Below are 72,089 nucleotides of genomic sequence, written 5' to 3'. Positions count from 1 at the left end.
ACTTCTAACTACATACTGGTGCCCGAGGCCACCAGCAGAAAATAAGGTACTTAGGGGGATAACATTTTCCCAGAACAGATTTACCAACTGAAAGTTTGCCTATCTGAATAAGATTTAGATTTTAAAAATGGAACAGGTGTTGTGTGATCCATTATCTAAATCTCAAATTTAATGAGCACATTAGAAGATAATAAAATATGTGTGTGGCTGTAACTTAAATATTATAGTGCTATAATTATATTGTTTCGTTTGTGAACAGTTTTTTAGGGAGCAGTGAATTTATTTGACTAAAATGAGCCATTTTCCACTTACATTTATTGTATCTATAGCCATCCATAATCAAACCCAGTGAGGTGGAGGGGTGGGGGAAAGGAGGCCAAAAGACCATGAACGAAGCCGTACAACACTGTTGAAAACCTTGGCCTTATCGGCAACTTTTCAAAATGTACCGAGGAATTAAACAGTCCTACCTGTTTACAAACCCTTTGCAACCCAGCCCTTCTCAGACACTTGATTTACAAATATTGTCTCCTGATATGTGTGTTGGCAATATTTTCACTTTCATGATTGTATACCGGGTAGAATTTTTAAGTTCGAATACATTGTACTTTATGTGTTCCTCATGTCAGTTCGTCACTTTCCTGTCGTCTAAGACCAAAAGTCAAGAACTCATGTTTTTTTTTTCTCTAGTCTCAGCTCTCCCTTAGACATTTAGTACACATGGTATTTCATTGTTCAGATGATCAATCAAAATTTAACTGAATATAAATTTGAGATCTCTACAATATTTTTACATTTTCTTCGTATTAATACCAATTACTCTAACAGAAGGAGCTTTCTTTCCCCTAATTATTCATGAAATGAGTCACTATAATGAAGACATTTGTTGACCAAACAGAGATGTTCTAAAAATGTAAGTGAGGATTGAGTAGGAGTCAGAATAATGAACATTGTTGAGTGAAGACCATCAAGTCAAGCAAAAGGCCTGCTGATGACCCCTCCAGCACACACATCAGTTAATTGACTTGCATAGTTTCAGGGTAGGAGAGAGTGACCTTTCCAGCCAGTGCACAGGTGTGCCTCTCAATCTGGCTGATACAGACTGGATTTTCAAAGGAATTCTTTCTTTCATACTAAATAGGTCCTGAAATAGAAAAGAATGCTGTGCATTCAGTTATTTGGAAAGACATAGTATGTTCCAACAGATTGTGCTCTTCAGAATAGCACTGTTAGGAAGTGAAGGAATGCGGCTTTTTCCAGTTAGTCTACACTTATGAACTAAAAATAGTCTCTGCATTCTGAAGTCTTCGTCTATTTCAATCATCCTCTAGGTATATAACTTTACCTTTAATGGATCTTCCTATATGATCATTTTGGTTTTATAAATATAACTATTTAATTCATAATTAAAACTCAAGTGTATAAATATTAATTTAAGAAACTAAAGTATTTAACAAACATATCACATCCAATAAATATCTTTCCTTTGTCCTCATGAATCTTCTTTGTTCAATGATAACAAAATTCCTTAATACATATATGCACTAGTGGAATATTCTTTGATGATAGTCTTTCCTAATTCAGTTATATGCAACTGTAGAAAACAGAATACTGAGACGAATTATTTCTTTCAATAGTTGGTTCTTCCAAGGTACTATTTTTATTGTGAGATTCTCATGCTGGAACATTTTTTTTCATAACACTTGAAAAAATAAAAGATGAAAAGTTAAAAAATAACACAACTGTCTTGTCAGTGACTAAATAACCTTGAGTGTGAAGCTTACCCACCTCACAGTTCATCCCATTAGAATGAGTATTTCTGCACCTTGGAGCTCAGCTCCTTTAGTCTTCTGAATACTTAAGTAAAGCATCTCTTCTTCAGTCCCTGATGCTCAGTTCAGCGTAGAGAACGCTGAGACACAAAAGGTTCCTTGGAAGAGGTCACAGGTCACACTTCTCAGTTTTAGCATGTTGTTTTTGTTGCTACAGGATGAAGCAGATGTGACAGGAAAGCGAAAGCAGAGCACAGAGCACTTTAAGGATGCCTGAGGGTTAAAAGCAAATAAACTCTTCCTTTCGACAGCTACTCAGTCCGTCACCTCCTTTCTGTGCTGAGTGCCTGGCCTTAATGGGACTATACGATCTACTGGGTAATTCTGTGTAATTAGAAACGGAACTACTAACAAATTTCTAAACTATGCATGGTGATGATTTTTAAATTTTTAAATTTTAATTTCCAAATTCTATTATTTCAATATGATGATTTATAGGATTAATATTCTTCAATTATATGCTTCACTGGTAATCGTTCACATGCATTTGAAACCCGAAGAGCTGCAAAGATTCCCTATGACGTTTGTGAGGAATGCTCACAGGTTTACAAAGCTGTTCAGCCTTCTTGTCATGGTTAGTTTTGATTCATGACTCAATGGGATTTACAGTAACCTAGGCGACAAGCCTTCGATGTACCTATGAAGGCATTTCCAAAGAAGATTAACTGCTTGGAACCTCAGCAGCACCTTGCTTTCTGAGGCCCACACAGATCAAAAGGTCAGAGGTAAAAGCAGTCTTTCCTAGTGAGCATGCCCATTCCAGTGTTCTGGCCTCTGCTATGGGCTCAGTACCAGTCACTTCCCAAGTAACTCAGGCTTTCTTTCAGTGACAGGTTGAGGTTTCTGGTCATCCTGCTTTGCAGACTAAGCACTTATTAGATTCTCAGCCTCTCTAGTGTAGAAGCAGCCACTGGGGGATTAGATATATGTTATGTGGACTAATTTTTCTGCTGTGTTAGAGAATCCCACCTAAATACAAGGCTTCTTTTCAAAAGTATTAATGAGCTGTACCTAATCCCATGAGAACCAGTGATGTGGGAGTGTCATCTGTCTATGTGTTACTCTCATTGGTTAATAAAGAAACTGCCTTGGCTTTTTGATAGGGCAGGATTTAGATAGGTGGAGTAGACAGAACAGAAGGCTGGGAGAAAGAAAGCATAGTTGCTCAGACGCCGTGGAGCCAGCTGCCAGGTCAGACATGTTGAATCTTTCCCGGTAAGCCACCACCTCATAATGCTACACAGATTATTAGAAATGGGTTAATCAAGATGTGAGAGTTAGCCAATAAGAGGCTAGAACTAATGGGCCAGACAGTGTTTAAATGAATAAAATTTGTGTGTTGTTATTTCGGGTGTAAAGCTAGTCATGTGGGAGCCGGGCAAGACGAAAAGCAGGCCTGCCCGCAGCTCATCACTACAAACCAGTTCCCTATATCATATGCTTAATGAAATCTTATCAGTTCTTCTTTTTTCTTGGTTTGGTTTGTTAAGGGTCTCCCGCATCTGAACCAGGCTGGCCTTGACCTCACTAAGTTGCTCAGAACTCACAGTCCTGCCTCAGCCTCCCAGACTCTAGATTCCAAGAATGTGCCTCTATCGACAGTTCTAAATTTGTGATTCTGAAGATCATATTCCCTCCAGTTAAGTGTGACTATTGATATGGACATATATGTCCCATGCTTTTTATTAAGAATTTATTTAAGTTTTTCTTTGGGTTCACCTTCTTATTTAGCTTCTCTAGAGTCACGAATTATAGTCTCAATGTCCTTTATTTATGGCTAGAAACCAAATATGAGTGAGTACATCCCATGTTCCTCTTTTTGGGTCTGGCTTACCTCACTCAGGATAGTGTTTTCAATTTCCGTCCATTTGTATGCAAAATTCAAGAAGTCATTGTTTTTTACTGCTGAGTAGTACTCTAATATGTATATATTCCATACTTTCTTCATCCATTCTTCCATTGAAGGACATCTAGGTTGTTTCCAGGTTCTGGCTATTACAAACAATGCTGCTATGAACATAGTTGAGCATATACTTTTGTTGTATGTTTGGGCATCTCTTGGGTATATTCCCAATAGTGGTATTGCTGGGTCGAGAGGTAGGTTGAACCCGACTTTCCTGAGACACCGCCACACTGCTTTCCAAAGTGGTTGCACAAGTTTGCATTCCCACCAGCAATGGATGAGAGTGCCCCTTTCTCCACAACCTCTCCAGCAGAGGCTATCATTGGTGTTTTTGATTTTAGCCATTCTGACAGGTGTAAGATGGTATCTTAATGTTGTCTTGATTTGCATTTCCCTGATTGCTAAGGAAGTTGAGCATGATCTTAAGTGTCTTTTGGCCAAAGAAAAACATATAAGCATCCCCCTGAATATTAACCTTCATCAGGCGATGAAAGAAGACAGAGACAGAGACCAACATTGGAGCACTGGACTGAAGTCTCACGATCCAAAGGAGGAGCAGAAGGAGAGTGAGCACGAGCAAGGAACTCAGGACTGCGAGGGGTGCACCCACACACTGAGGCAATGGGGATGATCTATCGGGAACTCACCAAGGCCAGCTGGCCGGGGACTGAAAAAACATGGGACAAAACCGGTCTCGCTGAACATAACGGACAATGAGGACTACTGAGAACTGAAGAACAATGGCAATGGGTTCTTGATCCTATTGCACGTAATGGCTTTGTGGGAGCCCAGGTAGTTTGGATGCTCACCTTAATAGACCTGGATGGAGGTGGGTGGTCCTTGGACCTCCCACAGGGCAGAGAAACCTGCTTGCTCTTTGGGCTGAGGAGGAAGGAAGACTTGAATGGGGGAGGGGGTGGGAATGTGAGGTGGTGGCGGGGAAGAGGCAGAAATCTTTAATAATTAAATTAATTAATTAATAAAAAAATTAGCAAGAAAAAAAAAAAGAATTTATTTAAGCTGTTTGCTTTGCCAAGAGTAATGGAGGCAATCTCAAAACTAAGACAGAGAGAGCTTAATGCAATAATATCACATAATCATCAAGAATAAATTATATACTTCAAAATGAATAAACAAAGAAAATATTATACTTGAGTTAAATTTCAGTTGACAATTATTATTGTCAATGGCTATTGAAATGTTGCGATGATTAATCGGTAATAGAGTCACACTCTTCACTGACACCTTCACACTACAGCACCAGCCACAGTATGAAATCTGGTAGATAATTATTCAACTGCAGTTGAAGAAACAGAAGAGGAATAATAGGATGAGAAAAAATGCAATTTTAAATGCAATGAATATGAACACCTTCATTGAGGACAACATAAAAACAATGAGGAAAAATTATTTGAGTAGATAGTAAACCACAGAAAATACTAGAAACAAATAAGTACATGGCAGCAAGACTAACATCAACAGGCAATGAAGACTTAAGAAGACTCAAGAAAAGACAAGAAAAGTTGTACCTCATCCCCAATTTGAGTAGAAGTAAGATGCTGTCAATGTGGTTGGTACAGAGTAATCAGCAAACCACACTTGACTGATGAGAAATGAAATGTTGTGGCTACTTTTGAAAATCGTCTGACAGTTTCTTACAACATGATTAACTCCTTTGCTCCCATAGATTTACCTAAGAGAAGTGCAGTCACACAACAGTCCATAAAAAGACAGATGTGAATGATAAAAATAATTTTATCCGTAGTTATAAAAATCTGAATGCAAGCCAATATACACCAAGTAAATGCCCAAAACTATAGCATAATTGTGCAGTGGAGTATGACTTAGTACCAAATGTCATGGTGTAGTGCTATTCATAGAGATGAATCTGAGAATGATTCCACGAAATGAAAAAAAACAGATATATACAGTAAATGATTCTGTTTATGTGACATTCTATTGCTGAGTGACAAAATAAATCAGTAGTGAGAGTAAGTGTATGATCACTTGTCTGGGGTTGGAAAGTATATAAGGGCCTGGGATGAACAGATTCAAGGAAATTGTCTTCAGCAATGTGAATTTTATTGTTTTGATTTTAAAAAACAGATTCACATATATGGCTATAATGTTAAAAATTCTCTAATTATATACTGCAAATATTTTTTGGGGGGAATATCATGTTTGCCTAAAATAAGCTATTCTAAGAGAAAAGTTTATAGATTCTTAGAAGCCACACATCTATACATTTTGTTTAAGAAAATCATCACAAAAAGATTCAATTTAGGGTTTCTAAGTAGCACACTGCCTCTGAGTCTTTGCATCATCTCCTAAGTAATTTGTATTACTAGTTACATGCATGTGTGAAACTCTTCCGTTTTTACAATCATAATAGATTTATAAATGTGATGCATATTTAAACAATTTCAAATAATTGTAAAATATCAATGTATTAAATTTTACTAAAAAATTATCAACTGTAAAGTAAAACATATTAATACAAATACATGAAAATCATGTATTTGTATTAATATGTTTTCTATACTTAAAATATAAATTTTAGAAAGCACTCTTTCTGTGTTCTTATATTATAAACTCTACAGCAAATTACCCTACAGTAGTTACCCTGGAAGTCCCTTCTAATACACCAAGACCAAAATGAAAACAATTTATTACCAGCATTCCCTGAAGTGAAAATGAATTTTTTGCAGAACTAACTCAAGACTACACTTTCTATTATTAAATTTGATGTCAAAGATTCACTTTCAGGAATATAGCATTATCCAGTACATAATTACTTTCATTTTACTGATTTCATGTCTTCATTGGCATTTCTATTTGTTCTATGGTTACACAAAACTTATAAACTGAGGAAATACATCTGTATTTTCAAGTTTAGAACATTACAGTAAGTTTTAATCAAGGAGTGGGTACCTATATATTTGTATTTGAATGAGACGCTGAGACTATGCTGGCATGATAAACAGTAAGTGCCATAATCCCCAGTGCCTCCTTTAGCTCCACAGTGACCTCATTTCCTGGATCAGCAGTGCCGGTGTTTATCCACTTAAGATTCCCCTTTACCTGTCTGCCATCCTATCATGTTGATTCAGCAGCTGTGGAGTCAAACAAGCCACACTCTCTCTCAAGAACCCATGGTAGTGTTACCCACAGGAGCTTTCACCTTCATCTCTTAAATCTTCTCCTGGATTTTACAGTTACAAGACCATAAATTTAATTTATAACCAAATTCTAGGCACAAAAAACATGTAAAGTCGATAGCTTAGCAAAACCTGCTATGTTGGTTAAGTGAAGAAACAAAAGTCAATTAGAATTGGCATTTCTCCAATAAAACTTGCAATTTTTTTCAAGTAAATTATTAATGTTTCCTGTCTAAGTATCATCTATTTACAAAAATACCTATTCTCGGATAACATGAGCTGTAAGTAAAAAAAAATAGTGTATTTTATCAATTATAATAATTTTTAAACACTTTTTGTGACAGGGTTGGTATTTGAAATGGCACTTGAAGGGAGGAGAGAGAATCTGTGCGTTTTAGGCTAGAATGCATTGTGAGCACTGGTCTACTTTGGGTTACAGGGCTAAGACCCTGTCTAAAAAGAACAAAATTCAATACAAAAACTTACAATTTTAGATGCCAATGTTAGCAACTCAAATTTAAATAATGAAGCCTGACATTCTGACGGAGGAAGGTCATTGGTTAATTAATAAAAAAATTGCTTGGCCTCATAGGTTAGAACATAGGTGGGTGGAGTAAACAGAACAGAATGCTGGGAGGAAGAGGAAGTGAGCTCAGACGCAGGACAGCTCCTCTCAGAGCCAGGCGCGATACAGCCAGCCGCCAGGTCAGACATGCTGAATCTTTCCTGGTAAGCGCACCTAGTGGTGCTACACAGATTATTAGAAATGGGCTAAATTAACACGTGAGAATTAGCCTAGAAGAGGCTAGATATAATGGGCCAGGCAGTGTTTAAAAGAATACAGTTTGTGTGTTCTTATTTCGGGGCACAAGCTAGCCAGGCAGCCATGAGCCAGGCTGTGGGAAGAGGCCCGCAGCTCCATACAACAACATTCTTCTCTAGATACAACTCAAAGAAAAGCGGTCACATCCATGCCCCTCTCTCTCTACTATAAGTGGTAGCATTGAGTTAGGAGGTAAATATAAAATTTGAATATGAAAGTAAATTAACAGATTAATTGGAAAAAATAATAAAAAGTTTTTTGTAGTCAAATTTCGAATTCAATATATCTACTCTTAAAAATGAAGAAAAGATGGAATTAGAAAACAAAGTGATGGAATGATTCATACTGAGGTAAAGTCTGGTAAGAAATGATCAGATAATATTTACCAACTGTTTCTCATGGCTTTCATCATATATACACATATACACATACATACATACACACACACACACACACACACCTTCAAGAAGAAAATCACTTGGGGCCTACATTTGTTATTATTAAAAATTATGTTAAAATTGAACATTTCTATTAAATTTTCTACTTTACAAATATATTCCATGTCTAAAATTATAGAGAGTACTCCTACCTCATCCTTTTATTAGCAAGCTTGGGATAAAATTAAAGAAAATAATATTAAAAAAGGCTCACAATCACCATTTAAATCCTTCTGTTTTCATTACAGTGACATTACATAAAATAGGGGTTTTGCTGGGTGTATTTCTCAGCAGATTAGCTGTCCTAATTACATTTTACTAGGCTAATGTTAAAATTAGTTTCAATTCCCTAGGCACTCATCAGTTGGTAGCAGATAGAGCAGACTTGCAACTTCCTAAGCACTAGAAAGAAACCACCTACAATTAAAGATGTGGGTAATTTAATCTGTAATAACAGCATATACAGACAGGGTGAATTAGGTACTCATCAACCTCTTAAATTTTCATAGATTTATACTATCATATAAAGTGTATTAGAACAGCATCAGAACTGATTTAAAATCATATATATTGAAAGAGAAAATACTTGGTCCTGGATGATCATTTTACTTCAGTTATAAATAAGAAGCTGTAGCTAGGCACATACCGCTAATCCCAGCAGTAGGGCAGAGGAAGGATATCTGATTTTGAGGCCAGCCTGATCTACAAAGGGAGTTTCAGGACAGCTAGGGCTATACAGAGAAACCCTGTCTTGAAAAATAAAAACAATAAATAAAACATAAATAAATAAGAAACTGGAATTTGTGACTTTTGCTCATCATTTTATAGAAAATCAAGACAAGTGATGCTGATATGCTCAAATACTGAATGAAATCGCATATTGACACTTACAAGTCATTTCTGGTGCACGGTACCTCACTTCTCTTCTGACTTCTGACAGCATATATTAAATATTAAGAAGAAAGATAAAGGTACTACATATTAAATCTATTTAAAAGAATGATAAAAGTACTGTATATTAAATATTTATAAGAGTGATGTAGGTATTACATTTTGATTCAGTTTTCTAAATGAATTCTTTGCAGGTGAAAGTTAGACTCAAGATCTACTTTGTATCAAGGTCAGGAATCTTTACTAATATTTCATGCATGAAAAAGTGGAGTAGTAGTCAATGACCAAGAAATATTGATTAGTTAACGTGAACAACATAAGTAATGAATAAGTTGCTTATTGCTCTAAATTTAGGAAATATCTTTCTAATAGTGTAGTTGTCCTAAACTATAACATACTGGATTCTACCCATTGTATTAGAAATTCAAGTTAATTCTGTATATGATGACTAACTGAACACCTGTGATATGCAAATAATTTTATGAGTCAGTTCCCTGGGAAGATGCTAAAAGGCAATAGAATCCTTTACCACATCCCTGCCATTAAGGAGCTGTGACTTAGGAGAGCAGGAGCTCTTTACCACAGAATGGATATGAGTCACCTGGAAATCTGTTTGAGGAGCACACTGAGACGCTGGGTCTTCACCAATCTTTTTGGTAATGAGCATGCTGCTGAATCATGGAGGGTTGGGGAAGCAAGGGATTTTGGTAAGTGGGATACTAAAAAAAAATCACTGAAAATCAAAATGATAACAAGAAAAGAGGAGTGGAAATAAAACTCAAAACCTCCAGATGGAATGACAAGATAAACAGAACAAGAAACAGTTAGCAAAAAGTGAGTGAAACATTCCTGGTGTTATCATTGCTTGTATTAAGATAACGCATCTATCACTTTTGGCCTGCTATAAAGACTTTTTGTATATAATATCAAATGTGTCCTTGTAAAGATTCTGTGACACTGATCTTTGATATATTGAATGCTGCAACCTGATCACAAATAAATTCTGAAGATAAGATGTTAAATATCTTAATCAAGGTAAAACAGTCAGTACTGGACTTTAAAAAAATTCTGCCCATAAAAAAAAAAAATACTCTCTTCCTTGATCATTTATAAAGTAAGGAAAAATATTCCCTGGTCTTCAGTTTAAAAGGTTGTATTCATAAGAAGGATATTCTAGTTTCTCTGTAAAAAATGCAATTATTATAACCCCATTAAATTCATACATTAAAGCCTTAAATCCTGACATTCATCAGAACAATATACAGCCCTCTCACAAACGTTATTTTTTTTCTATATACAAATACTTGTTGCAATTTCTCAATAACGTCAAATTTCTGAACTCCATACTGGCAATGAAGATAATAATAGTAAGATTCATAGAGGGTTATTTTTGTTTGTTTTGTGTTTGGGGGATTTAAGCATCGTGCATGCTGCACAGCTGCTTTAACCCTGAGTTAAGCCTCTAATCTAAGCTACTGCTATCTGTGAAAAGCCATTCTTTAAGACTGTATATATAAATTCAATGAATGTCATAACAAAACTGAGAATCAGTACTAAACCTTTTTTTTCTCTCATCTGCTTTGGCTTCTTTAAATTGTGATGCTTATTTTATGTTATATAAAGTATTAATGACATAATAACTGTAGTTTCTTGTTATTAATGATTCCTATTTACATTATTTAATGTATGTTCATAATCACATTTGAAGGAACTATTTTACTTTACCTTGTAGTACTCATTTCAGACTATTTAGAATATGATGTCTGCAAAGTGTGACCCTTAGGATGCTAAATAAACCTTGGAAAATAAACCTTGAGTCATTTGTGGGTGACAGCAAGGTGAGGTGATGAAAGGAACAAGGCAAAATGACATCTATCCAGACACTAACAGTGTATGGGGAAGCAGAGTGACAATTTAGAAACAAGTCTCCTGTCTCTTTGATCCACTGTATTCAGTGACGACAAGAGAACTTGCACCTATTCACTGATTACAATGAGAGCTTACTCAAAACCTCATTGTTGGCTTCAGTGAGGCTTCTTGCTGTGAAAATCTTCCTCTATTCATGTTTTCTTGAATGTTTTGATGAGGAATGCACATTGAATTGTAAAAATTATACATTTAACCAACAAGTGCCTGTCACATGGCAGCTACGGTCTGTAGGTAATACAATTACAGCCATGATGGGCAGGTTATCTTCAATACACCATCATGTTACTATCCCCAGAGAATTCACAGGGAAACACAGCTCAAACTGACTACAGTATGTTAAATCAGGTAAAAGCCATCCTTATTTATCAAAGTAATTAGATTAGAATAACTGAAAAGAGTGAATACATTTTATGATATCCAATTGAATTCATTATGAGTATATAACTATTCAAACTAGCTTATAAAGTAAAATACAGCTTTATCAAAAGTTAACAGACACCTATAGAAAAATTTCAATAAATAGATAAGCTTAACCTATGAATTACCTTATAAAACATTATGCATATTAGTTCTATAATTATACAAGAAATAATACATTAAATTTAAAAATCTCATTAAAGAGAAAAATATGGATCTACTGTGTACCAAGAAGTGAAGACTGTGTATGATCTTAACATGTTCAAATGTTGCCACAAATACCAGATCTAATTTAACGAGGAGCTGCTCATGAGAGTATAAGAAAAATTAAGTCCTATATATTTTAAGATGTGATGCACAGAAGACAAAAAAATTATATTAAAATTAAATTAATCTGCATGTTTTCTTTAAAAATCTAATACAATTATAAAACCCAAGCTGTTTTAAACAGTTTTATTGTAAACTCTAGCTTTGAAAAACAATGAATTCTCTTTTAACACTGAGTTCTAGCATGAAGAACATCACTTTCTAGTAGGAAAGAAAAGGACTGGGTGTCAGGTTCAACCAATATTTTCTATGTAGAAGTTACTGCTCCACATTGTTTCATTTTACAGGTTTAAAATAAATGCATTTAATTGCACTCATATATATCAAAATCTCTCTTCTTCTATTTCTCAATGTATATACATGTGATTATATCATCATAGGGACATAAACATTCATCTACATACCAGGGTTCTTCAATTCATTCTATTACCTTCTTAAGTTATCCTGATACTGTCATAATTTGTGCAGTTTTCAAATAAAGCACAATAAAACTAGATAAAACAATGAAGTAATAACAGGTTGAATTTTGGCATTTTAATCGCTTGTATAGTTTTCACTTATTTTAAATTTTAGTTAATATTTTTAAACATTTAATGCCAAGAAATTGTATTAAAATTAATCAAATATGCAATTTAAATTTAACATTTCATTTTAATATTAGCAAAATTAAACACCCTACAATAATTATAGCTTTCACGATCTCAAGTTTATTAAATCCCAATATGACAATGTGAACTACCTTAGAATCTAATTTCTACAAAATTGCCTGGCCACAGGAGAAACCAAAAACATGATAACATGATAAAACAGCAGAATGTTGATCTGTTATTTGTATGTGTTTTTATATTTTAAAATTTTTATAGAATTATAAAATGAGCATATTTTGCAAGCCTGTGAAAATCTGGGATTTGTTAGATGTTGTTTTCTGTTGTTATTCTGCTCTTTTCAAAACAAGTGTTCTTAATGATGTCAATGTGTTCGTCTCTGTGTGCATGTTTTCAGATAAAATTATACAGATATACACACACTTATTCTGTGAACATATTCACTTGCAAGTATTTAGGCTGTGTCTGCTTATTTTAAAAATGGGTGATAAAATAGTCACAGTTCTGCCTTTCCTCCTCTCAATGATAAGGGACACAAGAAAACCTCCTCTATTGGTAACTATGGTTATGACTGGTGTTTCTGACTGGGTTTTATTTCATAGTATATTGTACTACTAATTTAGTCACTAATAGGCAATCATTTTGTTTCTTAATTTCTGTTATTAAAATTGTCATGCTCTTTTTAATGATGATATAAAGCTATAATACACATATTAGTTCACTTGGCATATTTTCTTCATGTGACAAAGTCCTTGAGGTAAGATTATGAGGCAAGAGTTTATGTATTTTAATCTTAATTATTACTGTCATGATGCCTTTTTGAAGCTGATGTGATTCGTGTTTGTACCAAGGCACTATGCACCCTTCTTTGCCTTTCTGTATGGCACCTACTGCCTGCCCTTTGCCGAACACTCTCCTCCACATGTTCCTTTATTTAGAGACCTTCTTTACTATTTACCACACACATGAGTTCATTGTTCCTACTATCCTCTGCCAGCTTGCTTTATTTTTTTCAAGCACTGGCCAATGAGCCCATAGAACAATAATTATTAGATGTGTCCACTTTTACATTCTTTTCCCTTCTGCATGAGAGAAAATTCTGTCTCAAATAAAGGAATTCAGGGGAAATTATCGGTTTGGCTTCCTGGTCACTAGTCTCCAGAGTCCTTCAACAAAGTACTTTACCTCCTGCTTCAGGAAATGTCTAGTATGATGCCAAGTAAATTACAAATATCAAACACATAGTAATGCAACTAACAACACCAGAATAATCAGAAAGAGAATATGGAGTATGTTTGACATATTTATAGAAACTAAATATAAGAAATCAACTTTTATAAACCAGCATACATAAACAAACATGACCAAGGACTAAAAAGAAATTTTAGAAATGATAAGAACTAAATTTTGAATCTCATATATTGCAAAAACAGCTTAGAAAAAGAAGGAGATAAAAGTAGGAAATGCATATATGTGAAGACATTATGGTCATGTAGCTCAAAGAGATGAGGGAATCCAGCATGCAACTGAGAAGTCAATGTATGAAAGATGGAAATAGAAAGTGAAAGTGAGAACAGCAGTGTCAGAGCACGCAGGGAATGAGTATTCAGAGCTGACTAAATGCTTAAGGTTCCAAAGTTCAATGAATGCTAAGGAATACAACAAAACTCGAAGCATAGACACAGACTATCTATCACACAATGAAAAGCAAGTCATTGCTAAAAGGGTCTGGGACCAAAAGTACTTTAGTTTCCTCACCCCAAATTTTGGCATGTGTATAATTAAAAGTGGTGTCTTTCAAGAGAATGGAATCCAACCCTGAACATGAAATTCATTTATTGTGGGTACAGAGTATTCTATGTGTTATCTTTTAGAACCCTGTGTAGGACATAAGGACAAGTGTGGAATCGTATACTTAGGGCATCATGGTATCATTTTAAAAGGGTTCAATATTAAACATTTTGCATTTTGGGTTGCTAAATAGGGATACACTCCCTGTATTACACAGACTGTGAACTTGACGAGAGTTTGAAAATAACTAAAGAGTATCTGTGGTGTGTTAATGAATGTAACCATCAAGTAGTATTATACTGAGTAAACAGGCTACAATTAGGACTACATATATGTATATACATGCATTCAATAACAATTAGTGGAAAAAAAGACCATGAATTTGAAGCAGCAGGAGGAGTATATGGAAGGGTTTCAAGGGAAGAAAGAGAAGGAAAAAATGTTATAATTGTATCATAATTTTAAAATAATATATAGTAAGCAACATAATGAACAAAGATAGCTAGCATGAAAACAAAAGATAGACTTCTCAGCAAGTTGTAACCCTGTGTGTGTTTATTAACATAAGTTTATGTAGTGATAATGGCCTACAGAAAACAGGCAAAGGATTTGTTTGTACTGGCACACTGCACAAGTGGAACAGCAAATATCTTGGACTAGTACTAGACCTTTTCAGAGGTTTGGAAACAGAAATAGGCATTAAATGACTGGCATAAATGAAGTTTGATTACATCAAAGAGTTGTAATGAGATGGAACAGTTACAATACTGAAATGGAATACAAACCCTTACTGCCAATTTGAAAAACTTTCTGGCATCATAATAAAAATTGAAGAAAGAACAAACTATGGCCTGGCAAAGGAGCAAAAACATGGAGTTTGCCATTTAAGAAATGAGACATGCCTTACAGAATGACACAGCTGTTTAATAAGGTAGAGTTCAGCAATGTGTATTTGTAAGCTGTTATTTTCAGCACCCCATCTAATGACAATTAGACATGTAGTTTCTCAGGTCCCACTAAAACCCTGATCTAAAGAACTCTCTAACCTAGGCTAGACCACAGGTTAAACAAGTTTTCTATGTGATTTATCAAGGTAATGTTTGGAAAACACTAAGACCTGAAATTGTTTCATTATTTATGGTTGATTTGTGAATTCAACTCAACAAATGTTTTACAACTAATCAGCCCTTGTGGCATACAGTCATTGTTTACAGACTGGAGCAAATGTAGACTGGCTAGCACACAATCCTGAATCTTGAGTTAAAAAAGACATTCTCCTCAATTTACCCACCTCATTTCAAAAGAAAGTCTTCTTGTGGTTCGAGTCTGATATGCATGTGTGTCTGTGTGTCTGTATGTCTGTGTTTTGTTCTGCATATGCCTTACAAGCTGCTGACATATTGTTTATTTCTAATTCCCAGTAGTGAAAGACTATAATGTGCCATGTGTGGACAATATGCATATTAGAAGCCACAATCATGGAAGAGTTGAGAAGGTAGTCATGAACTCAGTAACAATAAATCAACATTACATACTAAATAAGATGCCTTCGAACAGAAATACACATACAACATAGTTACAAGTTGATTGTTTCAGGAAAATTGTGACTGTAAGTTCAGATTAATCTTACCTGTTTTTTATCTAGAGATGTTGACTTAATATTCCTTAGTTTAATATTCTCAGTTAGATATTTATAGTATAGCAACAATGTGTAATAAAAACTAAATATGTACAAAAAGACATCATAAAAACTGTGTCTACATTTAAAAATTAGGGAAAAAACAAATATTATTTTAAAAGGAAAAATCAATACAGAATATTCACACAAAGAAATAAAATGGAGTTGTGAAAATTTACCTCATGTATATCCAGTGGTGAATATTGAGTGAAAACCAATTCTATATTACTATAAATTCCAAAAGCACATAACAGTAAGCAATGTATTCTTTAAGGACAAATACTTGTAACACTAAGGATTTCATAAGCAAAAAATAATGAAAGAGTAATGTGGAATTAGTCACGCTAGTTGTAGAGGAAGACAGAGGCACATGGGTAGAAGGACATGCAAAATGGTGAAAAGAGGCATTCAGTACAGTACAAACATAAAAAAAGATGATTAACCACCCTGCTTCCTTGGCAGAAGCTACCCAAATGTGGATGGCATTATAGATCGAGAACTTGAAGACTAAGTGTATATATCAGAGATTTTTTTTTTTAGTTTTTTAAATTTTTTTATTAATTAATTAATTAATTTAATTATTAAAGATTTCTGCCTCTTCCCCGCCACCACCTCCCATTCCCCCCCTCCCCCAATCAAGTCTTCCTCCCTCCTCAGCCCAAAGAGCAAGCAGTTTTCCCTGCCCTGTGGGAGGTCCAAGGACCACACACCTCCATCCAGGTCTATTAAGGTGAGCATCCAAACTACCTGGGCTCCCACAAAGCCATTACGTGCAATAGGATCAAGAACCCATTGCCATTGTTCTTCAGTTCTCAGTAGTCCTCATTTAACATATGGAATTATATCATTTCTCTCCATTGCCTTTCCTTCCATGCAAACATGCACAACATACACACACATACACACACACACACAAATGTATATATATAAAATATAGCATTCTGAGTCTATTCCATGTCCCTTGCATGTACATTATTTTAGGGTTGAGCACTGGTATTGGGTAACCAACATCAGGGCTCCTCCCTAAAGGAAACCTAATTCTCCCACTCTTTATTTGGCTTCCCTTAGTTGCCTGTAATTCTCCACGAGACTTGCCCCTTGCACATTAGTTAGCATGTCTATTGGTGTGCCCTTGTTCGGGTCTTGTTTAGGGCAGCTATGCCATTGAGGGATCATAGGTGAGGTTTCCATGCCATTTTTAAGAGACACAATCTTATTGAAGATTTCTTTTTTTTTTTTTATTTTTTCTTTGTGTTTTGAGACAAAGGTTATCTGTGTAACAACTCTGGCTGTCTTGGAACTCACACTGTAAACAGGCTGGCTATGGACTTGGAGATCCACCTGCCTCTGGCTCCTGAGTACTGGGAGTTAAGGCCTGTGCTACTACTGCCTGGTAATTTTTTTTTTTTAGGTATAAAACATTTTATATAAAACATTTTATTTTAATCAAATATTAGATTTGTTTTACTTTATTTTCTACTTTAACACCTCAATCATCATCAATGTAGGTATAACCTGAGATTTTAAATCTATATATAAAAAAATGTTTTCTTGAGAAACTACAAGAACCAGCAGTTGGTGGCTCACACCAGTTGGGAAGCAGAGGCAAGCAGATCTCAATGAGTTTGAGGCCAGCCTGTTCTCCAAGTAAGTTAAAGTATAGTCAGAGCTGTTACACAGAGAAACCCTGTCTGGGAAAACAAAAACAGAAACAAAAAAAGAAAGAAAGGAAAAAGAAAACCTACTGTAGGGCCCAACTATGACAAGCTTCATAGGAACAGACCACCCAAAGATAGTTCTTAACTGCCAGTGGAGGACCTTGCCATGAGAAGTTTAATAGAGGCCTGAGTCTCAGTAGTTTACCATGAAGCACAAACTGAGATTACCCAGGCACTACCCAAGAACAGACCATCCAAAGGAAATTCCTAATGTTCCAACCATTGTAGATAGGATCACCAGCCAGCACACATTCACCAGGACATCCCCAGACAAATGTCAGCCAATCAGGGGTCCTGAACCTTAGAAATCACTCACCCCCACCTTTACTACTATAAAACCCAACTCTAACTGAGCTCGGGACTCTCCGAAAACTCCAGTACTTTGGACACATGGTGTGACCGGGTTTGCAAACTTGTATAAAATAAAGACTCTGTTATGTTTACATACAGGACTCGATCTCCTTGCTGGTTTGGGGGAACTTCGCAGATCTGGGCATAATACCTACAAGGAAAATGCAACTACTTTCCGTTGCCTAGGTCAATCACTACAGTTAGATCGCACATTTCAATTTTGCTAGAATTGGTTACTTTTGAAAGTATTTGTGAATACAGTTAAAAGGATTTGCTTTAGCCATCAGCATTTCGAAGTTGAACCTTGCTTCACTTCCAGTTTGTACCACACATGAACGCTTTCTAAGCTGCTTGAGGCTTTCAAAGGAGTAAAAGCAAAACCAAGATTTATTGTCCTCTGTCTCTCACAATCTCTCTGCCCATCTGACGTCATTTCCTCATCCTTAGATGTAGCAGTTATGTGGGGCAGGACTCCACAAGGATCCGTTTCTCTGCATTTCATGTGGTTTTATGCAATGATCGCCATCTGTCACAACGAGTAGTTCCTTGGATGAGGGCTGGAAGCTACATTACCTGTGAGTATAGGAGTAGTGACTCAGAGAAAGCAGGGGATTATGCGCTTTAGTGAACTGGCAGTAGTTGATTCTCCTAAGATCTGTGCTTCTCGAACTAGGGTAGCTGGCTAGGTTTCCAGTTCCAGGCATGATTTCCCTCCTGTTGACCATGTCTGAAGTACAATTAGACATCTGTTCTTTACGACCAGGACATATTTCACCTTTAGAATATCTTGCCGTGTTGGCCATTACTGTAATACATATGTTTCACTACTGGGTAGCATGCCTGGCAGCTCATATAGCAACTTCCAAGAATGCAGAAGTTAGTTTCCAGGGAGGAGATTTTCAGGTCAGAGCCAGCTTGGACCTTTCCAGCCCTGTGTCTGAAGTACTTCGTCTCTCCTGCAATGGGAATTTACCTTCAATCTCTGAGAGAAAGTCTAGGGCAACAACAAAAGTTTGTATTATTTTTGAGTCTCTTGAAATCCTGTGAACAACAATTCAAAATAACAATGCTCATGCCTGGTAATGGGATTTTTATTAGACACTTTATGATATGCCGGAATTTTAAAAGTAATGATATATTACTTAAATTAATTTCATCGTAATTTTTATAAATATTTCTCACATTGATTTTTGATACAGTATAAAATTTTAAACTAAAAATAAAATTTCATATCATTGTGCTAGGTGAATTAGCACTCAAAACTTGACTGAGAAGTTATCTTACAAATATTTGGTGAAAGACAAGGAACATAAAAACGGGTTAATATCACTAAATAGTATTCATGTATTCATATTTTTTAGGTTTTCAGACACTTCTACATATATTGTCATTCAATTCAGTCTCATAATTCTTAAGGACTATTCTTTATGGATTAATAAAGTAATATTGTTCAAATCAAGGTACAAATTTGTAAATTCCAAATTTTGCATATTTTCAATTAAACAGCTATAATGACATAATTATTGTATCTATAGTGTGTGTGTGTGTCATAAATTTAAAGCATATCTCCTCAGGTATGAATGGGTTTATATGACCTTACTGCATGAAGTTGACACTCCCAAGATAATCCCTGCAGGTTGTCATATAAAGAGTTTGAATTGATTATCATCCTCTAACTATGTGTATAACTTAAGCTTTACCATAGCGAAGCTACTGTTTTCCTTACTCTTATATATTTCATTTAAATTATTTTAAAATCATCAAAGATTTTATTAGAACAAAGTTTCAATTCAGTGAAGAGCACTCTGAATGATATTCACAATTGGTCAATTACAAAGAGTGAACCTTCAATTGCAAGTGTTTTGTATGCATGATAAATCTAAGATCAGCTTCAAAAACCAAAGTGGCTATCAACTTGATCAAATAATTAGATCATAAATCTCTAGACTGTTGCCAATCAAAATGCAAATACATTGAACACATTCAATATAACCACATCACTACGCTTGAGTAAAATTTAAGGGTTATTTTATTTCTTTCTGAAATAAAACAAATATAATATAAAATAGTCATCCAGCATTTCCAATCCTTTCCTTTTCAAGGACATTGGAGTTCACTAAGCTAAATAGCATTTTTCTAGCTAAAAGCCTCAATAAATTGCTGAAAACACTGTAGTATACAATGAAAATCAGTAGATTGAAAATATATTTTCTCTGACTAATGTGGTTATACAATGTGTCAATTATCTAGTCACTTAGAGTTCTCAGGAAGAAAGAATCAACTTTCTCTGTAGAGAATAGGCTGGCTTTCATAATCCTCAGAATATTTGCATAATAACACCGTTGCAGCTGCAAGGTTAAGTCCATTAATTCCTTAGGAACAGAACAGGCTGTTCTGGTTGGCTGTTGCAAAAATTGCTTTTTGCACTTGTCTTCTCCACCATCAAGCTTTCGCTCCAAGCACACAATTACTGCAGCAGAGCCTACATTACCAAGCAAGGAACCTTATTTAACATGGAAAGTGGTGAACACTCTACTTTCTCAAAATGAAAAAATAGTAATCTTGAAAAGCTTCATAATTAACATTTTCTCCTTCACCATTTATTTTGTAGGATAAAGTCGAGGATGTCAATTTGAAGGAAGGTTAACTTCATGAACCTATTTATACAGCATCTCTCAAGAACAAATATTATGCCCAAACAGTTTCCTTATAACTGCAAATGAACTCATAGCTTCCATTGAGTGCCTATATGCTGCTTAGGGAGTAACTGTTTCCAAAAATGCTATCCAAACAAATCATCTCTTAAATTTCATATATGTGTGTGTGTGTGTATACATGTATGTGTATGTTTATCTGTATATATATGTGTGTGTGTATATATATATATATGGAAGAACTGCCACATAGTAAAAATCAGACAATGTATACCTTTTTACAAACTCATAGCAGAAAGCATTCAAAAATGAAATGTTAAACTGAAAATGAAATTTTATTAATGTACATAATCGATAAAACAACCAAAATGAGAGATTTCATTCATCAGGGGTCACAGGAAGTAAAACCAATGATAACATTCTCAGTTTTCTTCTCTCTCTCTCTCTCTCTCTCTCTCTCTCTCTCTCTCTCTTTCTCAGGGTGTGTGTCACTGTGTTTCTCTCTGTCTCTCTGTCTCTCTCTTTGTCTCTGTCTCTGTGTTTGTGTTTCTCACTATGTCTCTCTGTCTCTCTCTGTCTCTGTCTCTCTCTGTCTGTACATGTTGCAATCACAGAAGTTTCTAGGGTGTACTTGAGCTTGAGTAGGTTCACAGAGACCAGAGGTTGGTTATCTTCCTTGATTGTTCTTCACTTACATATTTTTAAAAAGATGGTTTTGTGTTGTATTTGTTTTTGTTGTTGTTTTTGTCCTGAAGCTGAAGCCTAGTTTCAGATGGCTGGCTTAGCCAGTGCTGGGGCTGCAGCTATGCCTGGATATTTCTTATGTAAGTCCTAGGGATTTTAAGTCAGGTCCTTTTGTTTTCAAAGAAAACATGCTTACTCACTAACCCATCTCCCTAAGGCATCATTTTTTTTTATTAGAAAAATACACATTTATCTTGTTAAAATGGAAATAGGTAAAGTCAGTTATGAATGTACACAGTAGCATAGACTTGTGCTTTATCCTCAGGTCATGCAGTGTGTTCTGGAAGGAGCCCAGCCAGAATCAGACAAAATGGCAGAACAAAGCATGAAGGGGGTAGAAGTCTAGAACGAGATGAAAATGAACACCTGTGGTTTCCTGCATCTGCTCAATAGGAAGGAAATAGGCAGTACTGAGTGGGAATTGACCAGGCTTTCGCACAAGCACACTAAGTTTCAACTCGTATTGCAGAATTACGTGAGGAGCATTTACAAATACGCAGTTGTTACATATGTATGATAAACATGTTGATAAAAAAAATCAAACACTGTTTCTTAAAACAAAAAAAATTGATTTTTATCCACTATGTGTTGACTTTAATACTGACAGTAATAAGACATAATATTGACTTCATGCTGTGGAATGCCCACATCCCTGCTTTTTCAGAGTAAAAACTTCCTGGTCCTCAAGCAACTCTAATATCGGACGTATTCCTGTTCATGAAGCCACCCAGATTTCAGGGTGTGCCGGTTGCTTTTGTCAACTTGATGCAAACTGAGATGTAACTGCAAAGAGGGATGGCTTAATTAAGAAAATGCCTTAGTAACCTTGCATTAGGGGAACCTGGAGGCATTTGCTTGAATAACCACTGCCATGAGAGGGCCCATCTACTTGAGGTGGTCCTGACTGTTAAAGAAAGCAGGTTGAATAACCAAGGGGATCAAAGCGGTAGAAACATAAGACACACATTCTAAACTAACTTTCTTCCTCTAGGATCTCTGAGATTGCTTTGTTATGAAACTGAATTTGTCTCATAGCTAAATGATAAGTTTAGATGGTGCCAATTGCCTGTTAGCCTCAGACCCTGAAAAACAGCCTGCATCAACTGGACTTGTCAAATTCATTTACCAAGTACCTCGTGAAAAGTTGCAATACTGACAGCAAAGAGTTGCTGGGGTACTGCTCATCTCTATCTCCTCCACCAATACCTTATATATCATTAATTTAGGTAAGGTTCATTGCTGTGCCCTTTACTGACCCACAGACACTGCTGTCTCTTTGCAATGCTATCTTTAGTGCCTAATTCAACAATATATAAACAGCAGTGACTAAAATAAATAGTTTGTTCTTGAGGCTTGGAATCTTGTGCCTGTGTCTATCACCCGCCTCTTTCCAGGCCCCTGTGATGTCTATGACTATGCTGACTGCAGCAGAAGTCCAACAAATCAGTAAATGTGGTGAGCACTGAGGTTACATGCAACACAGTGGAAAGCATCAATATATTTATATAATTGCATGTTTTCTTTATGTGAAAGTAAATATGTTTATTTCCCTAGTTCATCAAGGGAAATAATAGAAAAAATATTTAAATGGTTGAACATATATTCCATATATGCCAACTGTCTCACATGAAATGGATATTGTCATTGTTATTGGAGTGTCCCCAACAAGACAGCAGTGTCTGTGGATAAGTAAAGGGCAAAGAGATGAACCTTTCGGGAGACAGTTTCAGGGAACAGCATTTGCTTTATTACATATGAGCAACCACTTACATAGTGGAAGCTGATTGACTATGATTGGTTAGCACATTGCTTAGGACTGTCCAGTGCGTCAGGCCACCAGGGTCTCTCTGTGAAAGAAGCTCATTAGAGGAGACAAGGAGCATGCAGGCTCATCCACAGGCTAGCCACTGGCCACTCATGCCACTTCAGACTGCAGTATTCTGACTATCTGGCTGTGGGTCACGGCTGCATTTTCTCCTACAGGATAATAGAAAACACATTAGAGAAAACATGTTGCCTATGACCAGTCTTATCTACTCCTTATTTGAATGATTTATTTTATTACCAAACAGAACCTTGCAATTCATTTTTTAAAATTAATACTTATCGTTCTTCATAATTTTCCTTCTCAACCCTTGCTGTTTGGTGCAAGTGACAAAAGCCATATAGTTTGCAGAATGATGTCTTATATAAAAAGTTCTGTGCAAGTAAAGATATTATTTAGTAGTCTAGGGTGCTTGTTAACTGTGTTTTCCCACATTTAGACTCAATTAACCTGTTTCCCTTCCTGAATTACAGCACAGCATGATATAACTCTAAAATCCAAAACATAGCATATTTTTAGAGACTGTTTTCCTTGTAAGAGCACAGCTGCTTCCCATTAATTATAGTACTTAATTACACTTTAAATTAATAATAGCAGTTTCAACTCAGTATTTTAGGAAGACATGCATTAAAGTGTAACTTTGCACCTCACAGATTTAAACAATCAATGACAAACACACGTTTTTGCAAAGCACAATGTGCTAAAGAGTAAATGGCTTGGCAAGGAGCTATGCAGTGCTCAGAGAAAGACTGTGCTCTCTTCGACAGAGTCTGAGGAGCAGAACATTTCAGCTGGATGCAAACACATAAAAGTGTAGTAGATGGGACAGAGTTCCCATGTAGTGTGTGTGGATCAAGCAGCACTACTTGGATTATCAGCCCAAAATTGAAAGAGGCAAACCTTAAATCATTGTAAACAGCACAGCTATTAGAGCTCTACCCAAATGATACAGGATGCTTAGGGAAACCACAGACTATGTTACAAAGGTTGAATAATTTCCCAAGAACACTGTATAGTTTCCTTTTGAATCTCATGTTTTTATGTTTTCTGTGGGAGCAACTTGTCTGGCCTTGTAACTGTACTGAGTTCCTTTTCTGTTGCTCTGATAAAATACCCTAACAAAAGCGCCCAATGGACAATGAATTTATTTGTGGGTCATAGTTTAAGATCACTTCCACTGTTGCAGGACAGTCCTGACACCACATGCATAGTGTTATGGTTTACATAAAACACTGTGGTTCCTTGAGTGGCGCAGTGGCAAGCCACGAGGGCCAGCGGGTACCAGGCAGGGAGCCACATAGCAGGTGAGAGACAAAGTTGGATAGGAAAGCCACACAGAGTGATGTTGGATATTTATTTAGTGGGCTATGGAAGGAAAGGGGATGAGGAGAAAGAAGGGGAGAGAGAGAGAGAGACAGAGAGAGAGAGAGAATGGGGGAAGGGACGTGGGGGAAAGAACCATGGCAGCAGCTACCTCTTTGGGAAAGAGATGGAAATGGAGGGACCTCAGGCTGGAAGCAGAAGGAAGATCTGCTTGCTTAGGCAGACAGGGGAGGGAGTAGGAAGGGCTTGTTTCTTAAAGGGACAGAACAGACTATTACACATAGAGCAGTGGCTCACATTGCACCTGTGTTTGTAATAAGTACTTCTGCTCAGATAGCTAACTTTCCCCTTTTTATGCAGTCCAATACCCCAACCCAGAGAATGCTCTAACCCACTGTTAGAGTGGGTGTTCCTACTCAATTATTGTATCAAGATAGTTTCTCACCCACATGGATAGAGGCTAAATTAATCTCAATAATTCCTCATAGGTGGATTGTGTGCCTCCTGACTGATTCTGATCCTGTCAAGTTGACAATTGCTAACAACAACAGTAGCTAACTTGGCAGTACAAATCCACTGATATAATCCTGCTCCCCTCACTTGAAAGTTAAATTTCCACACATGTACAATAGATATCTGAGAAGTTGGATAAGAAAGATGAACCATGGTTATGGTCACATAATGACTAAAACTAAAAATTCTGACAGTACTCTTTGAAAAGGAACTGATGTGAGTTGAGCTATCATGGGCTATTTCAGATGTGTTAATAAGAACATGCTTTGAGGATATTCCATGCTATATACAAAGGAAAAAAATATGTAAATCTTATAGTCCAGAAATCCAACCCAATATGTCCCTAGAAGATATAAAAATGTTCACTAACAAAACATGTATATAGATTGAATAGAAGTACCCAGAAGAGCAATCAATGTTTAAAAAAAAAAAGGCGTGTGCATTCTTTTATCATGATAATATATTGATCTAGCAAAAATATTGATCTAGATAATATTGATCTAGCAAAAATATTGCATGAATGTCAGAGACAAGCTTCAACAAGGATACTATTTACTAGGTTTAGGGGCATGGAAATTAGAAAAATAAGTAAAGAGAACAAAGACACGAGTGAAAATAACAAAACATAGGAGAGTATCAGAAGGGAGTTCCAGTAAATACCGAAACCACCTACATTTAATTTCTATTTGCTTAAAATACCCCTGACCCCAAAGGATGGAGTAAGATTTAAAAAAAAAAAAAAAGAAAAAAAGAATGGCATTAACATTATACAAGGAAAGAACAGACCAGTTGAAGATTGTGGGCTACATTCTTAGTTAAATAAGACAAGTAACACTCACAACTTAAACCAAAACATTCTGTAGGCAAACCACTCCTGGAGTGGAATCCATTGTTATCTCCCCTAAGGATATAGGAACTTAGTTGGATTGTCAAACTTTTGTTTGAGGTAGAAACAGAGCTACTTCTCAATACCTGAAATACAAGGTCTGATTATTAGCCTTGAGAGAACAGAACTCTCTGGTCTAAGTCTAGGCAGAACCTTTGTTTGAGGTAGAAACAGACAATAACCTTGAAGGAAGAGAAGGAAATTCCAACTCTGACCTTTTGATCAGGGCCAATTGGCAACAACTTTGAGCAAGCTGAAGCTCTCTGACCTACAGGCAAGGTGGAAATAGGCTCACATTTTTGGGCCTCTGCACATGAATGGCAAAGCAATAGTTTTGAATATAAGAAGCCAGTTATGTGGCCTCAGTTGGTAAATGCTCACCTCACAGGATTATCATCTGAGTTAAATCCCAAGTCCCATATAAAAAGGCTGGGTGTGGTGGTAGGAAGGCACTGTGCTACACAAATGAGAGCAGGGTGCTCTCCAGGCCTCACCAGCCAGTCACTGTAACATAACCGTGAGCTCCAAGTCAGTGAGTGAGTGGCCTTATCTCAAGAGACGTGAATGATATTCCTGAGGTTGTCCTCAGACCTCCATGTGCATGTCACAGATATCTATAAACACAAGAAAATGCATGCACACACATATGTATGTGTGTGTGTGTGTGTGTGTATTCAATTTAAAAGGCCAGATATAAGAAAACATGTTATACAACTCTATTTTTACAAAGTTCCATTGACAGGCTTCTCCAGTCCGCTGAAGAATAGTCATGGCTGCTGGAGAGAAGGAGGGATTTATAGATTATATAGTTAGTCTATCGTCTAAGGGATGAAGGACAGGTAAACGCAATTTTTTACTGTGAAGATAAGTTAAACTGAACCCTGAACTGGTGTGTGTGTGTGTGTGTGTGTGTGTGTGCGTGTGTGTGAATATGTGTGTATGTATGTGAGTCTGTGGGTTTCTCATGTTTTTATTCTTCTATTGATCTCATAGTTTCTATGAAAATGGAGTACTATGAACAAACTAAATAAAATTATTTCCATACTCCTTCACTAAATTGCTAAAAGTGTTTAGTAAAGACAAGTGTGTCCCTTGAAGGCTAGCGCTTACTAAATATGAAACAGTAGATCATTAAAGAGCTATAGAAATCATCTTCCCCAACTCAAAGAATGAGTTTAGGCAAAGAGAGAAAGGGAAATAAACTGAGGCTCATGGCAACTACTGCTACTAATGTTCTTCAAGCGGTGAATGGAGAGCACAGATTCCTGGTGGCACTGCTGCACACTGCTTGCTTTCCAGGAAATTCAGTTTTCTCTAGTGATAACAAGTTTTCTTTTCTGTTTTCCTACTAATGTTTGTAAGTCTATACATAACAGGAAAAAAGTCCTTACTTTTATTAGCTTGTGAATCTACCATTTTCTTCTAATGTGTCCTAAGAAGTATGATATGAAAATTCAGGAAATGGATGTAATCTTCCTGAAACTAAGATCCTTGAAATGAAAAATTGTACTGATATTTGGAAAATGAAAAATAGTGAGCTAATATTGTGAGCAAGGGAACAAATGCTCCACTATGGCACAGAAACACAATCAATCTTACTCTTAAGTGGTGAAGCAAAGAATGAAGACCTGGGGGACTTTATATCTCTCTTTTGATCTATGAAATAACTTCTGAAAAGCTGAAAGAATTTGCACCAATTGGCATGTATATATAGTTCCAGACACATTCAAAGCAGTGAGAATGGAAATCAATGTCGTTCTTAAATTATAACAAAAGCAGGAAACTGGGGACAGAGAACCTGCCAAAGATCAATAAGAGCTCCAAACAGAATTCTGATTCAAGTAAAACATCCAGAACCAAATGTGCAAACCATCAAGTTATCCTCTGACCCACAGGATATACAACCTCTAAAACATACATAGTTGTCTATGTTTTAAAGCACAATATCTAACCACAGACACTGACAGAATTATATTTTGATAAAGTGTTTAAAAATTAAAAATTTATGAATGGGTCAACCAATGGTATTATTTGAAATTAATAATTTAATTGTAAATATTAGTATTAGGCTAAAATGATTCTAAACCTGCCATAAAAGGTTTCTACACAATATCCATTAGCAGAGTAATAGGATTAGGAAATTCCCTAAGGTCAATGACTTGTCTAACACAGGTTCTTGGCCCCAGTTATAGTTCCAGGTATGGTTACCAGCTTATAGAGTGGTCTTTACATCTAATCATAAAGTTGTTGGCTACTCCTCTGACACTATTGCACCAAGTGGACACGTCTTGCCAGACCAGTCATTATTGTCGCTCACAAGGGTCACAGAGGGTAAGATTGGTTATTACTTCATATTCTCTGGATTCAGACATAGCATCTTCCTGCATTAATAAGCTGGAGAGTAAGAATGAAGCTTTCAGATGAATTCTCGCTTGATTCTCACTGTTCTCTGGTTCAGTCATCTGGTATCTTTAGCCATAACATCTTACCATCAAGTTCCAGAGGATAACCAGGAACTTTGTCTATAGCCTGTAATGTTTGGCTATCTCACTTGCCAATAATTTAAGAAGAGATAATCATCCTCTACACTGGGAGTTTATTTGTTAGCCTCTAGGTTTAGATGAAGCACTGTTGCCCTATTATACACTGACTTTAATTAAACTCTTTTTATATATGTCTATGCATATATTTTACAAAGTTTCTGCAGTAGTAGGATTCTATATGACTTTTTTTGAGTTGTCTTTAGTGTTCGTTCTCTCCCTACATTTTCTCTCTCTCCTGTCTTCCATTCTCAGATCCATTTAACTTTCTGTTCTGTTAGTCTTCTTTCCCCATTATGTCACTGCTTTCATTCTGTCTTTCCCTGGCAGTCACCACCTGTGCTCTCTGATCAGTATACTGACTCTGTTGTATATTCTAAGTGAAACACATATGTCTAAAAACTCAAAGCAAACATTCATAAAATGAGAGAAAATATGTGATGTTTATCTTTCTGTATCTGGTTTACCCCACTCATGAGGACGGTTTACAAATCCATTCTTTTACCTGCGAATTTCATTTTTCTTAGCAGCTGAATAATATATTCCATTGTATAAATGCAATATATTTTCAGTGTCCCATTATTCGATGAATATTCAGGCTGTTTTTTTGTTTTTCAAATTATTGTAAATAGAACAAAAATGAACGAAGATGACAAGGCATCTTTATGGTAGGATATAGAGATCTTGATACAAATGTCAAGAGCTTTATAGTTAGGTTCTATGGCAGACCTATTTCTTGTTTTATGAAGACAATTCACATTGATTTCCACAGTGTCTGCATCAACTTGGATTCCCACAAGCAGGGAATAAATGTTCCTCGATCCTACCCCTAGAATTTGTTGTCATTTTGAGTTTTTGTTTGTTTTGTTTCCATTTGTTAAACTTAGTTATTCTGATTGGGGTAAGATAAACTCAAAGTAGTCTTAATTTTCATTTTCCTACTAGTTAAAAATGTTGAACGTTTTTTAAAAATATTTTTCACAGTTTATATTTTATCTACTGAGAACTGTCTGTTTTGTTCTGTGATCCATTTTTGAATTATGTTGTTTGTTTTCTTGATGTTTAAAGTTTTGTTTTGTTTTCTTTTTCTCTTTGTATTTTCCAGATACTAGCCCACCCTCAAATAAATAGCTGGTAAATAATATCCCCCATTGTGCAGGTGGCATCTCACTCAGATAATAGTGTCATTTAAAGTACAGGGTTTTTTTTTTTTTAATTTTAAGATTCGATTTATTAACTGTGGTCTTACTGTCTGGATTATCAGGAAAGGAAGTCTTCTCCAGTTGCCAATGAGTTTAAGAGCATTCCTTACTTTCTCATATGTTAGATTTGAGGTACCAGGCCTCGAATTGAGTGTGTTGGCCTCTTTTTTTTTTTTTTTTTTTTGACTTTTTCAAGACAGGGTTTCTCTGTAGTTTTTGGTTCCTGTCCTGGAACTAGCTCTTGTAGACCAGGCTGGCCTCGAACTCACAGCGATCTTCCTGCCTTGTTGTTGGCCTCTTTATGAAAACTAAAGAGGCTGTAGAAGTTTGGAATAATAATATGTGGTTACTCATCTCTATTCTCTTGATCATTGTGTATTTTCATACTGATATAATGCTGATTTTGTTATTAGAGCTCTAAAACATAGGCTGAATCTGGGGTGGGGATAGATAGCTCTAGCAGTTCTTGTGTTGTTTAGCATTGTTTTGGCTGTCCTACTTCTTTTATGTTTCCATGTGCAATTTAAGATTTTTTTTTCAATTTCTGTGAAGAACTACACTGGAATTCTGATGCCAATCACCTCTGTAAATTGCACTATGTAGGATGACCGTTTTATATTAATTTCTCTCTATTCATGAGCATCAGAAATTCTTTTTAATCTCCTGGTATCTTCTTATGATTTCTTTTTGCAGTGTCTTAAAGTTGTCATTATACAAGTCTTTCATTTCCTTGATTAATATTATTGCAATAATTTGAGGCTAATGTGTATGGAATTGTTTTATTTATTTCTTGATATCTTTACTGTTTGTGAACATGAAGACTACTCCTTTGTGTGTATTAATTTTTTTCATCCTACTACTTTGTTGAATGTCTCTGTTAGCATCAGAAAATCTTATATAATTATATCATCTACAAATAAGAAGTGAAAGAGTAGACATCTTCATCTTGTCTGTGATTTTAGTGGAAATGATTTAAGTTTTTCTTCATTTAGAAAGAAGTTCCCTTTGGACTTTTTGAATATTAATTTATTGCACTGACATATGTCTTATCTTTTTCTATGTTTTCTAGTACTTCTATAACGTTAGGTTTTAACAAACGGATGTATGCACTTAGGAAGAAGATTTTGTGGTTTCTGGCCTTGAATCTATTTATGTGTTGGAGTATGTTTGTTGATTTATAAATGTGGAACTTTTTCTGCTTCTCTGGGTTAAAGCCTACTGGTTCATGATGTATAATCTTTTTGATGGGTTTTAAAATTCAATTTGTAAGTATTTTATTGAGAAGTTTTGCATGATTTTCATCAGAAATATTGTTTTATATTTTCATTGTTTTTTCATTTCAGGTTGGGTTTTGTAAAAAGAATTTGAAATATTCCTTCATTTTCTATATTTAGAAATACTGATGTGAGTTCTGTTTTGAATGTCTGGTAGAGTTCTTTGTTGAATCCATCTTGTCATGGACTTCTTTTAGTTTGGAGATTTTTTTTTTGACTCCTGCTTCTTTTTTATTAGATGTCATGGGTTTGTCTACATTGTTGATTTCATCATTGCTGTGGGCTGTGAAGTTTATAGCTTGACTGGTGGCTACTTTTCTTTTCTGGTACTGTGTAGTGTCTCTCCTGGTACCATGAACAATAGTCATTAGAGGCAACAGCTACAGTTAGCTGCTAGCTTGATTTCTCCAAGTTCAATGAAATACGTAAGTTTTGTATTCAGCAATATAGCCTTACCATCATTTGTGGAGAGCAACAAATAGCCTGAGCTGCTCGAGGGTTTCCATGGGGCCTTTTGGCCAAGTATACAGTTAGGTGAAACACATTTGTGGCACTGTATGTTTTTTAGTCTGTAGTTGGGGCACTATCTCCCTATCACTTGTTAACTCCATTTGAATTTATTTCACACTTGTATTTGTTTAAAGAGGATTATACACTAGCAGATTGGTAAACAGTTTTTAAGTATGTCTTTTTAACTATGTGGATTTTGCTAGTATGTATTGTAATCTCTTCCTTTTTAATCTCTAATTTTGTTTTGCTTCTGATCTATTTCTTTCTTTAGGTTAATTTGATTGATGATTTCTCAATATTGTTAGCACTGTCAGATAAATGAAAATATTTTATTCCATTATTTTTTTAGTTTATCAATTCTATATCATCAATTTAATTTTTGAGATAATGATATAATTACAGTATTTTTCTCTTTTCTCCCTCATAAATCCTCCCATATAACCCTTCTTGTTCTCATTAAAACTTATTTCCTCTTTTTGTCATTAATGGTTTTTATATGAATACATTTCTATGTATGCACATATGCATTTCTAAATATAACCTTCTCCATATGCATATTGTTACTTGTATATAGGTTTACAAGTGAGTCCTCATTTTGTTTATTTCTTCCTGTCTAATTTGGGGGGATGCTGTTTGGGCTTTTTTACCAAGGCATTCTTGTCCATCATTAATTAAATAATTTAAGATTTCACACATTTTTGCTCTACGTACCTCGTATTTTGAACTTTCTTTTTTTTTATGGAATTTCCTTAAATAGGAGCGATTTGGTGTGTTGTGTTTTCATTTTCATTTAATTCTAAGAATCTTTGTTTTCTTTTCCTCTTTCAAACTTTACCCATATGTCTTTCAGTGGTGTATCGATTCCCACATGTTGAATTCTTTCTAAAGTTTCTATTGATATTGACGTCCTGCTTTCTATAACTGCTGATATAATGCTTTATTCTAGTGTGGTCATGTAGCATGATGGGTGTGATCCCCAGTTTCTTTTATCTGTTGAAATTTCATGTGAGCCATAATAAGTGATTAATTTTTTTATAGAATTCCTTGGACTACTAAGAAGAATGTGTATTCATTAGTGGGTTGTTTTGGGGTTTGTTTTGTTTTACATTTTGTTTTTGTTATAATTTTTATGAGACATTGAGAAAATTAATGTTTTGTGAATTTTGTTATTTGCATTTTTCTTTATCTATTTGAGGGTTGCTCATTTTTGTGATCTTTGTATCCCACTAATTTGCTGACAAATCAAATGCATGAATTTTCTAATAAGCCAATTATATGATAGTTTCTACCAAATGAATATTGCAACTTCTTTCTTTCCTGTTTGAAAAACAGTAAAATAATATTTTCTCTCTTGATTTATTGCTTGGACTAAGTGTCAAGTTGGGAGTATAGGCCCCAGTTCCTCGCATCTATTTCTGTCCCCAGGCCTGGTCTGGACTCCAAATCCCAGCAGGCCAGGTCCTGACCCCTTCCTGGGGTTGGGGTCAGGACTACTCTTCAGGGTACTTAAATGATCTCCCAAAAGAGGAACACTTGGTCTCCCTTTCTTCCTCCCAGTAGTCACGTTCTTATGGCTTCCTGTTTCCCCCTCGGGGCTACCTGATAGCCAGATCTCCCATTAAACCTAGATATTTTTTAATTTGGATTGTTTTGATTCGGCTTGATTTGGAATTTTGAGTCGGCAGGGAGCTTGTGTTAAGAAATATTCTTAACACTAAGACTTCAAGTTTCATGTTAAACTAAAGTGGAAAAAGTGAACACGCTAATCTCTAACTATGTACTTAAAGACAAACTCATTGCTTATGTCTAAAGAATTAGTGTTAATAGCAGTGCTTTCTCTACTAATTCATTAATATATTCTTATAACTTTAAAATAACTTAAAATAGTAAAATCATATTAAACAATGGATTTATTTTTTCAAATTTTTACAAATTTTTACACAATGCTTTGCAAAAACTTGTACTACTACCTAATTGTTATAAGGAGGCTGGCCACCCAGACTCTAGAAATAATCACACAGAAACTATATTATTCGCAATGCTGTTTGGCCAATAGTTTAAGCATATGTATGGCTAACTCTTACATCTTTCTTAATTTAACCTATCTCCATTAATCTGTGTATCGCCACAAGGTTATGGCCTACTAGCAAAGTTTTAACAAGTCTGTCTCCAGTGGCAACTCCATGGCTTCTCTCTGACTCTGCCTTCCTCCCAGCATTCAGTTTAGTTTTCCCTGCCTACCTAAGTTCTGCCCTGCTATGGGTCCAAAACAGTCCTTTATTTATTAATGGTAATCACAGCATGCAGAGGGGAATCCCATATCACCTTATATCAATCTTCCTAAATAAAAAGGAGACAAATAATACTAATGTATATTTATGATAAAGTTTCTTGGGTAGATAGATACCCTCTTTGCCCAAAATGTGCAACATTATAAATATAGAGCAACTTAGAGGGTCCTGAGACTGCATGGCTTCCAAGGGTGTTATTTATTTTGTAAATCGGTCAATGACCCTACTTTACTAGTACAGAGACTATTAACATATAATATCCAGTGTAATGGGTCTTAGTAAACATGATGGCAAATAATTAAAGCCCTTTAAGCTAACGCGGTTTCTTCCATCATTAAGAATTTTTTCATATTTCTTCATAAGGATTTTTCTCATATTCTTTCAGATCACCTCAAATATTAAGTATCTATTTGTCTATTTCTAGAATTGTGACTTCATTCCTCTGGACTTCAGGAAAAGTACATCTCACAATAGGGATTCTGAGCTTACAAGGATTACACATTCTTTGCATCCAACATGCACACCCATCCTGTCTCTATGAGGCTCCTTCCAGTTTTATGTCACTTCATTAAGCAGTAACTAATTGGAAAATGAGCCATCCCTCAAACACATAAAGTAAAAACACCATTTGTGTTAGTACCAAGAACACAAATGAACACATAACATTTCTCTCAGTAATTATTCTTTAATTCTAATCATAAAGATAAATTCACTGACAAAGTTGCACAGCTATGAGCTGGGTAATAATACATTGCCAGAATGGAATGTGATATTTAATGACATTGATGAGAAACTAAGTAGACAGAACCTAGTTTTGATATTAAATACTTATTATCAATAGTCATCCTAAAGAGATGCCACCTGAGAAAGGAACTGAGGGCAAGGCTAAGTTAAACTTAGGGAATAATTACAGGTTTGTTCTAATCATAAATGAGCAATTTCAGTAACCACTGACTTTAATTAAGCTAAATATTTTCATTTAAGCAAATCTAATTGAGGGTAAGACCTTCATATATGTAATGATTACATTTTCCCCTATTGAACAACCATCGATAATGATTCGCCCTTATATCTGGGTCTTAAGTGTTTCATTATTGATTTTCTTGACAGCAACAAATAATTTTTCTATTAATAACCTCAAGAGAAATTACAAACCCAATGTTAATATTTCTTTTTATGATAAACTAATTATTTTTTAGAAAAAAGCCACTAGGTCAACAGATTCTCCTTTAACTAAGAATGCTATTACACTTGTTCCCAAAATGAATGCACATATTTGGTATTAATAATAGAAATATCATGGCTCCATATTTATTGAAGAGTTGCAATGGATTTTATTTCTAAATAGAATCATCAAGAGCAAATTATTATCCATTTTAAATGGATCCAGCATGATAAAAAAGGATGAGTAAGAAAAGTTAAATAATTAATGTTTAAAAATGCATATGACAATTTTGACAAATCAACTTTTCACATTCTAAATGGTGTTGCATATTGTCACAATGAAATGAGAATCAGGATCTTTAAAACTGATACTCAAAACCAAAGCATAGGATTATAATAAATAATACAATCTTGAACAAATCATGCTCTGTTTTGGTGACTTAACAAATAAGGAAGACTTCTAATGTAAACATAGTATCTAAAAATTATTTAGGAATAATGCATATTTTAACACTGAATATATTAAGTTTACTTAGTGAAAATTGAATTTTGTCTGTCAAAATGGGTTCAAAGAAAGTACTGAATACTAAGCTATCTAAATCCACAGACATATGATTGGAATGAATTCTCTTTTATTAATACTTGTGAAAAAGTAAAATAGACATTCTCTTAATATAAACAGAATTAATATAAACATGAAATTGGAAATATTTTCAAATAATAGCTAAGCAGTATAAAATAGTCTTCCTTATTAAGTAACGGGTTTATAAGCATGGAAGGCATGCTTTTTTTGTTGTCTTTTCTAACAGAAAATATTTATTGTGTCTTATATGTCAGATTTTTACATTCATTTCAAAATTTTGTCTCAAAGAGTTAGATGGAATAGTAAATGCTTAAAGGTATTTCTCTGAAAGGTGTTCACAAATAGAGATGAAGCAGAAGTCATTGAGCTCACAGTGAGTAGGCACTGGACTCGGATGGAGCCCACAAGCCGTCATGAGACCAAGGGAAGAATAACTAAGAGTTGAGAAGAATGACAGTGGATGAAGTCTGAAAAGGTAGCTTTGCTGCTATGTGACAAACACAGTGACGTACACAGGTATGAGCATCCTGACTGCTCTGCCCTTTCACCCTCTGAACACAAGCTATATCTGCATTGATGAACACAGTAGTTAGAACGCTTCACAATTCAGGGTGTTCAAGTACTATTCCACTGCATGGAGAAAGGGAGAAAGCAAGAAAACATATAAAAGGGGCAAACAGAATGCACAAAATTACTCTTTTTAACTACTAATTTGGAACCAGAAATAGAAAAAAATGAGTCAGTTACTAGCCTAATTTAATAATAGATCCTTAAAAGCTCTTTTTTTTCTACCATTCAAACATATATATGTTAAACAATACGAACAGGACATCAAGGCTGTTGAAAATGTTATGTGACTATAAGCAATATAGATAACACTACAAAGTCTTCCAAATCCTTAAAATCATAACACAAAAATTTAAACTATGAGCTTTAATTGATAAAAATTGATGACTCTTTTTATGATTGTTTGGAATTTTTTGTAGAACTAAGTAATTTTTAAATGGGAGTAGATAGAAGATGGAACCACAAGGAAAGCAATGCTTATTGTGCTATTGCAAACAAACACTCTTTAATACATCACTAATTCTTTGGGAATTTCACACAATGTTCTTCAAGAATATTATACCCTTACTCCAGATAACTCCACTCAGGTCCACTCCTATCTCATCCTAACCAACTTCATGTCATATTTTATTTTAACAACCAATTAAATCCAACTTGGACTGTCCATATATTTCTCTGTGTGGGACCATCCACTTGAGTTTGACAGTATAAGAAGGAACATGTTCTTAGAGAAAAATGATCATCCTTCAGAATCCATTCATTTTCCGTAGTTCTTAAGCCTGAGTGAGGTTTTGTGCTTGTTGGGTTTTGTCAGTGTGACACACACTGGAGTCATCTACAAAGAGCCTCAGCTGAGAAAACGCCTCCACCGTATCAACCCACAAGCAAGCCCGTGCAGTATATTCTTTATTAACAGTTTATATGTGACAATGAGTCTACGGGGGGCTGTGCCACCCTGGGCCATTAGTATAAAACCAAGCTTTGTGAGCTATGATAAGCAAGGCAGTAAGCAGTGTTCGTTGATGCTCTTGGCTTCCCTTCTGTTTTCAGGTTCCAACCTTGAGTTCCTCCTTGACCTCTATTCATTATGTAGTGTGATTGGAGCCCTTAAGCCAAGGTGAACCCTTTCTCCCCAGGTTGCTTTTGAACATAAAGTTGTATCACAGCAATGGAAAGTGAACTAGGTCAGACAGCTTGTGAGGCAATCTCCCCCACTCCCACAGTTTAATATTGCTGCAAGCATTTTAAACAGCAGTCAATATCAACATGTGTAAAGTGCCTTTAAGACACATCACTGAAGTACTGACAATACAGACAGCGATGCTTGGTGCTGACAATGCTGACACACACAGCCGAAACAGCTATGAGGGCCCTGCCACTGATAATATTAAGATGCTTGGAAAGACGCGTCTTGGTTTCAGACATGCAAAATGTGTTTAAAACAGGCATATGTTTAAATTGATGAAAGATGGTAACTTATGTCCAGCTTATTAGTGTTGTAATTTTCCCACCTAAATGTGTACATAGCTTGTTTTCAATATAAAGCAAAGCATAATGAACTACGTGACATATTCTAACTTAATGTTGTATTGATGTTAATTTTATAAAAAATTGTAGAATTTTAATAATTTGACTTAAAAATATTTTAAAGGACAAACAACTTAATAATGAATAAGACCATCATTTATTACTTATGCAAGTTCTTTGTCATTACCTTTTATGTACAGCGCCTTTATTGTCATGAACAAAATCATGTTTGTGAGAATAGCTGCTGAATCACATCATATGAGGTAGATTGTAACCAACGGCTGCATTGCTTCTCTAAGGACATCAACGGAAGTATGATTTGCACAGTTGATGCTACTATCCATAATTAATGACGAATCAAAAGGCCCACCTGTTGTTCTTTACTGCAGTTTTCCAGCATCATAACACATAAAGAAGAATTCCCCTCCATTGAGATCTCTCCAATTTTGAATTAGGAAACAATAGCAGTTTAGAGAGGACTGAAACACCAGATCCATTGTGAAAGAGCAGAGAGAGTCTTAATTTGTGGCTTAGAGAAGACAACTCTAGCTTAAGAGCACACTTCTGCGACACCCCCCCCAAAAAAATACCAAAATCAGAGTCTTTATGGTTCCTTTTTCCAGTTTGCATGTAACTGACATGTTTCTGACAGTTATTTATAGCATTCATCATAGCACTTAAAAAGGGCACTGTTTAGTGCCATGGTAAACCCTTCCAGTTAAATACCAGACATTGCATGACTCAATTTGGAATTGCCAAGAAAGTCATTAACAAAACCTCTGACTAGTCTTGATCTATTTACAGTTTTGTTTCTGTCGTCATCATTGTGTGTGTGTATATCTGTGTATGTGTGGATGCATCTGTCACAGCATCCTCAAGGAGGGCAGCAAACAACCTTGTGGAGTCACCTCTATGTGAATTCTCAGTTCATCATGATTACACAGCAAGAAATGTTTCAAACTCAGACATAAAATAGTTAAAAATAAAACTTTAACATGTTTTTGTGCTAATGAACTCATATTTTGCTCACATCCATGAGGCACTAACTCAAACAGATGCTAGAACAGCCATAGACTGAAAAGAGCTTTAGGATAGCAGTATAGGACTCAAAGGAAGGTGTTGACCATTTTCTTCTTCCCACTTTGCAAAGAGAAAATTAGCTAAAGAAACAAACGATGCAATCAATGTTTATAACAGGCAAAAGAAAATCATCCAATTACTAAATGTTTTGACAGACAGTGAGGAGGCTAGAAAAACAAATCATCTGTCTTCGTGGGAATAACCGGATGAGGAACTGCATGCAGTACGTATCTCATACAACTGAGGCTTGGGACAACACCCTCTGAGAGACTGTTTAGAGGAATGGAGGGAGAATAAAGCATGCTTTTATTTGCAGAATTTAATGTTATTAATCAATGCTTTACCAATATTAGTAGCTCAGTTCACATTTTATTGAGTTTTCAATCTAATGACATATAACATTTTAATTTTTGTTTGTTCTAGCCTTATAAAGTCATTTCTGAGTGCTCTAGCAATTTCTATATCTGTTGAGACATAGAAATGCTATCAGTAGTTCAAGAACTGTATCATCCATTACTCCCCATGAAACACTGCCTAGTGTCATCATAAAGTTTCTACTGTGCATAGATTGCACAAAGAATGTGTTTAGTCTATTTTACTTGATATTCAATCATTTACTTACACATTTTAACTCTTGTACTAAATTAAAAACTCCCAATGGACAAAAAATTTTGCTTTATTATATCTTAATGCTTACTTTTCTGACAAAAAAAAAAAACAGATGAACTAAAGCCAACAGACAAACACAAAATGAGAAACAGTTCAGAATTAAGAAGTATAAAGAAAAGAAGTTAGGCAGTGGTGGCACACACCTTTAATCCCAGCACTTGAGAGGGAGAGGCAAGAGGATTTCTGCAAGTTTTAAGCCAGCCTGGTCTACAGAGTGAGTTCCAAGACAGACAAGGCTACATGGAGAACCCTTTGTTGAAAAAGAACAGTGAGAGAAATTAGAAAAAGGTTGGAGTAAGGTTACAGCTCACAGCGTCTATTGGATGATTTGCTGTTATTTATTGATCACTTCTAGAATGTTTTGGCTGGGGTCAGCTGTGAACATTGCTGTTTACAACATTCTTGCATATGACTTGGGGAGCAAAAACAGATATGTAGAAACAGACTATGTTCCTCTAAAATGTATTTGTTCAGTTTTTCAAAAACAGTTTCATTAATGTACATATCTTCCCACACAGCATGAGTGCTTTCTCCCCCAAAGCCATGGCACTATCTATTCCTGTTCTTTTTTTCCCTGTGATACTGAGGGTGAATGTGGATTCCATGTGTTTTTTCTTACATTCTCTTGACAGTCATTGCACTGCTCACATAGTTACTGGTCATTTTGGTAGTTGGTTGTGTAGACTCGGAAAATGCTTTCTACTCTTCAGTCATACTACTGTTTTCTTTTCTAATTTGCATATATAATTTATTTTATTGTTTGTTTGAGAATTTTATGCATTTTGATCATATTCCTTTCCCCTGCAAGTCTCTGCAATTCACCCTCTTCCATGAACACCCAATTTTGAATCAACACCAATTTGTGCTGCCCAAGTATTCTAGGATATGTGGCTTTTAGTGGAGTGTTGTTGACCTAACAGGAGTTATACTTTTAGAGAAAGCCATTCCATGTTCCAGCAGCTATAGACCCCCAACAAATTGCCAGTCATGGGAGTAGGATTGTGCACCTAAGGTTCTCTCTTCTTTCAGGGATAAGTCTTACTCGGGCTTGCGCAGATTTGTATACACTGTCAAGACCACTGTGAACTGTTCTGTTATATCCAGGAGATAATATAGCCATCCACAGCCTTGGACTCTGCTACTCTTTCTGTCCTTCTTCCTCAATGGCCCCCAAGCCTTGTTAGGAGCATTGTGAACTATATTTTTCCATAAGAGCTGAACATTCTGCATTACCTTACTCTCTGCATCTTGGTCAGATGTGTATATGAACTGTCACTAAGAATGTAGAGACTTCTCAGATGAAGATTAAGAGATGAAGTGAACTTTATGGTTATTCCAAATAAAACACACATATCTGAAGATTCAAGGCTAATTTCCACAGTCAAAAATCTGTTGACTTTTATGGGCTTGAGATTCCTTACTCAGCCCGATTGTTTCCATCTCTATCTATTTATCTACAAATTCCATTTTCTTATTAATATCTGCATAGCACACCATCATGCAAATATATCACATTTTCATAACCAATTCATCAGTTGATGGACACCTAAGTTGTTACAATTTCCAAGCTATTATGAGCAAAGCAACCATGAATATGGATGAGCATGTATATCTAGAGTAGGATGTGGCATTCTTTGGGTATATACCAAAAAGTGATGTAGCTGGATCTTACAGTATATGAATTATTAGTTTTTGTGGACTACCCATACTGATTTCTAGAATGACCACACCAGTTCACATCCCATTAGCAGCAAGTAATTGTTCTCTTTTCCCACATCCATACCAATATTTGTTATCAATTTTTCTTTTGCTCTTAAACTTTAATACTGGTGTGAGATTAAAAAGTTACAGACTATATATATATATATATATATATATATATATATATATATACACATATATACAAATGTATATATAATCATTTGTGTAACATATTTTTTAATTTTTGTGAAATATATAATTATATATATATTCCTTTTATAATTTGCATTGCAAATTTATTCTCCTATACAAAGTTTTTCTTCTCTTTTATCAATATCTCTTGATTTGTAAAAATTTTCAATTGTCTGTAACATGAATAGTTTCAAGTTTGTGTTCTCCGTCATATTGAAGAAATATTTGTCAATGAGAAAGACATGAAAATATCAAAAATGGCATATTCAAGGCCACAATCTATAACTCTAGTTAGCAATCAGCCTGCAAGCCCATTTGTTGTGTTCTAAAATGAATAACATATTCAGAGGCACTAGTTTTACCACAATGACTATGTATGGCTCAGACACAAAAAGGCCCTCTAAGGGTGAAGACTGCTCTTTTAGGTGCTCAGCCGGGAATACTGTCCACACTGCTCTCCTGGGTGCTCAGCAGGAACACTGTCCACTCTGCTGTCCTGGGTGCTCAGCAGGAGCACTGTCCACACTGCTGAACTCTCTCAGATTACTTTCTGTTCAATTTTCTTCCTTCTCAACCGTTTCTGCCTGGAGCAGATATAATCATGGCTCCTGGGATGCTTGTGATATTATTTGCTAATTATGATAGAAAATGATTACAGTCTTTTAGAAAATTTAATATAATTAATAATAAACACGTTTTTATATCTTTAAAACATAATTTACTATCAACTTATGACTAGATACCACCCCTCTATTGCCAATGCCCCCAACATTTCCATCCTCACTACATGTGCTTACTCTCTTTTAATTTAACACCACCGAGTCCATGTTGGACTGCTTTTAAGTGTAGGGTTGTGGGATGATACAGTGGATGCTGAGTGGCATTTCAGAGACTGCATCTCTGAAGAAAGGGGACTCTTCCTCTTCCAGGAGTCACTTACTGCGAACAGTTGCCCAGACAGGAGTAGAATTTCTAAAGCCCTTCCCCATCCACGATGAAAGTCAGGTTGCCTTTGTCTTACAGACATTGTGTATGTAGTTCCAGCCTTTATGAGTTCATGTGTGGGACTGGGCTCTCATGCCTGACGAATACTGTTTTACATTAACTCCTTCTGGCTATTATAGTGTTTCCTGCCCCATCCTATCATGACTTCTGGACCTTGCAAAGAGGGCACATGATATAGAAGTTTCACTTTTAGCTGAGCACTCTGTTTTCTCATTCTCTTCATGCCTACTGGTTATTGGTTTCTGTATTAATCACAACTTCGGCTTATCTATCTGACAAAGGTTGAGAGGTGGTCTACCCCTCAGAACTCAACTTTGCTATTACCATAACAGTAGAATTAGGTTAATAATGGGAATATTGAATAGCTAGTCATGGGATTTGAGGGCTTTTACAAATGTCTGTGCTATGTTTCAATAAATAAGTTTAGTTTAAATGTTTGTTTCAAGACAAAGAAGGAAAATGATAGTATTCATTTGTAAGTCCAGGATTTATGAAACTGAAGAAACAGGAACATGAGTTGAAGGCCAAACTAGGCTACACAGCAAGATCCTATCTAAAAGACAGCTAACTAATTGGATAATTAAAGTAACCAGCAGCAGAAGAAGCCATTAATTCACAAGTGGGGGAGGACGAGATAATAAAATAGGGTGTGTTCTTTACATACAATTGGAAGGGTGTGAGTACTCTAGAAAAATAAAAAACAAAGGTGAAAAAATATATTTCAGTCTGAGTACTGTACCCTTTGTTAGCCATAAATTTGGTAAATTACTTCATATATCAATATCCCAGTTTCTTCAAACAATGAGGACAATAAGGCCTAATTAACTGCTTTAATTTAAAAGAAAACATAAGCATTTATGCAACCAAGCTTTACTGTGTGCTCCTTGAATGCAAAGAGCTCTAACAGAGGCTCAGAATTATTTCCCAACCTTCTATCATGGCCTCTTCCAACACTGTCCATCCAAACGCAGAACCAGTTTGCCAGTAAATGTACCAACCCAGACTTTGTCTCTGATGGGCAGTTTTGTCTAGTCATTAACATTCTGAAGGCTTATGATCCAGGGACAACAAAAAAGGCACTAAGCAACAATCATTTCTAGTCCTAAGTAAACTTATTAATAGCTTTAAGTTCATATTACAAGGGAGACCATTTTCATTCAATGAGGCATATCAACAAATTTCACAAACAACAGTTTTCATGTTCTAAATACGAGTGTAGTAGTGAGAAGTGGCGGGCTGACTGTGTCCTGCCTTGCTAGCTTAGCCCCAAAATAATTACACAGAAACTGTATTCATTTAAACACTGCCTGGTCCATTATCTCTAGCCTCTTATTGGCTAACTCTCACATCTTGATTAACCCATTTCTATTAATCTGTGTGTTACCACAAGGTCGTGGCTTACTGGCATGAGTCTAACCAACATTCATCTTGGGCAGGAGAAGCATGGCATCTGCCTGACTGCCTTCTTCCTCCCAGCATTCTGTTCTGTCTACTCTGCCCACTTAAGGGCTGCCATACTCCTACACCATTTATATGTAATTTTACTATGTTAAAGTTAAAGCCTTTCTTTTTGTTTAAACAGAAAAAGGGGAAATGGTATAGGGGGTTCTTCTTTCTATGTTTTGCTTTCATTGATCAAATAAAGAAACTGCCTTGGCCTTTGGATAGGGCAGAAACTTAGTTAGGCGGGGAAAAGAAAACTGAATGTTGAGAGAAAGAAGGCAGGCACAGAGAGCTGCCATGGAGTCACCAGAGTCAGACATGCTGAATCTTTCCTAGTAAGCCACCACTTTGTGGTGAGATACAGATTAATAGAAATGGGTTAATCAAGATGTGAGAGTTAGCCAAGAAGAGGCTAGAGTTAATGGGCCAGGCAATGTTTAAATGAATAGAGTTTTCTGTGTGATTATTTTGGGTGTAAGCTAGCCAGGCTGGATGGAAAAAGGGTCCCTACATTACAACATATGAGCACAGTGCAAAAGTGATAAAATGCTTTTTAAAAAGAACCTGGAATTAAGAAGCACAATTTGAAAATTTAGCATTGCTGTGTTCTGCTTCTGGCAAAGGCTAAAACATACAACAATTTTATTAAAGAACTGACTGATCGGTCTCCTGATAGAGATGAAATAAGTCAACAGGCCAAATGGGGAGAAAGACAAGGGGTCAGGCTAAGCAGAGTAAAGTGGTTTTATATGGAGTTCTTTTATAGGATGTCATAAAATTTCCAGTGAATGTGGATGTGTCCAGAGGAACCTCCATGGTGGCCTGGAGGGCCGAGCTTTTTGCTGAGTTCAGGTGCTCTGCCTCCTTGGTTTCTCATTGCTTGCCTCCTCTACTAATAATGCAGGGCTCTCTGTTCATATTCTTGTAATGTGAACTCATTTCTAAGGCAAGCATGCATCTGATGGACCATTTACTGTTACAGTAATTGCTAAAAAGGAAAAAAAAAACTTTTATTCACAGAAATACAAGACCTAAGAAAAGTGATGTTTAGCAACTTTACCTGACCATTGTACATGAAATAAATGGGACTGTCAGCCAAATACAGCAGGGGGGGATATTTAACAATTTCTTCAAATATTGGGCTCACTCTGAGAGCTTTTATTAATCCATTTATTATGGACATCTAAAAAGGACATGTATATTTATCATATAACACATTTGCTTGATCGCCTTTCCCATGGAATGTCTTGAAAAAGATTATTGGAATAATGATTATGGCATAAATACATAAACTCTGTCAAAACAGTTTCAAAAGTAAACATACAACTAGATTCTTCTAAGTAGAAGGAACCTTTGGTTTAATGTTTAAATCTTCACCCACTCCTTGGACCCCATCTTACCCTTGATAATGTTAGCTCATTATATAAGGTGATTTAAATGTTGGTACCACATCCATTCTTACTTCATATTCTTGCCGGTGAAATAATTCTATTTCTAGTGAAATAATTCTACTTCAGTGGCTTTTACAGATCTCCTGCATATATACGCTTTTGGCATATATAATATACAGGATAAATGTGAGCAATGCTGTTCAGAAAGAACTAGACCAGTGTCGAATCATCAGTCTTAATACTCTAACGTTTGTGATCAAAGCAGATTGAGGAAATGAGACACTTAGCTCTCAATTCCAGCTCACACATGAAGTCTTTTGACACTTGAGATGAAAAGGCTTATTTTCTGCACCCCTCGGCTAAGTAGGCAGGTGGGGTGGTGTGTTTATCTCTTGTTCTCTTGTTCTGCACCCCTCAGCTAAGTAGACGTGTAGGGTGGTGTATTTATCTCCTGTTCATCCTAACGCTTCTTAGCATATTTCTAATCATAATGTCACAGATTTCATAAGGAAGACTCACCTGACTATTTGAAGTGATAAAAATAAAACGCAAATATTGAAAACCCATGTGTTATTAGCTTCTGTCTGTCTCTTATGTAGAAAAATGTAACATACCATTACCCTACATAATATAAATGAAGAAAATATAACTTAAAAACACAACAAAGAAAAATTGGAATTAAGTCAATGTAATTGGTAAGGCGATATCAAATTAGACTTTAACATTGCTAACAAAAAAATGAACGACAGAAATATAACACAATTACCATGTTTCCATTAATTTAACCAGCACGAGCCATGAAATGTTATAAAATCAGTTTCTGCCTATACACACACACATACACACACAAGAATACACATAGATACACATAAACACACATACACACAATCATACTCACATAAACACACAATGAGTCATACACACACAAATACAGGCATATATAAAGACAAGAATGCAAATACACATAAACATATACACAAAAAGAGGCCTGGTACACATACCCACATGCAGGGATGTACACAAGTAGACACAAAAAGACATGCATACAATCTTTATGAATACAAATTTGAGAGTCAAACACACAATTTTAACTTCTAATCAGTTATACATTTCACATACGCTTATATTTTCAATTAACAGTGGCTATGAATAAAGGTTTGAAAACCTTCTGTGTCATAGAATCTAAGAATATTAAATATATTGTTAGAAGGTGTGCATCACAGATGCAGTAGACATAGTAAGCTCTGCCTGAGCATTAAACAGTCCACCCGGCATTACCGTCACTATCCAGGAAAATGATGTTACTGTATTTGAATCAGATTTTTATCAAGGTAATATGCTTTTTATTCATGAGTGCCTGCATGATTGAGCGCTATAAGGAACCATGAAATAGATGTTTGAAACAGATTTGTGATTGCCAGTGTATATGGTTAAATATACCCACCAAACTTTACTCTTTTGTATTAAGGTGAGGGTTTACATAGGAAACAATGCCTTTCAATGCCAGATTACCTATGATACTTTTCACTTTGTTTCCAATTCTTTTAGACTGTACTGAGCATTGAAAGCTTCTGCAATGAGACTTCAGGGTAAACAAATGTAAAATTTTACTTGCATAATGCCAAGTACGGGGTTGCCAGTCTTTCGGAAACACAAGTGATAGAGGCAGCAGTGAGTAAGCCAAGGGAAACCAGGGCCTAACTAAGCCTAACTGTGGTCCACAGAAGCAGCATCTGCCACAGGGAATGAGGCTTTAGCACTGCCCAGTTCACTGTAGCTATGGATTTCCCACATATTCCACAAATGAGAAGTATATAGAAACTATAAAATGATTATGCTGTCAGCCATCAGATGTTTCTTACTTTGATCAATTTAAATCAATCCCCATTAAAAACAAAATCACACAAAATTTGGATTTTGAGCTGTTTTTTGAAATCTAAACTTGGCAATCCTATGTGGAAATTTGCTCAAGGAAACAAGAAGTCATAGCAGACTCTACTTTCCTGCACATGAGGCATGCATTGCAGTATGTCACCCCCATGTCATGTGCTTGCCAACACAGACCATATGCATTCTTGGTCACGACAGGCATGCAGGTGTCTCTATCACACCATACACTTCTAATACTAACTCCGAATCTCATTCTGACCCTTACCAGTACCTCAGCCATGAACAAGTTATTTGCAATCATGGAGTCTATTTATTACATATAAAATTGAACGAAATCCCCTGCCAAGTCACAGAGTGACTACTACAACTGAAAGAGAATGTGTACATAAGTTTTCAGAACCTAAGAAGTTAATATATAAATAAGGCATCATTCATTTGTTATTGAATTTTCAGTAAGTAAAGAAATAACCATTTATAAATATATTTCTAAATGAATTTAAAGGTCCAAGGTTAGTAAGTAGGAAAAGAAATGATGAATGCTATAGTACCATCGATGTATCACTGAAAGTCGATACTCAGCGGGTGAAGGCACTTTGTACCAAGACTGACATCCTGAATTGAGTCCCCAAACACACTTGGCCCAAGGAGACAGTTAACCTCCACAAGATATCCTCTGACTTCCACACAGGTGCACACACCAGCCCCCCTTAAATGCATCAACACAACCGAATGGATTTTTAAAAAGTTGGTGATTCTTGGAATATAAGAACAGAACATATCATATTATAGGTTACTTTGTTGAATCCACTTGTGCTACAATTGAATCATTGTAATAATATTTAATCAAAATTTATGCTGTACTATTTTACTAAAATCAAAGACCTAAAACAGGCGTATATATAGACATATCACTCATTCACTTTTCACTATTTGTCTTTGAAATACATTTATTTGCTTTCAGAATATACAACATCTACAATGATTTTGAACACATTAAATATTAATTTGTCATGAAAAAAGTCAACAATGCTATGAATAATGCTATAATAAACCAAGACAACCTTTAGGATGTGAGACTGTTTATTATTATATCAATCTTGTCGTGGACCACAGATCTGTTTCAGCTATTTATTTAATTTTTGCATGTCACATTGATTTAGAAATCCATCCATTTCTTTAAGGATTTCAGTTTAGAAGAACAAAAAATTTAAGGCATGTCTTGATGATTTTCTGAGCTCTATTTGCATCCCTTGTTGAAACAAGTCATTCACTTTATTGTCCAAAAATTTAAAAAGAGAGATTATTTCAATCATTATTTCTAAAAGAAGAGATTAAAAATTAATAAAATTATGAAAATAGACTAATGGTATTAACCATAATAGGAATATTAATGAAAACTATGATGTAGTGTTTTCTCACTATAGTTATAACGTCTAATGTTTAGAAGAGAAAAGGCTGATAAGGATGTGGAGAAAGGGATTTACATACACCATTGGTGGAAATGTATATTAGTAGAAATCCCAAGCTATAAATAATTCTGATATATATATATACACACACACATATATATACACACACATATATATACACACATATATATGAATTAAAAATGAATTAAGTCATACCTCCTGATTTTCTGAGTTCTATTTGTAACTCTTGTAATGTTTTCTTTTCATATTCATTTTAGTGTCCAAATATTTAAAAGGACATATTATCTCAATAGCTATTTCTATTAAAAATAAATAATATTAAAAATAAATCTGATATATCTCCCTTGTTCCTAATTTATATATGTTTTAATTTTCTCAGATTGAGTATATGTCCAAAAGCAATGCAATTGGGAGCTAGGGTTATACTTGTGCACTGTCTGCTGTGGTATTATTATATTCAATGCTGAAATATGGAACCAGCTTTGCTACTCATCATATGAATAGGCAAAAATTATTGTATATTTATAAAATAAAATATGATTCAACCATAAAGGATAGAATCTTTCCATTTGATTAAATAAATAAAAATAAAGGTCTTTGTATTAAAAGGGCATGTATGATTCCAAAAGAACATTATTCCATGCTTTCTCTTGCTATGGACAGCAAGACCAGTGCAGTGGAAACCACGAGTGTGAGACTAAAGACTGAATGAGGACAGGAAGGTGGGGTTTGATAGTACATGCTACATGCATGCAAAGAAATGCTGCTTTGAACTCAGGTAATATGTAACTTTAGGCAATACTAAGGAAATTTATTGAATTACAGAATTAAAATCTAAATATTACTTTATTAACTAAGATTTAAAATTTTTATCTTTAGCCATATCAATTTTAATTGCCCCTTTTACTGATACTATTTTCAAATATTTTTCATAAACTCACAAGTACATGCATAAACAAACATTTTAAAAATGACCATTTGTAAGTGATTTTTAAACATAAAACAAAGAAACCCAGCCTACAAATCATAATCCCAGAGAACCTAGACAACAATGAGAACCCTAAGAGAGACATGCATAGATCTAATCTACCTGGATAGTAGAAAAAGACAAGTTCTCCTGAGTAAATTGGGAGCATGGGGACCTTGGGAGAAGGTTGAAGGGGAGGGAAGAGTCAGGGAGGGTAGCAGAGAAAAATGTTGTGCTCAACAAAAATCAATTAAAAAGGAAAAAAATGAACATTTGTATTTGTAAATATATTTTTCAAAAATAAAAATTTATTTTAAAAACATGATTTGCATTTTTTGTCTTCCACCTTTTATTTATATCCTGCTCGTTGACCTTCTCTTTTCTAGTTAAAATGATGGCTACACAGCTTAGAAGCTGTGTACTTTTGTTTGCTATTTTGGTGGTGTTATCCACACGCAAAGGAAGGGCATGTTGTTACATGTAAATATCTTCCCTTGTGAATGAACATTGCCATTATGTAAGTTTTCCTTCATTCACTTGCTGAATGGACATTGTACACCAGACCAGAATCTGCTGTCCATGAACCATTTCATAGGACAGCACAGCTCTTGTATTTCACTGGTGGATTGTCACCACGCTCAGTCACACACCACATCACTGAGTTTTGCCCGAGCTGTTAGGGGCGCATTTTAGATGCCTGTTTTCTAAAGAGAAAGAGCAAGACAGGATGTAGATTTGTATTGGTGGGGTATGGGGAGTAGTTAGAAGAGTTGGGAAAGGAACACTCATAATCAGTATATATATATATATATATATATGCACATATACATGCATACATATATACATACATACATACACATGTATATATATGAAAGAAATCCATTTTAATAAGATAATAAGAGAATGAATAATAAAAGTGTGCTTTCAAATTATTTTTATAGAAATTATATATTGCAGAGGAAATTCTAAATTATTAGTAATTGATATATTTTTCTGGCCTCTTTAACATTAAAATCTAAATATAACTTATGCTTTATATATATTTTATATTAATATTTTAAGTGTTTCACTTGCTTGCTTGTCTATAAAACATGCTCTAAAATATTCCCTTCCTGTTTTGTTTGATTTGGTCAGAAGAGTCTGAATAAAGTCCTTTATCACTATTGATAATGTCACACATTTCTTGGACTTCTACATTCCAACTAATTGAAATTTTATATACTTTGACTGACAACACCCATAGAGTTGTTGGTACTCTGATTCAACGTCCTATATTCCATGTTAAAGTTAAGTTGTAGCATGTGTTACTGTTCTTTTAAAACTTGAAATTTTTTATGATACAATATCCTCCATGTTTGTTTATATTTTTAAGCTAAATTTATTTTTGTTTAAGACTAAATAATCTTCCATTATTCATATTATATATAAATACTGCTAATTATTCACATTCATATATATATATATGTATATATAAAACAGTAGTAAGAATACTACTCTTAGGGTTTGAGGTAATGTGTGTGTTGTTTTCTATAATAATTGTATAAATAAACATTTACACCAAGAGTATAAATTTTTCTCTTTTCTGTATTTCATCTAATGTTGTTCAGAATAATCTTATATATTTTTTTTCATATTGCTATACTTAAATATGTAAACACAAAAGCCTTAAAGCTAAAAAGAGAAAGATTTTTAAATGACTTATTTATTTTTTAAGAATTGCACATATTATATTTTGATCATATTCACCCTTCCTCCAAAATATACTCCCTTTTCCAAATTAAACTAACTTTGGGTCCACAGTTTTTAAAAAATGCTGAGTCCAATTTGTGCTATCCATATACTCATGGGTGTATGACCAAGCACTGCAGTGTGGCTGACTAACCACTGAAGTACAGTAGACCTACCAGAGGCTAAAACCATAAAGAAACCTAATTCTTTGCCCCCTCTCCCCAGAAGCTGTCAATTACTAATAAATGCTTAGCTAGTGGTGGGTAATGTTTTAACATTGCCCTTTAAAGTAAATACAATTTTTCAAGCAAGAACTTTAAATGGTGAGGCACAGATAGCATTTGGTCTTGTTTAGGCATGAGGCTTATCTCTGAGAAAAGATGACTAACTTTACAAACTTCTCTTTACAATGGTACATTATAACCTCAGTTGCAAAAGTCATACTTGGATCTTCACAAAAAGAAATCTCATGATGGGTAGCTCTTGGGTGCCTTGACTATTTTTTTAATTAATTTATTTATTTATTAAAGATTTCTGCCTCCTCCCCGCCACCGCCTCCCATTTCCCTCCCCCTCCCCCAATCAAGTCCCCCTCCCTCGTCAGCCCTTAGAGCAATCAGGGTTCTCTGCCCTGTGTGAAGTCCAAGTACCACCCACCTCCATCCAGGTCTAGTAAGGTGAGCATCCAAACTGCCTAGGCTCCCACCAAGCCAGTACGTGCAGTAGGATCAAAAACCCATTGCCATTGTTCTTGAGTTCTCAGTAGTCCTCATTGTCCACTATATTCAGCGAGTCCGGTTTTATCCCATGTTTTTTCAGACCCAGGCCAGCTGGCCTTGGTGAGTTCCCGATAGAACATCCCCATTGTCTCAGTGTGTGGGTGCACCCCTCGCGGTCCTGAGTTCCTTGCTCCTGCTCTCTCTCCTTCTGCTACTGATTTGGACCTTGAGATTTCTGTCCGGTGCTCCAATGTGGGTCTGTGCCTCTGTCTCCTTTCATCGCCTGATGAAGGTTAATATTCAGGAGGATGCCTACATGTTTTTCTTTGGGTTTACCTTCTTATTTAGTTTCTCTAGGATCATGAATTATAAGCTCAATGTCCTTTATTTATGGCTAGAAACCAAATATGAGTGAGTACATCCCATGTTCCTCTTTTTGGGTTTGGCTTACCTCACTCAGGATAGTGTTTTCTATTTCTGTCCATTTGCATGCAAAATTCAAGAAGTCATTGTTTTTTACTGCGGAGTAGTACTCTAATGTGTATATATTCCATACGTTCTTCATCCATTCTTCCATTGAAGGGCATCTAGGTTGTTTCCAGGTTCTGGCTATTACAAACAATGCTGCTATGAACATAGTTGAGCATATAGTTTTTTGTATGATAGGGCATCTCTTGGGTATATTCCCAAGAGTGGTATTGCTGGGTCCAGGGGTAGGTTGATCCCAAATTTCCTGAGATACCACCGCACTGCTTTCCAAAGTGGTTGCACAAGTTCTTAGCATTAGGCAACCCTCAGACAGTTCTTTCATACTGTTCCCTCTCTCACTTGTGGCGTATCCAGCATGGCTTCTAAAGTAGGCCACATTCCCTAGCTCTGTGCACAGACTCAGTCTACACCATCTCCCTCAGCCATTCTCACTCCAAGGCTTTTTCACACTAAAATGTCGACTCCCTATGGGAAGCCTCACCTTCTCTGAGGAGTAAATGGGGGGGTGGAGTGGGGGATGTAGAGAGAGCAGGGGTGGTAACTGGGATTGCTATGCAAAGTTTAAAAACATTTTTTTCTTTAAAAACTAAATTAATTAATTTTTAAAAATTACAGAAAGGAAATTACAAAGGTTTTCTGTTTTCAAAGGTAATTTAAAAACTTCCATGGTTTTAAATGTTTTTAAAAGGGAAAAATGGCAAAAGGCAGTTCTGTATCATAACAAATACAAGAATATGGAACAACCTAAGGCCATTACGAGACAATGCAAAGAGGACGGGGTGTGTGGTTCAGTCAGTAAAAGGACTGGCTGCCGAGCACGAGTTTGATTCCTGAGACTTTTGAGGCAAAAGGAGAGAAATAACTCCCAAGGTTTTTTGCTAATATCCCCCACAATAAACAACGAATAAATAAAATACTAAACAGAAATGAGCAAAGAGTTCTAGTGTTCTAAATTGTCCTAGGAAGACATGATTCTTATGCTAAGGGCAAAAAAAAAAAAAAACCAAAAACCCTTACTTTTATATTTTTACAAACTCCAAATTCTACAGTAAGTTTAAAACTATGAGGGGGAGGCGCACATGTTCTTACACTTTGACTAATGAGGCAAGGAGAAAGTGAAATACATTTTTATCAAGAATGAATAAATTAAAGTATCTTTTCTTTAGCCTTTATTAGAAAATTCATCCATGTGGAAAAATAACTTCACCAATATTTTTGTATTCCATTAATATGTAACAGCTAAAAGCATATTCTTATCTAGTTGTTCCCTTCTGCCCACAAGAAATATGTTCCGAAGTTCTATGGGATGCCTAAATTCACAGTGTGTGCCACCCATATGCCTTTTCGGTTTCGTAAGCATTAAAGATAAAATTTAACTCATAAACTGACAGGTGATCGATTAGCTATGACTGACAACAAATAAAATAAATATATGAGTAGTGATTATAAAGTGTCACCCACAGTCTGCATCCTTCACATTTCTGGGCCACAGCCGACTACCGCAGCTTAATTCCGGAGAGTAGAAATGACGAGAAGATTCCTGCCATGTCTGCAGCTGACTTTCTTATGTGTTTTCCTCACTTAACTCTGCTGGCAGTATTCGCACGACAGTGCTGCTGTTTTAGAAAACCTTGTGTGCCTTCTGTGACATCACCCACAGTCACGGTTACACCTCTGCTGGTGTCATTCTCTGTGTGGAAAATGACTGTAACCTGGCCCACACCCTTGGCATAGCGCCAGCATCCGTGAGATGCATTTTGCTTTTTTACCTTTTTTGATAACCCCAGCCTGATTATAGACCTTCTCCCACATTGTTTTGTCTGTTTGCTTCTACTATATTAGAAAGGAAATGCCATTTTACAAAATTGGATGCTGTAAATTTTATTTTCTTTTATTATCTCCAAGGTCTACCCACCAACTTGATATGAACCAGACACTCCATAATTATGCACACGGAATGGAGGCCATGTAGAAAAGCATGAAAACCATGACACTGTGATAAAATAATTTAATAAACTCATATTGTACACTTTAGTAGGCAAAATACAGAAGACTTTATTTAAATTTATCTACAGGGCAATAAAAGGCCATCTCTTTAGAGGTGTGAAATTCAATCATCACCCAGTTACTATGATTTTTACTTGAAAATGCTACTATTAATGTAATCCATTCTTTTAAGTACACTGAACATTTTGAATATTTAGTAATTAAAGGATAACCTAACCATTTACCTTTTTCTGCCTTAGTCCTAAAGAATTACTGAGGTATTCCAACAAAGATATAGTGTTTGTGAGCATGAATTGAAGATAGCAAGTGAATAAGCAGAGAAAGACAGCTGAGCTGTATGGAACCCTCACAAACATGAATGAAGGCACATATATCTTTAAATGGTGATGCTAAGGGACACAACCTCTACCTAAACAATATGGCTGTCCCCAGAAGTGTTCCTGTACACTCTGCTCTCTTAAGAAAGTTTGCAACTGCATGGACACCTGATAACTGAGACTTGTCTAGGTAGAAGATTATTCTACTGTCTTCCAAGACACATAATAAAAAGAAAACACAGAGGAGTGCGGAAACTGGCAAGAATGCGGGTCCTTTGTGTCCACCCCAACCTCAAAAGCTGGCGCAGAGCTTGAGGCCACACTTGACACTGAACAGTTGAAGTCTGCAAATTCATTTTGTAACCAGAGATCTTTAACTCATCTGTCAAACAGTAAACTTTTATTTGCTGGGCTCCCAAAGAAAGGTGCAGGACTTCATCACATTATTTCTCTGACAGGCTCAGCTGAGTCAGCGTCACTGCTTCTGTTTCATACATAAATAAATAAACGGAGTCGCGGGACACTTGATAATTGGCTCTGAATCATACAGCTAACGAGTAGGAAAGGCAAGCAAAGATCGCTCTAGTCTCTTCCGTGCTATTTCTATTACACACCACCGTCTCCGGCTTGAAACACCTCACTCTTGAGAAAATTCTCCCTATAATGACGATTGATGACTGGAAGCTTCGAAAGAAAGCATGGGGCTTCAGCAGACCATCACATCGCATCACACCTACACCTCCAGTGATTCACTGAGGAAACGGTGGCATCTGAGTCAGGCAGCAATCACCGAGGAATTTGCTTGTAGAAGGAAGTAGTCTATTACCTCGCCTTAAATAATGCAGCATGCAATTATTACTTCCTGCCAGAGTGACAGTTTAAGCACAAGGCATTAAAAAACTGTTTTCCCCTGTTCTTGCTGTCTGTTATTTATTGCCTCATACACTACTTGTCTAGAAGTGATGGATAAATATTTGAAGGGACAGATGCAGCACTCTGGATGCTCCATGAAATTCAAGATGGATAAAAGTCAATGTTTCATGCTCATCTATTTTTAGCTGTCTTTATATAATGAGACAAAAACAAGCATTACATATTTTTTGTAAACCTCTCTAGTATCTCTTTCAGTACTAACATTTAAAGGATAGTTTTTTAAACCAATATTTTAAGAATTACTTTTGACCCTTGAACAAAAACAAATGTATCTGAAGTAATTATGTAGTCTTTCTGAACAGAAGATTTTTGAGACCGAATTCTTGATTTGGATTGTGTTTTTCCAGGACAAATGACAAGAAATACACCATGTCCAAAATGTATCAATTAGCCACAGACATTTCTGAGCTCACAGAGTACAATTCACTAAAAAGATTTATGTATCTTTAGTACTAAGTATTCAATTAACATATATCACTTAGTACTTCTGTGCACACTTTCACATCTAATTTGCTAGCTTTTCCTTTTGGAATCCAGTGTCTCCATTCACCTAATGTGAGTGTTGACTCCAGATCATGGCCTCAGTGAAGTTCCCTTCCCCTGAAGGGCACCTCCTGTGTGCGTGTCTGTACTTCAACACATGTTCTCTTTATGTGTTGGGCTTGGGTAGCATGTATCAACATTAAACATAGTGAGTATTTATAGCTGCATTCCAAAGACTGTTACCACACATTTGCATGTAAACACCATAAAAACATGCATAATTGGTGATTAATTACCACAATGTTTTAGTTCCACTGCTTGTTTCAATGTCTGTTCCATAGTTGATATCTCCATGAAGCAATCGTTTCTAAAACAGGAGCCCATTTGGTTAAATAAATTAGAGATAACTTAGAATTCATGTACTAACTGCATTAAAATATTTATTGAAATGTATAGATTTTGTGTTTAGTTAATTTTGGTGTGTATTTTTTTTGCCTGTAATATTCACTTGAATTTAAAAGTAGTAAATTAGAGATGAACATATCTGCAACTTACTGAAGTAATGAGGTCATTAAGTATTGAAGAAAGTAAATGAGCCCTCATGGTCATCCTACTCTCTTTGTTTTGCTATTGCCTGAATGACTCACTGCAACCAAAGATTGTCTCTCTGACTGTCAGCTTTGTCTTTCTTTCAGAAAACCTAGACTCAAAATTAATATGCCTTGTAAATTTCCTTCACAGTTGGCTCTCTTTCGGAAGGTCATCGTGTTGGAAAAGCCTGTAGCTCTGGAGAGGTGGTATGGGGACCTAGGATCGGCTCAGACCATCTGCATCAGGCCTGGGAATCCATGTGCTGACAGATGTCACTGTCACCTTCCTGTCTCTCTCCAACTTGAATGCCTTAAGTCATTTTGCTGAGACAAAGTACATGTAAACACATTATTTAAATTTATGTAAGGATCTTATCTTAAAAATAGTGAAAGATGACATGTGAAGTCCTCATAGCTCATTCAACAAATATTTAATACAACAACATCTTCATCTGTGACACATATTTAAGTCTTCTTTATCTTATATTTATACTTCCCTGGTACATTTTGGAAGCAAAGTTAAGTGACTCAGTATTTCTCAGTATATGAAATATTTATGTTCCATTCATTTATTTCTTATATGTTATTTTTATTGTCATTGTCATTTACTTATATAAAATAGCAGCATAATCAATCCCATTTAAGGATCTTGGTGAGGAAAGATGCATTTTGTGAAACTGAAAAACCAATTGCCTTGTTCAAGGACAGTGCCTTAGCCATGAAATCCATGTGAGGACTAGAGGTGTTCAGGATGAGTGTGTGCAGAAACTCAGTTACCCAGCAGTTCCTAATGTTTGGATAGAGTGACATTATTATTATGATTATGGTGAAAATTTTAAGACTGGAATTTTATAACTAATACAGTTGACTTTCGATCATCATCATCATCATTATTATTTTGAAACAGGGTTTCTCTGTGTATCCCTCACTGTCCTGGAACTTGCTCTGTGGACCATGCTTGTCTTGAACTCAGAGATCTGCCTGCCTCTGCCTTTTTTCCTGGCATTAAATATCCTTTATCAGGATTAAAGGCATGTGCATCACTGCCTTGCCTAGGCTGAGTAGTCTTAAATGTTGTATATTCTTTTGAATTATAAATACATCTTTATGATCCATGTAAAGTATCATAAAAGAGATCACCATACACACAAATAACATACAGCCATAAGAAGCAGAACCTAGCTAATAGAGATCATTAAAGATACAAAGGAAGTTATCAGATATGACAGAAATCTCCCTTTAGGCATTTCCAGTCAGAGCTATTTCCTTGCTGTGGAGGCCTCTGAAGCACCCAGTATAAGAAAGCACCACGAATAGACCACAGAATCCTTCAAAGGAGAAAGAAAGTTGGGTGACTTTTCTACACAGAACGATGAAATTGTACAACCTACCTAGACATAATTTGTTACAGGAAGTCTCTCATCTAGATGGAGGAAATAGCTTGTTTAATCCAGAGCTGGGTCCCTGACTGTAAGGTGTCAGGATACATTAGAGAAATGCTTTTGACGTCAATATAATTTACTTCCTTTTAAAAACATACTCTTTCAGAAACATAGAACTACTAACATGATAAAAATAATCATCCATGACCCTTCCTTACTAGCCCCTGACTTGTTTCTGTGACACTAAGTCTAGTGGCTCGGCAGCAGCAGGACATGTCAAGGGAGCAGCTTTGATGCTGCATGATGACATGCAGCAGAAATGGCAAGGGAGGAGCCCCTGATGTTGCATGATAAGCTGCAGAAGGACATGTCAAGGGAGCAACCCCTGATGCTGCATGATAGAGAGCAAAACTGTAAGCACTGAGCACTTTTCTCTCATGCTTGTGCTTTTACACATGACAAATACCAAGCAAAGTAAAACTGAGTTTTTGAAACAGGATGATATCACTAATTTATACAGGTTTCTTATTAGGTTTTAAAAGTGCTTCTAAAATTTACTTTTCACACTATAATTTGAAAGCCCGCAATAAACGAAGAGACTTGCTTCATAAGGAACAACTGACAAGCCCAGCAAGGAGCAGCTTTCGGCCCATCTCAGCAGGCCCATCCCTCTTATCTATCAAGGCACGCCACTAAATGATAAAGTCATACTTCAATAGCACCTTATTAACATTATATTTTAACCAATAAAATAAAAACACACAATAATATTTGTATTTCAGAAGTATGAGATTTCTTCAAGTAAATGTTATAAATATAATACATTTCTTCTCTTTAGGGACAGCTAATTAAAAGCAAGCACCTTACCATAACATGCTTCAAAAGTTCTTCCACTTCAATATTATGCTGAACAGGTTGTGCAATTTCCATTGCTTTCCTTATGTAAAGCGCTATGCTAATAACTACCCTTTCAACTTCGGAATTCCAGAGCTAATCAGTCACTGGTGGTCCAGGGTGAAATTCTTCATTTTCTTCCTCACTTATCAAAAAACACACACTTGTCTGGGTAGTGGTTGCGCATACATGGTATTCATATAATGTCTGTAACATATGCATAAGTAAACGAGTAAGAAATAATTATCAAAGTGAATGCTAAGCCCTTCAACAAGCACTCCTAAGAGATTAAAGACTGGCCCTAGAGAAGAGAACTTGCTTCTTATGGATGATTGACAGGCACGGTGTCAATTCAGGACCAAAGAAGATGTGTTTTCCTAGAAGAAGACTGTTTAAATGACTATTTGTTACTGAAATTGTATTATAAACATATGCCAGCATAAGATACATGCTCGAAAGTCATGTGATTTCGTGTGTGTGTCTGTGTGTGTGTGTGTAGCAATTAAAAGTTCTCCACATCCCTAAAGATAGCAAAGAATTAAACAGAATAAAATTCAAAGTCAAAGGAAAGGAGTAGGCCAATGATCCAGCTATTTATTTTCCCCTAACTGAAACACTGCTGCTGTCTTTGAAGGATAAACTGCTTTTAACAGTTGTTCAGACCTCATCTTAAGGGCATGGCAACTAAAGGTCTCACCCCTCTAATTAATCAGTGACAGACCCACTTAGCAATTCTTTCATGTTTCTAGTCATTCTTTTCACAGCAAAGAAAACCAGGGTTTTAACTGCGCCTGCTTCTAAGAAGTATCAGTGCCTCAGTGGCACACTCATTTATCCTGTGGCAGGAAGAATAATGGTGAGAAGGGCAACGGTGAGCCCACTAATTCACTAGGGAGGACGGCCTTTCAGGGCTGTTTTATTTAAAAGAATTAGACACACGTTTGGCAGTAATTGAGTTTGCAACCCTGTGCCTTTTGGTCTTTGCATTTCATCACCAAGCCCCCATGTACTGTGTGGTCAGCTATCAGAAATCATGCATATGATGTCAGGAGAACAGGAACACTGATACATATTCCTGGAACCCTTTCATGGACATAAGAATCACACAAGGCATAGGAACCAATCTGACAATACAGTATATATACAAAACTAATATACCTAAACAGAAAACATGGTTCTTCACTGCATTAGAAGAACCATGCATGTTAAAAGTTTAGTGTGAGGGACAAAATACATGATTAACCCTCACAAGTCTGCAGTAGGTCTCCAAAGTGCTGGTAGGAAGAGCATTGGCAGCTCTGCCACCTGGATGTTCAGACTACAGATATTCCTCAGAAAGCCAAAGTGTGGGTCGCTATACAACCTCTGCATTCAACTCAAAATAGGAATGTGTAGGTCATGCCACATCATTTGGTCATGAATTTCCTACATGCAAAAGTGGAGGGGTGGTAGAAACAGCGAGCCCAGAAGATCACTGTCACTTCTATGAGCCACATATTTAGACACTTGACAGATGAGGGACTTTATGTTTTAATTAGAATTTTCTATTATAAAATCCTATTTTCTTGATAAACTATCTTGAAATAATTTCTTCAGTGATAAAGTGTCTTGAAATAATTTCTTCATTGTTAATTTATTCCAGGACAAAACTATCACCGTGCAGATAGCTACCTGATACATTCGTTCTTAATAATTTGCAAGGCAGTAAGAATGGTCCTGACTCAGAATTCTGGAGTTAAAAGGACAAGAACTTCAGTGTCTGCACTAAACAGGATTCTTCATAAATTTGTATAATGTGGCTGAGTGAGCAAGAGTAAAGTGAGATGGCCATCAGTGACACTATGATCCAGTCAGCTTCGTAAACTGTTCACGATTTGATAGTCTAGGCTTTTAAAGTTATCGTAGACACAACAACAAGGTTTCCATGTGAATCGTTAGAAAGGTCTTCAGTGTTGTTTACTCCTTCCCATCCTTCCTGCTCTGTCTTCCATTCCTCCTCTCCATTTGTATTTTAATACTGTGCATTAGTTGTCCTCAGTGCTGTACATGCTGGGGCCTGTACCACACCCCCAAGAAATTCCCCTTTTAGTCCCTGATGCTAATACATTCTGTCTCCTCTTGAATGTTCTTCCTCGTGGTCCTTTAGGAATTTCTTGACCTCTCTGAGTATTCCAAATGAAACACATGTATTTGGATATTAGAAACTAGTTTCATAGATGATGTATAACATGCTATATTATTCTGTGTCTGGATTACCTTACTCACAATGACTGTTTCCATCTCTATCCATTTTACTAGTGAATTTTATAATTTCACTTTTCTTAAAAGCTTAATAATATTCATTGCACAAATATACCACATCGCATAATATATTCAGAATCTAATGCTCTCTCTCTTATACACAGACACACACAGAAAGACATACTCACACAATTAAATTGGGATTGAGCAATTACACCCCTTCTAGTCACTACAAAATAACAAATAAAAAATCCAGAGACAGTAACAGGTGACTTCTTTGAGAGTTGTAAGACAGTGAGGATGCCCAATCCCCCCAACCATTATAAGATTTTGGCATTGCTCTTGGTTATATTGTAGAACTTGATAGTAAGACCCTATTGCTGAATATATCATGTACTTGAGTCATAGAACACAGAGGAATCAAACTGTATTGAACTGAAAATTTTGTTCCTACTTGCTGGAAGCTGCTATGCAAACTACCAGAATAGAAGAAAATCAATCATCATTTTCACTGTGAACTCTGAGAGGTACCCTAATGAATGTCCAAGCAAGACATGGCCAATGGTGGCACAGGCATTATAGAGTAACCAACCACTTTCTGATTAAAACAAATTCTACTATACAAGGTAAAATCAGTACCTACTATCAATGCTGGACTGAGAACATAGAGAAATAATAGGCCCTAGAGTATAGTGTACTATTATTATGCTCCCAAATTGATGCAGTATCAAACTGACTTCTAATGTCTTACAGTTATACTCACTGATACTGTATCTATCAGTCCTCACCGGAAAAACTTCTATTTGCAGTAACTGGTGATTAACAAAGAGACTCACAACTTAACAAGGTACAGAGAATAAGGGACTGCAGAATATTCAGCTATATAGTGAATTTGTACATCAACCTTCCCCATTCGAGTTGCAGGGATTACAACGAAAGAGGGATCTAAGAACATATAAGGGACAACAGGAGGTACTGGCTACAAAGAAACATCTTCAGGACACACAGGGCAGCTGCACATCTGAATTCACAATGGCTAGGATGTCTGCACAAACCCTGGACTAGACCAAGCAGACTATATCCTAGCATACAGAGAGTGGGGTGCATAACTCCATCCCTAACCATGAGGTGATAGGTAATTGTAAGCTGTTTGGAAAGAAAATGCCAGTTTTCTCAGAGTCTAGAATCTGGCAAGTTGATTTCAGTAGAAGACCACATATTTAAGAATATTCAGGGCACAGCAGGTTGGTCTCGAAGGGGTTTAAAGGATTCAAAGTTGGGGAATGGGCAGATAACAGAAGAGATGTGGGAGGGATACAATCAAAACAAATAAACTCAAGTCTCAAAAACTGAAAATGACTTGAGAATTATGTATGATATACTTGTGTTACAGCAAACTGGATCTCGGTTATGGCAAAACTTGCCTCCAAGAGTTCTGAATAGCTACTCAACAATGTAACTAAAAATTAATCTCTTCCATATCTTGCTTCAATTATTTGAGACACATAAATTCCAGAGAAAGCAAAAGTTTTATTTGTCAAAATAACACATTAAAATACTGGGGAAGATTAGTAAATATTTTCTGTACTCTGGTGATAAATGTTTCTTAAAACCCGTTCCACATCTGCAATAAAACTTGACACCTAAACTATTTAAAAATGTGTGATGGCTGCATAAAAATATTATAATAAACAAAACTTTTAAAAGTGACTTCATTTAAAAGGAAGTTTTATTATGTGTAAAACAAAAGTGGCATAAACCAATAGATTAAAACTCAACATCGTCATAGAAAATTAGGCAAGTATATAAATAAGTTATGCTATAAAAATGAGTTCAACTTCTTAAATAATAGTTCAAATTCATTATATCCAATAAATGGAATTCAAAGTGAAATGATTTGCTCCTATACCAGGTAAATAAGATGGATAAGATTACAAAAATCAAAATTTTTAAAGTGTGGGGAATAGGACATCATGTGACATGTTCAAATTTGAAACTGACTTCAGCATCTTGACTGTTCTTTTATTACTAAATTGGCATTGTTGGGGCAAACCTTGACAAGACAGCAATGCTTATGGGTCTGTAACCGTGGAGGTGAACCTCTCTGGAGACAGCTTCAGGGAATGGCATTTGTCTTGCTGCATATGAGCAACTGCTTACATAGTGGGAGTCTAAGACTGTGATCGGGTAAGACATTAGCTTATATCGGACAGTGAGAGATCAAGCTATCAGGGTCTCTATGCAGAAGAGGCAGATAAAAGGAGACATGGAGAGAGCAGACCTATCCTCAGGCCAGCTAGAGGCTGCTTGTGCTGTTTCAGAATTGAGTGTTCTGACTTCGGGAGCATGATGTGCCATGCTTAGTAGGAGCTTCTTATTTAGAAGTGTGCCATGAAGGCTCGCTGCCAGGTCATGCCTGCATGTGTTCCGCTCTATATTATTTCATTTTCCTGAGAGCAGTTCCTCCTTAGCAACAAATAGAATATGCCAACTAAAATATTGCAACTAAAGAGATAGTAATTTAGGGAAATAGGTTTTAAGGACTATGAAAAAAAAGAGGTTATTTGGGAATGAAGTCTTTCCAAATTTTAGAATTTTCTCTTCTAAACCCATATCAGAAAACAGATTGAAGGCATTATCAAATACCTGAGGACAAAGTCCTTTGACCTCCACCCCTGTTAACTAGGAAGGGTTAGGTACTACAACCAATAGTTTTCAGCATTGGCATGAATGTACAGTAAGCAACCACATGAGCAGGAGAGATGCTAGCTGCCATCTTTGTGGTTGCTCAACTTCATCTGCTTCTTTGCTGTTATCAGTTGTCCAGGGTCTGATGAGCCTGGCCAAGACCCAGTTGGGCTGTGGTCCATTTTCTGGAAAGACACAGTGAAACCTCTCCCAGTGATTAGTAACCGGGCTGGTGGTAGCCTTTTATCTGTTATCATGTCTTTTCATGTTGCCAGAGCTGACCTCATAGATCTTGACAAAGTTGGCAATATTTCGCAGTATACAGTCTTTTGTTTTCAAAATTTAAAAGCAAATAATGCCATATTAAGAAGATATTGACGGTGAGCCTTATTCAGACCCATATTTTCCCCTGTGTACTTTACAATTTATACTTTTGATTGTTTGTAGGCTTTTTCCACTACAGTTTGATTTGGGGGATTATGAAGAACCCCAGTAACATGCTGAATTTTCTATTGGTGACAAAATGATTTCAAGGTGGTTCATATTGTTCTGTGGAGAAATGAATATCCTTTGTTGCTCCCTCTTTTTTATGTTTTAATAATTGTTGTTTTTTTTTTTTTTTTTGGTTTTTTCGAGACAGGGTTTCTCTGTGGTTTTGGAGCCTGTCCTGGAACTAGCTCTTGTAGACCAGGCTGGAATAATTGTTGTTTTAAAGTTGTATCTATATAGGGAGCTTTAGTGCTGATGAAGACCACTGCAAAGACATCCCTATTTCTTGACATGCCAGGATCTAATTATCCAGAGGGCCATCTATTACCAGACCCAGTACTGTACCTCTGTTTCTCTGTTATGACCCCGTCATGAGCAAGTTGGTGCAAAGTATGCTAGCCGCCTCTGTGCTGCACTTTCTGTTCGACAGAACCTTGTACTCAAGTCAGAAATTTGGTAAAAGGCTCAGTAGGTCCCTATCATAAATATTTGAAATTTGTTGTGTACAAGTCCTTAAGTCACACAGGAAAAGAACTTGGTCAAAATACTGAGGAGGTCCAGGAGCCAGCTCAGCAGGCAACGAGAATGCTCCTTCCCCCGGAACATCTCCACATTCAAGGTTATACCCGAGTTTCAAATTCTTTCAGGCTGAAGTTCCCAGAGACCATAATAATGTGCCATCAAAATAAAACCCTGAGGGCTCATGCAGGCTTGGGCCAGCTGTTTGCAATTCTCCAGCATGTTTAAATTCATGCTTATGGATTCTAATAATTGCATTACATACGGAGGCTGACATCCATCATCTCAACAAGCATTCCACAACTGTTGGATGGTTTACAGCCTTCAAAGACTTTAAAACTTAAGGTCATGCAGGTACCATGCTAAACGGTTCTGCGAGAGAGGATTTAAACTTGCTGGAAAAGCAGAGACTTGGGTTGCTCATTTGGCCAGCAATCATCATGACTAGCAAAAAGCCCTGGAAAGGGATCTAAATCGGTGGTGGCTGACACTCTTCATTTCCAAAACCTCAGCGTTCAAGCAATGCATTCAAGGAATGATATAAAGAGGGCAGCGCCAAGATACTTTCACTTGTGTCCTTAGTGCCTGAGACTTATTGCCAAAAGTGTTCTCTTTTATGGACAGGAATGTCTCTCAGCACCTTCTTGATTCCCTCCCTGTTCTTTTCACTGTTCTATCTCTGTCTGCTACTAGGAAGTCTGCAGTGCTTTTCTGCCCCTGCCCCAGGCAGGCACTGATTATTACCATATGGTAATAAGTATACCTATACCAATAGGATAGAAAGATTCAGACAAGGAATGTCCAGCCTCCCTTCCTCTCTCCATGCATTATCCAAATCTCTCCACCATAGCTCTAGATCAAAGAATCCCTCTGTAGAAAACCAAGGGTTTATTTGTAGATTCTCAGATCAAAATCTTTTTAACTCAAACATTTATACTTTTATCCCTGCTTGTTTTACCAGGCACTTTACTGCCTGCATTTGAGCCACTCTTTGACCAGGCATCAAATTACCCATTCTACCCTTGTATTTTGTTTGTATATATTTTTTTTTTACTAGGGGTTCTCCATCAAAGACCCCAGAAGGTTATATAATATTACCTGCGCAAACAGGAAGTGCATTGGAAGCAACTTTCAAAACAATAGGAATGACAGAGATATCTGGATGCCGCAACAGTCACCTAAAGTTCTACTGTAACATTGGGACATCCATCTTGAGCCTACAAGTCTATTGTGTCTAACAGGCTTCTCGGTGAAAGCAGAAAATTTGAAACCGTCCCACCTATATTGGCAGTTTGTCAGCCATTTTCCTCTGTGTCCGTCAGAATGTCTGGCAGACTCACTCATGAAGCAGAAATCCTGAAGGATTGTCCCATCTTGTTTTGGCAAGTTCAACAGTCATTTTTCTGTGGTTCCTGCATGTCTCATTTATACAGCATAGATTCAAGCAATCCAGGAAAAAGCAGTTTCTTGCCCAAATGGCTAGCCTTGCAACATTGAAAACAAACTCCATAAGGAGCTTCTTCAATGCCTATCATCCTCTTGAAGTAATTGGTGCTGCCAGGAGATGAAGACTGCATGTTTTTTTCCTAGCTTCCCAGACGTGAATAATTGTTCAGAAACTATATTAATTACAATACTGTTTGGCCAATAGTTTATGCATATTTCTAGCTAACTCTTACATCTTAAATTAACCCATTTCTATTAATCTATGAATCACCATGAGGCTGTGGCTTACTGGTAAGTTTCTGACTGGCGGCTAGATTCTTTCTCCTTTGGCAGTTACGTGGTATCTCTTTGATTCTACCTACTTTCTTTCTATATCTCTGTTTGGATTTCCTGACATTGGTCAAAAAAGCTTCTTTAATAACCAATGGTAATAAAACATATTCATAGCATATAGAGGGGAATCCCACATCAGTGTCTCACTGTTGAGAAAGTTTAAGTTCTTAAAACATTTTAAATACCATATTCTGTAGGTGAAGTGTTTCAAGATTACCTATTCATCTAAATTATTTCTCTGCATATCTAGAAAACCTAGTTGACTATAAGTTTGACGATTATAGATGACTATCAATTTGTATTTTTTCACTGTAAATTTTTAAATAAGCAGCATAAACATAATATCCTAAACAATATTAGAAATATACATATAGTTTAACAAAATTGATCTTAAATTTATATCAATATACAATAATCCTTTAAACCAGAATAAAAACATATATACATTGTAACAAAATTAAATTTTAATTTGTATCACTACACCAAATTCCATGTCAAAGCAAAATATCTGAGATTAATAGTTGTCTTTTTATCCTATATTCTTATTCCCCTAAATATAGCAAATACCTATATCCTACCAAGTAGCCAAAGATCATCACATCCATCCCCACACACAACTCTTGGGAATGTGGATGGCTTCCTTACGTCTGTGGATGAAGTGTCTTAAGAGACCCTGAGAAAATTTGAGATAATAGCCAAATCCTAACTGGCAAATTTTGTATGGTTGGTCCAACTCAGCCAGTAGCCTTGAAGTTGTTATGGATATAGGGTTACCTGGGCCATAGTTCCCATTGGAGACCTTTAAAAGACTATTGTTTGATCAAACCATATAAGCCTGGAAGGAATTTACAGTACTCATCTTCTGTGAAAAGATAAGCAGACTGCTTCTCCAAAGCAATGCATCTTTTAAGGTCCATTTACAAATACGTATTTGATTTATATTTCAAAGTGAAGGCATTCTTAAAATATTTAGGTTTGTAATTTTATCAGTATCTCTTTTAATCCTATGTCTCTTAGCAGCTCTCCTTTGCTTTTCAGCAACCAAAAATTTCAAAATCAAAACAATACTATAAAGGATCCTGACTCCATGTGTATTTCTCATCTTTATATGACTTTTTTTTCATGTTTTAAAGCTGATTGTTACTTTCTGTAACTGCCTATACCCATTTTCTTTCACCCTTAAGCCTACGTATTTTTTTAAAACACACTGTGACCGATTTAGAGGTTTCTTTTTGTCTGAAATCTGTCTTTATTGCATATCTGCAATCATTTTTTGTTTTGTTTCGAGATTCCATCTTACACCTGTAAGAATAGCCAAGATCAAATACTGATGACAGTTTATGCTGGAGAGGTTGTGGGGTAAAGGAAACACATATGCATTGCTGTTGGGAGTGCTAGCTGGTACAGCCCCTTTAGAAATCACTGTGGCAATTTGTCAGAAACTTATGAAACAACCTACCACAAGATCCTGCAAAACCATTTTCAGGCAAATACCCAAAAGATGCTCAATCATACCACAAGAACATGTGCTCAACTATATTCATAGAAGCATTATTTGTAATAGCCAGAACCTGGAAAAAACCGAGATGCTCCTCAACCAAAGAATGGATAAAGAAATGTACATTAACAAGATGGAGTACTACACAGTGGTAAAAAAAATATGACATTTTGAAATTTGCAGGCAAATGGATGAATCTAGAAAAAAAAACATATTGAATGGTATAACTAAGACCAAGAAATACAAATATAATACATGTACTCACTTATAAGTGGCTTCTAGACATGAAGCAAAGAAAAACCAACCTACAGTCGACAATCCTAGACAATCTAGACAACAAAGAGGACCCTAAAGGAGACATACATAGATCTACATAGGAAGGAGAAAAAGATAAGATTTCCTGAGGAAATTGGGAGTGTGGTGGTCATGGGAGAAGGTAGAAGGGGAAGGAGAGGTAGGGAGGGAAGCAGAATAAAATGTATAGCTCAATAAAAAAGCTGACAACTTGGATTGGACAAACTAATTTATCGGGGCCCCTCCCTGTAGAAGACAGAATGTCCCTCTCTCCATAGGCATTAATTGTCTGTAGCTCCTCATTTCAGGAGGGTGCCTTGTGAGATTACCTCCATCAGCACTGCCTTGCCAACTGGTGTTGTATTATTTAGATAACCATTCTATTGCCATTGTTCAGTTGGATCCTAGAAATTCAAGTGCTGAAAATGCCAAAAACTTCAGATACAGGGCTTTGAGTATCTAGCAAGAAATGATCTGGAGGTATCTGCCTCAAGAACTAGCTCGTCTAGGACCTCAAGGTGCTGTGCCACAACGACTGGCCAGGCAAGACATTCACAAGGGTATAATAATAACATTTTTATATTGACAATAATCACCAGCTGTCTAATTTGACTTAATGCCTACTCAATATGACAGAATTCATTCCTAGCTCTGTCAACCAAGCCAGTTACCTGGTATATGGAAGTTAAGGTCATGTATCCTAGTGGAGAGAACATACTACTGCTTCTTTCTTTCTTTCTTTCTTTCTTTCTTTCTTTCTTTCTTTCTTTCTTTCTTTCTCTCTCTCTCTCTCTCTCTCTCTCTCTCTCTTTCTCTCCCTTCCTTTCTCTTTCTTCCTTCCTTCTTTCTTTTCTCTTTTTGTTTTTAACAAAACAGCCCACCAAAACCACATAAGATAGCCTTTGAGAAAAAGCAGACCAATCTAGTTACTATCGACATCCATTGTACCTAGAGATAGCTATAGCTCTTATTCTTTATCCAAGAAGCTTCTTCATGCCAACTGAAATCCACACATGGTCAAAATGCCAAGAAGAAATGAGTGGAGAGTGCAACCTCAAGTGGTCCATCTACATCACAACTCCCATGCCTAAGATGCAGGGAATGTCATGGACCAGGAAGACTAAGGACTGTAAGAGCCAAAGGACATTTGTGTGACATGGTATCTTTTAAACTTCTTTTAAAAAGATACCTTGATGTTTGAAAATCAGGGTTTCAAGTTGGACCCAGTAAAATAATAAGGTAACTTTAATAATAATAATACTAATAACTTTTACTATGATTTGGTGTAAATTATAATAGTGACACAAATTTATAAATCAAAGTGCAATTCTGTTTTCCAGGAAATGCCAGTGGGTTACATTTGTAATGCTTTCTATTTAACAATTTAGTTTTCTTTACATGAAGGAAGACTGGCTCATTTCACTAATAGTGTTCACCTAATTCACTAATACAATCTCTTAACCAATTAGATAATTGATAAAACTCATTCAAAATGAACAGATTATTTTCTGATAACAAAAACTACTATAATATTAAGCAGGATGATTACAGTTTGAGAAATTACAACAGTTTTTTAAAGGGACATGTATTTGAGAAGATGCCTCAGTCTACCCATGAATGCTTATCTACGCCAAAGATTCTTGCGAATAAAATCAAGATAGTATTATGCAATCTTCTTATCAACTTAGTAAGCAGATATACTCCAACTAGAGTGAAACAAAGTCTTGAATTGTATAAAAAACAGAGAATAGAGATAAATACATATCTGGCAGAGAGATAGTTTTAGTAAATTCAGTCCATGAGTCCGACCAAGGAATACTCATAGACTTCAGAGGCAGAGCCCAGCCACTGAGTTATAACCAATAAACTATATTGAGTTGTTGGACAAGGTTTTCAGGAAACCTCAAGGAAAAGTCCTCGAGCTGAGTTTGGTAAACATCATAAATCAAGATGGGGTCATGAAAGTTCCACTCAAAGGATCATAATCTGAACACTACCTACTAAGGAAACTATCTAGATATTCTATCAGCAGAAGGCTGAACTGTCTCTGTCCCTCTTTTTTCTTCTTATTTTGAAAACCTGAACTTCTGTTTTAAACATTTTTATATATTTATTTAAAGCATGTTTATCTGATCATTTAAGATTATGTGCAAAGTCCTGACCTATATTATCTCACAGCTTCCCACTCTGCGCTTTTCTAGTTATGAAGACAAAAATTCAATGTAGTCATGAAGATTAAAGACATAATTCTAAGCAAATTACAGGGGAAAAAAAAAGGCTCACATCCCATTTGGAGGTAAAGTCACACTACCATGTCACTATGCCCTTCACACAAGCATACACAAATCTGAACATCAACTCTTGATTTCACACATGCTGGCTTCTCCTAACACTTTCTGGAACTATCTTTCAGAAGAGCTAACTCTAAGCTCTCACACAGGAGGGAGCAAACTCTACAACAAGCCCAGTCACCTTTCCGGAATTGTCAATTGTTTTGTTTTTTTGTTTTTTGTTTTTTTTTTTTCACTTAAAGTGACAGTTTTTTCCAATAAAAATGATCGCTCTAGTCAACAATGCACCTTACTGTCTCATAATCACACTTTCTTGAAAAAGGAGCTAGGGTAATACGGTTCACTATCTCAACATGTTGCAGGTCTCAGAACCTTAGGGAAGCCTATGCAGCTCGGGGTGAGGAGAACCAGAGTGTAGAAAATTGTTGTCAATCGCATCTCTCACAGGTTACGTTCACTTTCTGAAATGCTTGCCCCTCTGCTGAACTGCTGTTATTATGTGTTTTTAGGGAGACAGCATAACATTCATTTTGTCTAAGGTTAAAGACAAAAGAACAAAACATCAAGAGCCATCTTGAAATTAACAAGCTTGACAGATCATTTTTATTTAAATATAAGCTAAATCACACAATTTTATCTCTAACAGTAAATATTTTGTTCTATTTCCCAAATATTGTCATTTCAATTCAAATTTATTATTATGTTGAACCTACTTTCATCTACAAAAATTTTAAAATACTTGTGTGAGTAAAACATATAAAGGTTATTCTCTATTGGATATTCATCATTTTCCTGTAATTTTTATGGCACTTTGCTCCTGTGATCACAGAGATACCATGAATAATTTGAGTGCGCCACTCAATTTTGCTTGAAGTTCTTTAAACAGTAAAAAATATATACATATATACACACACACATATATATACATATATACATATACACAACACACACATATATGTAGTATATTGTAGACTAGAAAATCTCTCGTGTCTGTCTTAGTTGGGGCTTTTTATTGCTGTGAAGAGATACCATGATTACAGCAATTCTATAAAGAAAGCATGTAATTGGGGTGACTTGCTTACATTTTCAGAGGTTCAGTCCATTCTCATCATTGCAGGCAGCATGGCAACATGCAGGTATTCATGGTCTCAAAGAAGCAGCTGAGAGTCTTACATCTTGCATGTAGCAGGAAGTACACTGGTTGGTATCTTGAACACATGAAACCTCAAAGCCCATCCCCACAGTGATGCACTTCCTCCAACAAGGTCACACCCAAAACAACAAAGTCACACCCTCCAATAGGATCACCCTCTTTGGGGGCTATTTTCTATCAAACCACCACAGTGTCCTTAGTAATTTACATGGGAAGTATTTGTATCTTTTAATATGGTAATGATTTGAAGCACACAGACAAATAAAATGATAATTTATAAATATTGCTATTTCCCATACACATTATTGTAAAACTTGCAATGCCTTTGAACTTTTGCTGTGGTACCTAGGGTGACTCGGTGTGCA

The sequence above is a fragment of the Chionomys nivalis genome, chromosome 24 (genome assembly GCF_950005125.1).
Source record: "Chionomys nivalis chromosome 24, mChiNiv1.1, whole genome shotgun sequence".
In the NCBI taxonomy this organism is placed as follows: domain Eukaryota; kingdom Metazoa; phylum Chordata; class Mammalia; order Rodentia; family Cricetidae; genus Chionomys; species Chionomys nivalis.
Note: the sequence above shows the minus strand (reverse complement) of the source record.